This window comes from Chenopodium quinoa, unplaced genomic scaffold (assembly GCF_001683475.1).
Source record: "Chenopodium quinoa cultivar QQ74 unplaced genomic scaffold, ASM168347v1, whole genome shotgun sequence".
In the NCBI taxonomy this organism is placed as follows: domain Eukaryota; kingdom Viridiplantae; phylum Streptophyta; class Magnoliopsida; order Caryophyllales; family Amaranthaceae; genus Chenopodium; species Chenopodium quinoa.
The window spans coordinates 1,588,703-1,660,791 of record NW_018743032.1 but is presented as its reverse complement, the minus strand read 5'-3'; the positions used below and the strand labels follow the sequence as shown (position 1 = coordinate 1,660,791).

General features: G+C 38.6%; 2 protein-coding genes across 2 annotated transcripts; both read right to left on the bottom strand.

Annotated features, from left to right (window-relative positions):
- Positions 1 to 46,494: 46,494 nt before the first annotated feature.
- On the bottom strand, positions 46,495 to 47,846 carry LOC110730382 (probable calcium-binding protein CML45). Its single transcript, XM_021910174.1, has one exon. It carries the CDS (start codon positions 47,118 to 47,120, stop codon positions 46,518 to 46,520), a length of 603 nt encoding a protein of 200 aa, XP_021765866.1. The 5' UTR covers positions 47,121 to 47,846; the 3' UTR covers positions 46,495 to 46,517.
- A 16,134-nt stretch (positions 47,847 to 63,980) lies between these two features.
- On the bottom strand, positions 63,981 to 65,332 carry LOC110730381 (probable calcium-binding protein CML45). Its single transcript, XM_021910172.1, has one exon. The coding sequence runs from the start codon at positions 64,604 to 64,606 to the stop codon at positions 64,004 to 64,006; it is 603 nt and encodes a 200-aa protein (XP_021765864.1). The 5' UTR covers positions 64,607 to 65,332; the 3' UTR covers positions 63,981 to 64,003.
- Between the last annotated feature and the right edge of the window lie 6,757 nt (positions 65,333 to 72,089).

The following is a 72,089-nucleotide window of genomic DNA, read 5'->3' as shown; positions in this document are numbered from 1 at the left end:
GTGCGTGCTAGCTCGAGCTAGCCTAGCAACCACATGGCTAGGCCAATGTGATGCTACGGCTTCACTTGAACTTATTGCTTATTGATTTTGCAACGCTCGATCTCGACGCTCTAGACTCGATAACCAACGTATGTGTTCGTAATACTCTAGTGACTCATCAAATCCTTCGGATTGATTCGTCGGTTCGGATCGACAGTTCGTTTGGGTTCAACCCGAAGGGTTCAGCCAAGATAAAGCTGTAATATTAATTGTTCACTAATATTACTGATCGGAAGCTACCTCCATTCAGGCATTTCGATCACTTGATCTCACTGAAGAATTAGCTTCCTGTTAATTCTGAACCCTCTATCAGAATAATACACTTGTTGGAAAGACACCATTCCTCTCAATCTCCCACTTGTCCTTCCGGACAAGTATGCATATAGTGTATAGCCCATTTCCTATGTCGCTTAATGTCTCTTCATGAACTATACGGTAAGAATCTTCGTCATCCTTATTACATTTAAAAGTGTTTCTCGATCTCCGAGTTTGACTGTCAATAAGCAGATGATTTCTAAAATCCATCTGAGCACGGCCATGCATTTTCACAATCTCGCTCTTCGAGCGACCTTGTAAACAACAAAGACATATTCCCTATTGTTAATAGGGGGACATTCCCAGTCTTGTACTGTAAGCCTCCCTTACTAAGAGGAACTAATCTCCCGAGTGTTCCTGTTATAATCCCCAGTTACGGTAGATGTTTGTCAACATCAAAGAGACTAGTACTCAAACAAGAGAACCTCACAATACTCATGGTTGAGGAAACAGGTTTTGATAGTTATAATGAGAAATGTACTTATTGTTTCGGGGTTTTTTGATGTCCTGCGGGAGAGTTACAATTCCGGGACTCGTATCCTTGCGCATGTACCTGCAAAACAACGGAGACTCCGGGTGGTGGGAGCTCCGCCTCCGACGATCAAGTTAGTACTTGTATGTGGAGTAAAAAGTTGCGGAAAGTAAAGAGGGTGATCTGGTTCCTCGAAGGGGAGGAGTGATCGGGGAGTGCAAATAATGCTAAGTCTGGTCTAGCGATTAAAATGCACGTGTGTTTAGGCTTTTCTTGGTGAGAGTAATTAATTCTATATATCGTTTAATGAAGGCTAATTACTGTATTTATAGCCTCGAAATACGTGCCCCATCCTAGGTTAAATGGTAAACCTAGGGGACTAATTGGGCTTGTCTCGGGATTCGGGCCTAGGTGGTCGTTTTCCTGAGTTGGCAGATAATGGGCCACATGGCGTGGCATGATTGGTCCATGCTGGACCTCTTAGAGCATGACACATGGCAGCCCCTGAATGGTCCACGTGGGTGACACGTGGCAAGTGCCGACTGGTCCCCGTGGCGAGGAAAAATCCCCTAAATATTTGCCCCTCACAAGGATCACGTGACTTGTCACGTGATTCCTGTGACAGGTGTCAACTCGTAACTAGGCGACGGTCTGTGACAGATGTCGGCCTGTGGTAGGCCGCCTGTTTTTTCCCGCCTATTTTTGAATTAGGGCGTGACCCTTCAAATTCTCGAATAACCCTATATAAGGGCATGTTGACCAAGTCTTTTGTTCACATTTTGCGAACTTTGCAAGAGAACTTGTGCTCTGAGATTTCTAGACGACTAATATTTGACCGACTGATTGTGCTAGCCGATTGTTCGCGATGACCAGCTGGTTTTTAGACTCCCATCTCCTTTTCTCAGTACACACACTTCAGGTAACCGTCTGCTCTTCCTCTTTTTCATTTCTTTGCATTTTTTTTAAAGATATGGTATCCCAAAAGCACCCAGCACGACCTAGGTTAGTGATTAGTCGGTACCGAGGACGACTGAATTTAGGACTAGGAGTGCCGCTTGCCCCTTTTTGGACCAATCTCTGCCCTGTACTCCAAGTCTGACTGTCTTTGTGTCTATGCAGGGCACTATGGCCAGAACAAAGAGGACGGCCAGATATACAAATTCAGACGACTCCTCATATTATGTGCAGTTGAGCGAGCTCTCGGACAGGTCGCCTGGTGACCCAAGCACTCCAAGTGACTCAATTTTAGAAGAATCTAAGGTCCAGGCGACTAGTCCTATGGTTGTAGATATGTCCGGCCAACATCCGACCCTCTCTGGGAAAGAGGAGTCGTCCTCTTCTAAGAGTTCTAGTGACTCTGAGTCTAGTTCATCTAGCCGGCATTCTACAGATTAGGAGGAGAGGCATTCCCGTCTTCATGAGGCGAGAGTATCTCACTCCGTTGAGAAGGGAGACAACTGGGCAGAATCGTCTGCTTCTCAACAGGAATCGCACACTTCCTTCTTCTCCCATGTTCCGAAAGGCCGAATTAAGGCCATGGCCGAGAGGTTAGGGACCTTTCAGGCGGACCACGGTAGTCTGGCTGGAGGGAGCCAGCTATGGAGACGCCTGTTTTGGCTGCTATGAGGCGGCCATTAAGGCTGGGATAAGATTTCCCTTGCATCCGGCTGTTCAACAAATCCTGGATGGATACCAGGTGGGGCTCTGGCAGTTGGCCCCAAACTCATGGTTCAACGTTTTAGGCTTCGTAGCCGGCTGTGAAATGCATGGGGTTGAGCCAAATTTTGCTGCGTTCGCTCAGATAAACTACCTAAGCCGGACCCCAAAGGCAAGCGGTACCGGATGGTACCAGATCTCCAACCACAAGGGCTATTAGATGACGAGGGGGAAGGAGAACAAATGGAAGGACTGGAGGAACACCTTCTTCATCGTTTCCAGCCCTAACAAACTTTTGAACAAGTGATACAATAGGTGGAACAGGGATCCACCTCTCCTTGCAGGCGGCTCTGCCATGCCGCATGTTCCTCGTTAGGCAAAAGAAGATATCCTCGATTGAGGACTCTTTAAAGTAGAGATCAGGGTTAACTCTAATTTTGGGGAACAGGAGCTTTTCCCTCTTAAATGCATACCCAAGTTTAATTGGTTGTATGATGAATATTTCCTGGCCGCTTGTGGCCTTAGCGAAAAGACCCCTAGAGGTAGTCGGCCCCTGTTACGCTCTTAATTTTTTCCTTGGCTTGAATTTCTTATTAACCCTGAGATGTTTTTGCAGACAAAGCTATGAACAAAATTTCTGCTTCAAAGAAGGCGGCCGCCCTTCTTCGCGCAGCTATAATTTCCCTGAAGCAACCCTCTACCGACTCTCCCTCTAAGGAGGAGTCCAAGGTGAGCCCTCGAAACTTGGTCATATTCTTCATCTTATTTTTCTTCTTTTTTTAATGGTCTTGGCTCCTCATTGAAGGGTGGAGCACCCATACCCTCTCCCTCTGAACAATCGAACCCAAAGGTTCGAAAGCAGACAGCTGGGAGTACGCCTGGTTCTTCCAGGAAACAGCCGTCTGAAAAATAGACGCGAACTCCCTAAAGTTGGGCAAAACAAACAACCGTCCCTAGGGACACTCGGCCTCCAAGAGGTATAACTGTTTTTCTTGGATTCTCTTACTAATTCAAACAATCATAGATTAGGCGGCCTTTCGCTCCCCTCTTTTCTGATAAATTTTCCATTCTTCTTGTTGCAGGCGGCCACCAAGAGCCGAACTTGGTGCAAATGGCCAAGTCTATGGTCAAGGCCATTCCTGACAAGCGCACTTTAGGGCGCGCTTTAGAGCATATTTTAGGATGATTTTGGATGTATTTGGGGCCGTTTTGGCCGATTATTACCTTGTTATGCTTACGTTCCCCATATTACGTGCTTCACGGGTTTTCGATTTGTTTTTTTATGTGTTTTCAGGTAATATCAACCGAGTTTAATCGGATCCTAAGCCCTTGATGCGTAATCGAGCTAGCCTTGACCGAAGTCCGAGGAGTTAAGGAAGTTCAAGTGTCGTGCATTGATTACATAGCACAGGCAGCACGGCCGTGTTACCATAGGCACACCCGTGCTGGCCTATAAGCAAGCAACCCCAGGCAAGGCAGCACGGCCGTGCAAGCCAATAGCACGGCCGTGTCAGTATCCACGCACCAGCACGGCCGTGCAGGCCATTAGCACGGCTGTGCCAAATGTTGCCCGTGCCCGTGTCAGCTTCAGTATGAGCCCCGTGCTAGAGCATATTCAGCACGGCCGTGTCACTTTTAGCACGGCCGTGCCAGGAAGCTGCACGGCCGTGCCATATATAGCACGGCCGTGCCAATTTGAAGAAGAAATCCGGTTTACTTACTGACAAGCTAGCACGGCCGTGCCAAATACAGCACGGCCGTCCTAATCCAGGGTTAACTGCGCGCTTGACTTCTCCGCATTAGAAGACGTATATAAGGCCCAACTTTAAGAGGATTCCTCAGACAGTTTTAGAGATAGTTTTGAGAGCCTTTGTAGAGAGTTATTGGAGAACGTTCTTAGTATTAGAGATTCATTAGTTTTCTTAGAGATATTTCTAGAGATTTTAGTTTTCTTGGATTGATTTGAAGCAAGATTTGCGAAGATTCTTTGTATTATTCATTGACGACGGATATCAAAGTTCTGAACTTTTCCATTGATTCGCATCAATACAATTGGTATTATTCATTCTTGTTTATTAATCAAGCTTTATTATTCCTTAATCAGAATTCATGTTTATATCTATTATGCTTTTGGAATTCATTATTGCTTTGATTATGAATATGTGTGAGTAGTCTCCTAGCTAGGGTTTCGGGATGAAACCCGGCCTAGGTAATCTATGTAATTGAGGATTGATTTTGATAAACGAATTTTGATTAAATTGATTATATGCGATTGCATGTTAACTCATTATAATAGGAGTAGCTAACCTAGAATCTTGAATTTGATTGCATGATATTCTTGATTTGAACAAGAGATTGTGAATTGAGTATTTCATTATTGAATGTGGTTTGATTATGTATCGAGTAATGTTAAGTGCATGAGAAATCCAAGCTTAGTATTGCCCGTTGTCTTCCTATCACATGATATTGATCAGACTTATAGTCTTTGCATATCCCGTTTGTCTCTGTGATTCCTTGTTGCTTAGTTACCAATGGTTTGGCGGATTCCCGCTCTCCCTAGTGTCTTAGTTTATTCATTTATTCCATCTTATTAGTATTATTTTAGAACACCATTTTCCATTGATTTCGAACTAGCTTAGGTTTAAGATTGATTTGCAATTACTCTCGTTCCTCGTGGACCGAACCTTTATTTGCCATTGTACTTGGTTATAGGGTGTTCATATAAGTATTGTTTGATTGAGAGTTAGATTGTAGCGACCATTTTAACCCTTGTCAAAATGGCGCCGTTGCCGGGGAACGGTGTTTGTTAATTGCTTTTTGATTTCTTGTGTCTAGTTCATCATAAAAAAGCACAAAAAGATTTTTCCCTTTTGGCTACACTTGTAGCCCTGCTATTTAATTGATTTGGTTAGTGTGTATGCGCAGGTCTAAACAGAGAGAATTAATACCCTTTGATCCAGAAATCGAAAGAACTTTGAAGAGCAATCGTAAATCTCGATTGACATCATCAAACTCTCAAGGGAAGGAACACAACACACAACAGGTTCCAATGGCAGACATACCACGCCAACCCAATCGGCCAGCACCACGACCCCTTAAGGAGTTGGGAACTCCTAGGGCGTATAGAGCTTCAAGTGGGATTGCTCCACCCACTACTGAGGCCAATGATTTCGAGATCCGGCCGGCTATGATCACCCTCATCGAGAGAAGGCAGTTTAGTGGTGCCAAGCATGAGAGCCCTTTGGCTCATTTGAACGAATTTGAGAAGTACTGCAATACCATCAAGGTTAATGGGGTGAATCAAGAGGTCGTGAGATTGAAGCTTTTCTCCTTTTCACTTATTGGGAGAGCTCTCGAATGGTTAGAGAAGGAGGTGAAGCCGAACTCTCTACACACTTGGGATGATGTCACGACAGCATTCTTGGGAAGATTTAATTCCCAAAAGAAGACGGCCGATGCTAGAGCTTTGATCCAGGGATTTCGGCAAAGGAGTGGGGAGTCAATCTACGAAGCATGGGAAAGGTACAAGGAGTATCAAAGAGAGTGCCCACACCACGGAATCCCAACATATCAAGTTCTACAGATTTTCTATGGAGGATTGAGTCCTCAAGGGAAGACCAGTTTGGATGCGGGAGCAGGTGGCCCCATTATGAACAAAACCAAAGAAGAAGTCATTGATATCATAGAAGATGTGGTACGACACCACATGGATTGGCAAGATGGAGAGCGAGAGGCCATGAGCAAGAGCGGAGGAACGGTCTATTCGGTAGACCATCTTAATGCAATCGGGAATTTGACATCGCAAATTGTAAATCTAGGTAAGGAAATGTCAATTATCAAAGAGAAGCTCAACGCTCCACCGCATCAAAATCTTCCATCCTATTCTAAGGGAGCAGGTATGCACTCTAACTCTAATAATATGCATGCTGGATGTATATTCTGTGAAAACTGTGGGTCTTATGACCATGATACCTCTGCCTGTAACGTAGATTCCCAATTTCAATCCAACTATAATGATGGTAATGAGTGTGATAATGAACAAGTCAATGCCTTGTCTTATGATAATAGACCTAGGAATGACAATAACAGATATTTACCACCTAATCAAAGAGGGAACAATTATAATCAACAGGGTAATAATTCTGACTACCAACAGCAAAACCAGTGGGGAAACAGGAACCAAAGGGACCAAAATCCCCAAGGGTCTTATAATCAACATGGTAATTTTGGTAATCAGAATAATTACCAACAAAATGCAGGTAATCAAGGGCAATACAATCAGAACATGAATGCCAATAACAGGGGAAATTGGAATAACAATGGTAACAGGAACAACTTCCAAAATCAAAATCCCCAACAGTCTAATGCGCGTGGCTCCCGAGCCTCTAATGACAACTACAATGCTCAAGGACCATCGCAAAGGACTAGTTTGGAGGAGATGATGGAAGCACAGACCAAAATGTTCAACACTTTCATGGCCACCAGTGACAAAAAGTTTAATGAAGTGATGACACATAATAAAATGCTTGAAACCCAGATTTCTCAGTTGGCTAGTGCTATAAAGGATGGGGTTGGAGTGTCAAAACTCCCACCTCAAGGTATTGACCCTAAAAACTCTGTAAATGCTATCACCACTAGGAGTGGAAAGACATTGAGGGGGAGCGATGAAGTAGTACCCCCTAGGAGTCAATCTGTGACTACACCTACCACTGATACTGTTATAGAGAGTGAGGAGGAGAGGACCGGAGAGAATGATAAAACTGTAGAGGTCTTAAATGAAAAGGAAGTAACACAAGTCAAAGAACCCAATCTATTGCAAAAACTTCCTTACCCCCATAAGTTTGTGAGACATAAGTTGGATGTTCAATTCGGTAAGTTTTTAGATACTTTGAAGCAAATTCACCTTTCCATACAATTCACCGACGCTATAAAACAAATGCCTAACTATGCTAGGTTTTTGAAAGATATTTTGAGTGGCAGGAGGAATTGTGATGGGGTGGAAACTGTTAACCTCACCGCGAATTGTAGTGCAATCATCATGAACAAGATGCCTCCCAAATTGGGAGACCTAGGTAATTTCTCAATCCCTTGTGCTATTAATAAAATGAAATTTGATAATGCATTATGTGATCTTGGGGCTAGTGTTAGCCTTATGCCATATTCTGTATATCAAAGATTAGGGGTAGGAGAACTTCTTCCTACCAACATTACCCTACAGTTAGCTGATCGTTCGATCAAATTTCCTAAGGGTAAGGTAGAAGATGTTCCCCTACGAGTTGGGAAATTTGTGATACCTGTGGATTTTGTAGTTTTGGAAATGGATGAAGATAATCATATACCTATTATTCTTGGGCGACCTTTCCTAGCTACCTCTGGTGCTCTCATTCATGTGAAGAGTGCCAAGATTTCTTTAAAGGTAGGAGAGGAGGTCCTTGAATTTGATCTGAACAAAAGCATGCAATATCCTTTGTCTACTTCCGAAAACTGCATGATGATTGACACTATTGATTCGATTGTCTCTAGTATGCATACACTATTGCTTTCTACTAACCATGATCTTGAGCCAAGTGATACCGATGAGAGCAGGTACATAGAGGAGCAAATGCTAGAGGAAGATGATGGTGATAACGGTTTCAAGGAAATTACACCCATGTATGCACTTGCTAAGGCCACCACAAAAGAGGTAAACGAGGCCCCTAAGGTAGAATTGAAACCTCTACCATCACATCTAAGGTACGAATTTCTTGGCCCTGATTCAACTTATCCTGTCATTGTGAATTCTTCTTTAGATGCGGATCAAACTCGGAAGTTGTGTGATGTATTGAGAGAGCATCAAAGTGCCATAGGCTATACCATTGATAACCTCAAGGGTATTAGCCCCGCTATATGTATGCATCACATAACTCTCGAGGATGGTGCGAGGCCTTCTATTGAGAGGCAGAGGAAACTCAATCCTCAAATGGGGGAGGTGGTGAAGAAAGAGATCACCAAACTTCTTGATGCAGGTATCATCTTCCCCATTTCAAGCTCTAGATGGGTTTCCCCTGTGCATGTTGTCCCTAAGAAGGGGGGAATGACTGTAGTTGAGAATGAGAATGGTGAGCTCATCTCAACTAGAACGGTGACCGGCTGGCGGATGTGCATAGACTATAGACGTCTAAACGCATCTACCAAAAAGGACCATTTTCCCCTCCCTTTTATTGATCAAAGGCTCGAAAGACTAACTAGGCACAAGTATTATTGCTTTCTTGACGGTTATTCGGGGTTTTTTCCAAATACCTATAAACCCGGATGACCAAGAGAAGACGACTTTTACTTGTCCATATGGTACTTTTGCCTACAGGAGAATGCCTTTTGGACTTTGCAATGCACTGGGCACCTTTCAACGGTGTATGATGAGCATTTTTGGGGACATGTTGGAGGCCGAGATGGAGGTTTTCATGGACGATTTTTCTGTTGGGGGAGCCTCCTTTGATGATTGCCTAGTGAACTTGGGGAAGTGCCTACAACGGTGTGAGAGAGTGAATTTAGTCCTAAACTGGGAGAAGTGTCACTTCATGGTTGAAGAAGGTATTGTCCTCGGTCACAAGATCTCAAATGCAGGCATAGAGGTGGACAAAGAAAAGGTTGAAGTTATAGCAAAGCTACCACCACCGGTCAATGCAAAAGGGGTAAGACAATTCCTAGGGCATGCGGGGTTCTACCGACGATTCATAAAAGATTTCTCTCTTATAGCCAAGCCTTTGACTGCCTTATTGCAAAAGGAAGTCGACTTCAAGTTCGACAAAGAGTGCCTATAAGCTTTTAACACACTTAAGAAAGCTTTGATTTCGGCACCGATTGTGCAAGGACCACGGTGGGATCTACCTTTTGAGTTGATGTGCGATGCTAGTGATACGGCTATTGGAGGTGTTCTTGGGCAACGAGTTGAGAAGAGGGTTCACGTGATCTATTACATGTCCAAGACCTTAAATGAAGCACAAAGGAACTACACCACTACAGAGAAAGAGTTCCTAGCCATTGTTCATGCATTTGAGAAATTTTGGGACTACCTCATTGGTTGCAAAACGATTGTTTATACCGACCATGCTGCCATCAAGTACCTAATTTCGAAGAAGGAATCCAAACCACGCCTCCTCCGATGGGTCCTCTCTTTACAACAATTTCATGTGGAGATCCGGGACAAGAAGGGAGCCGAGAATGTGGTTGCGGATCACCTTTCGCGCATGGAGAGGGAGCAACAAGAAGATGATGGGCTGCCCATTTGTGATGAGTTGAAGGATGATGTTTTATACCTCCTCAAGGAGAAGATTCTACCATGGTTTGCGGATTTGGTAAACTACTTGGCTTGTGAGGAGTTTCCCCCCGATTACTCCAAGAACCAACGGAAGAAGATTAGGAGAGATGCAAGGCATTACATATGGGATGATCCAATTTTGTTCAAGAGAGGTGTAGATGGTCTCCTAAGAAGGTGCGCTCCGGAGGAAGAAGTTCATAGTGTGCTGAAAATGTGCCACTCCGACCCTTGCGGAGGTCACATGGGGGCTAATAAGACAGCCCAAAAGGTTTTGCAATGTGGGCTATGGTGGCCCCATATCTTTAGGGACGCGTGGGCATTTGTGAAGACTTGCGATGCTTGCCAACGGAGTGGAAACATTTCCAAGAAGAATGAAATGCCTCAAAAACCCATACTTGAACTTGAGATCTTTGATGTGTTGGGCATTGACTTTATGGGACCCTTCCCTTCCTCCCGTGGGAACCAATACATACTTGTGGCTGTGGATTACGTGTCTAAGTGGGTGGAAGCAATTACCTCCCCTACAAATGATCACAAGGTGGTGGTGAAACTCTTCAAGAAGATTATATTTCCAAGGTTCGGGGTTCCTAGGGCGGTTATAAGTGACAACGGGTCACACTTTGTGCATGGGGCCTTTCAAAGGATGCTTCGAAAGAATGGAGTACATCAAAGGTTCGGGACAACCTATCACCCTCAATCTAGTGGGCAAGCAGAAGTCTCCAATCGACAGATAAAGTCCATCCTTGAGAAGACAGTGGCGAAGAATAGGAAAGATTGGTCCGATAAGCTTGATGATGCACTTTGGGCATACCGGACTGCTTTCAAGACCCCAATAGGCACCACCCCATACCGCTTGGTCTACGGGAAAGCATGTCACCTCCCGGTCGAACTAGAGCACCGCGCTCAATGGGCTATCAAGAAGATAAATTTTGATCTAGCAAGCGCGGGAGAGCAACGGATGTTGGACCTTCATGAATTGGAGGAGCTTCGGATGGACGCATATGACAGTGCGAACCTATACAAGTCCCGATCTAAGGAGTTCCATGACCGGAAGATAGAGCGGAAGGTGTTCAATGTTGGTGACAAAGTCCTCTTATATAACTCTAGGATGAAGCTCTTCCCCGGTAAGTTGATGTCAAGATGGAGGGGTGCATTCACTGTCAAAGATGTTTTCCCTTCCGGTGCGGTTGAGCTTTATGATTCTAGTGGGTTGCAATCCTTCGTGGTTAATGGGCAAAGGTTGAAGACATACTATGAGGGAGCCCATGTTGGTGTGATAGATGTGTTCGAATGCGGTCACAAGAGTTGAATGTGACCACGTCAAGCTATCGACGTTAAACTTAGCGCTTCCGGGAGGCAACCTGATTTTCTTGCTTTTACTAGAGTAGTTTCTTTTGTTTTTTTTGGTTTAGCTCCTAATTTGTGTGAGTTTTGTGTGCTCTTGTGTGTTTTTGTGCAGGTAGAAGATTGGTTAGAAGTCGGAATGAAGAGAGTGATGCGTGCCTTGAAGGAAAAGAAAACCTGCAGACTGCAGCAGACAGCACGGCCGTGCCAAAATCCAGCACGGCCGTGCCATCCAACAGCACGGCCGTGCCAAAATCCAGCACGGCCGTGCCAAAATCTGCACGACCGTGCCAAACCTCAAAAGCCCACTGACATTCTAGCACGACCGTGCCATTTTCAGCACGGCCGTGTCAAGTAATAGCACGGCCGTGCTAATTCTAGCACGGTCGTGCCATCTGAAATTCAATTTCGCAAAAAGCCTGCCAAGCCAACACGGCCGTACCAAATTCGGCACGGCCGTGCCAGTTATAGCACGGCCGTGCAGCGCGGGTTCCGGATAGTTTTTCATGTTTTTTAAACACGATTTCACTCAAATTCTCTCATTATTCCCCAACTCTCTAACACTCTTTCCTACCTTTTTTCTCTCTAAACTAACCCAAACCCCCAACCTCCTCCCTCAATTCCCCAAATCAAACCCTAATTCCCCATATTCTTCTTTCAAGATCTCGGCACCCTCCTTGCATTGGAACATTTTTCAAGTGATTGGATGCAAAATTCGGCCCTCTTTGAGCTCGCCACAACTCCACTTCGTGGAGTCCTCGGTGAATTCGTTCTTAAACTCATTGATTTTCGCAATTTTTGTCCAATTTCATCAGTTTTATTGAATATTTGTTGTTGAATTGTGCTTTATTGTTGCAAGTTTGGGTGAACTAGTAGTGTTAGGGTAGTACATTGCATGCTAGGATAGTTTCTTGATTGTTAATTGGTATATTGTGCTTAATTTCTTGAATCAAACATGCCTAGAACAAAGACATCGACTAGGAGACCGGGTCGGGACGATGCATCCTCATCCATGGTTCCACCCACGGTGGACACCATGGGTATTGTTTTTAATAATCCGTCCTTTTTGGACAAATTTGTAGGATTATCCCACCGACCGATCCGGCCTACCAAGTTCTACGACCCTTTAGCCGCTAGGGCTCTAGGGATCGAAAGCGACATGGTTCAACTATTTTCATTTACCAACTTTGATTCTTTCCTTACCATGCATGCTCTCACTTACAAGAGGCTTACCCTCGAATTTTTGTCTTCTTCGTACGTGCATCGGGATGAGAATAACTCACCCCGGTACTTGTCCTTTCAACTAATGAACTCGGGCACCATTCAAATGTTGGTGGCCCAAGTTAATGCCGCCTTTGGGTGGACATCCGACCTGAAATATGGTCCTAAGGATGGCCACTCAAAACACTACAACTCCGGGTTGTTTTGGCGGCAAATCACGGGGAAAATGGATAGAGATCCCCGTAGGGATAAGGCGACTTCCATCGTCAATCCCGCCTTTCGGTTGTCCCACATGACCTTCTCCTCTACTATCTTTGCTAGAGGAGATAGTTCGGGTGTAGTCTCCATTAGGGAGTTACAGTTTATTTGGCACCTCACCCGTGGGGACGGGCGTCTAGACATGGGAGCGTGGTTACTAGACCACCTCGACGGTGTAGCCCGGGGTAGGGGTGATATTACTATCGGTGGCATGATCACCATTCTTGCGCAATATAATGGGATTGATTTTTCTGAATTGCAGGCTATCCCAGGCACTACGAGGCTTGATATGCGCACCTTGAGAGCCATGCAGTGGCTTGAAGGGACATCCCAGCCGGATTGCTATTTGTGGCTCGTAGCCGGCAAGCCATACGCCTACTTGCCCGATCTGGAGAGGACGGTGGTTTACAACAAAGACAACTGGATCTTCGACCCCGACTTCGCCTGGCACGAGGACGGAGGCACGGAGTATGTAGACCGCAATCCCCAGCCTCACCAGGGGGATGAGCAGGCCCACGGGGGCCAAGGAGGTGACGATGCTGATGATGACGAGGAGGGTGGCCCGGATGCGGCCCAACAGATCCCGGCGCAAGACTTCGCCTGGCTCCGCCAAGGAATGGAAGATTTGAAGCTCGAGGTAGCGGATTTGCGCCGGTCGAACGAGGATATGACCTCCGCCTTCAGAGACCTGAAGAGGAGTGTTGATGATATGGCCTCCTGTTTCCCTTATGGCCCGGGCGGGCCTAGCTCGTGATCCTTTTCCCTTTCCCTTTAGTTACCTCCCTCTCCTTACTATTGTAAGTCCTTGATGTATAAACATTGAGGACAATGTTTGATTCTAGCTTGGGGGGGTCTTACTTGTATTCATTCTAAAAAAAAAAAAGATTTACTGCATTCCTAGACTAACCTTAACTCGTTTGCTAGTATGTCTTTCCTTTTTGCAGATTGGGAACATTCGAGACGCGGCATGAGTTTGAAGAACGATGCTATGGCCGTTAATTGGAGCTCCCGGGAAGCAAATTTGGTGAGATCTTTTCTTTTTTTGTGTGCTTAGGATAGTTTAGTTTAGGAAGAAGTTGAATGGTTCGAGGATGTTTGATCGGTTCTAAGGAACCTGGGATCGTTGATGTTGATATCATTCGATCACTTGTTTGTCGATTGGGATTTTATGTGATTTTTATGCCTCGTTATGTGCCTTTCAACTTATTCAGTTGGCTTAGTTGTACATATGTTTGTGTTAGATAGGAAAAGCTTTTTCTATGAGGATGTGTGGTTTAGCTTATATGATATGCCTCGTAGTCTTTTCCGATGTTTTTGGATCATAATAAACTTGTCTAATTGCAAAATTTTGGAATATTGTTCATGTTGGATTCGAAATGTGAATGAATGTGTATGGAATGTCTATTTCCACTTAAGCCAGTGATGAATACACAGTTCGAGTCTATTGTTGATCAATGTAGACGAGTCTAGGTGAAGGGTAGAAATAGAACACTTTTGTCATGTGAAACTCTATGCCTTTGGGCTGTGGTAAGATGGAGTCGCTTCCCATTTGTGGATTTGATCCCCTTAATTGGTAGTTGCTTTGTTTTTGAATCCCGTGAGGTTTTATTGTTCTAGCCTTCATCATTCTTCTTGAGTGGCATATTTGGATCCTTGATTACGCATGTTTAGATCTTTGTGTTGACTTGTAGCTCCCAAGACCAACTTGACACTTTTAAGGGAGGAAGAGGGCACCTTTTTCATTTTTCTTATTCTTGTTCCTTTTGTTTTGTTACAAATTAATTTTCTTTTTACATCATCTTACTTGATAACCATGTTGAGCCTTTAATTCCATTCTTGGTTACCCATGTTACAAACCCGATGGCCGATGTTTTACCAACCCTTAGTTGTGAAGCGTTTACCTCGCAAGGTTTGTTTGAGCTTATTGTGTATAAATCAAGAATAATGATCGATAGTTGGTTTGAGCAAGTTTGAAAGTGAGCTTAATTGTAAAGATGTAATATGAAAATTTGTCATTGATTAAAAAAAAAAAAGAGAAAAAGAAAAGAAAATCAAAAAAATAAAAAAAAGGAGAAAAGCCGTCCGAATTGTGAAAAAGGCGAGGACATATGAATAAAAGCTTTGAAGTTTGAAAAAGGTGATTTGAGTGTGTATAACATAGAGAGTTTGGTATGTGTAAAAGTGTGATCAATGTTTATTGTGGAATGTGAATTGCATCTTTTGAACTATTGTTTTTGAGAATTGTGATTCTTGCGCTTCATTTAGGAATTAACCCCATTTTTTAAAATTGTTTTCACCTACCTTACCCATTGCCAATACATTACAACTCTTTAAGACCCTTAGACTTTAGAGGTGTTCGGTTCTCAAACGGTGGAGGGAGATACCTTTCAACCCTATGGAAAGATTATGCGTAATCGAGATGTCGGGATACCTTTGTTATTTCCTCAAAATATCACTTTTTCCGGTTCCTTCGAGGAATCACGAGGGGCCAATTAGGGTGGTGATTTGAAGCAAAAGGGGAGGACGTGGCCGGTTTGGTTGGGTTTAGAGGGAAGCATGATTTCTTTGTTCTCTATGCTTGGTTTAGGTCTTGTTCGCATTTGATCAACGATATCTTGGATTGTGTGTCTCGTTGCTTGTTTGAGTGAGTTTTCATTCCGTGCATGGTTGTTCTAAGTAGGATCCATTGATTTCATTCCGTGCTTAATTTTATTTGTTCGCAATGGCATAGTTTATTTGATCTTGTGTGTCTTTCCCTTGGTTTTTGCTCGAGGACTAGCAAAAGTGTAGCTTGGGGGGTTTTGACAAGCGCACTTTAGGGCGCGCTTTAGAGCATATTTTAGGATGATTTTGGATGTATTTGGGGCCGTTTTGGCCGATTATTACCTTGTTATGCTTACGTTCCCCATATTACGTGCTTCACGGGTTTTCGGTTTGTTTTTTTTATGTGTTTTCAGGTAATATCAACCGAGTTTAATCGGATCCTGAGCCCTTGATGCGTAACCGAGCTAGCCTTGACCGAAGTCCGAGGAGTTAAGGAAGTTCAAGTGTCGTGCATTGATTACATAGCACAGGCAGCACGGCCGTGTTACCATAGGCACACCCGTGCTGGCCTATAAGCAAGCAACCCCAGGCAAGGCAGCACGGCCGTGCAAGCCAATAGCACGGCCGTGTCAGTATCCACGCACCAGCACGGCCGTGCAGGCCATTAGCACGGCCGTGCCAAATGTTGCCCGTGCCCGTGTCAGCTTTAGTATGAGCCCCGTGCTAGAGCATATTCAGCACAGCCGTGTCATTTTTAGCACAACCGTGCCAGGAAGCTGCACGGTCGTGCCATATATAGCACGGTCGTGCCAATTTGAAGAAGAAATCCGATTTACTTACTGACAAGCTAGCACGGCCGTGCCAAATACAACACGGACGTGCTGATCCAGGGTTAACTGCGCGCTTGACTTCTCCGCATTAGAAGACGTATATAAGGCCCAACTTTAAGAGGATTCCTCAGACAGTTTTAGAGATAGTTTTGAGAGCCTTTGTAGAGAGTTATTGGAGAACGTTCTTAGTATTAGAGATTCATTAGTTTTCTTAGAGATATTTCTAGAGATTTTAGTTTTCTTGGATTGATTTGAAGCAAGATTTGCGAAGATTCTTTGTATTATTCATTGACAACGGATATCAAAGTTCTGAACTTTTCCATTGATTCGCATCAATACAATTGGTATTATTCATTCTTGTTTATTAATCAAGCTTTATTATTCCTTAATCAGAATTCATGTTTATATCTATTATGCTTTTGGAATTCATTATTGCTTTGATTATGAATATGTGTGAGTAGTCTCCTAGCTAGGGTTTCAGGATGAAACCCGGCCTAGGTAATCTATGTAATTGAGGATTGATTTTGATAAACGGATTTTGATTAAATTGATTATATGCGATTGCATGTTAACTCATTATAATAGGAGTAACTAACCTAGAATCTTGAATTTGATTGCATGATATTCTTGATTTGAACAAGAGATTGTGAATTGAGTATTTCATTATTGAATGTGGTTTGATTATGTATCGAGTAATGTTAAGTGCATGAGAAATCCAAGCTTAGTATTGCCCGTTGTCTTCCTATCACATGATATTGATCAGACTTATAGTCTTTGCATATCCCGTTTGTCTCTGTGATTCCTTGTTGCTTAGTTACCAATGGTTTGGCGGATTCCCGCTCTCCCTAGTGTCTTAGTTTATTCATTTATTCCATCTTATTAGTATTATTTTAGAATACCATTTTCCATTGATTTCGAACTAGCTTAGGTTTAAGATTGATTTGCAATTACTCTCGTTCCTCGTGGACCGAACCTTTATTTGCCATTGTACTTGGTTATAGGGTGTTCATATAAGTATTGTTTGATTGAGAGTTAGATTGTAGCGACCATTTTAACCCTTGTCAATTCCCTTAGACGAAAGGGAAACGGTCAGGGGAGTCGGTACCCTAGACTTGGACTCTATCATGGGTCTACTCTCCAAGGTAGACTTGATGAATTTTCTTCGACATTGGGCAACATTGGCATCTAAGTGCCGCCTGTTTCTTGAAAAAACTTTGATGCCTGTTTTGTTGATTCATAGGCCTTGCTTCGTGTTCATGGTCTCCGCCGCTCCATCAATGAAAAGAATAATGAGGTAAAGGCTGTGAAGGCTATGGCTGCCTCTAATTGTGACCGGGAAATGTTTCAGATTGCCCAAAATGAGATTTTGACAACTGACATCTTGTATTATCAAGCGATTGCTACCTTGCAGGTCAAAGCCGAATTGGAGGCGGCCAAGAAGAAAAAATTGGAGCTGGAGAAGGCGGTTAAGGACCTCCAAACTCAATTACAGCCGCTGAAGCATGCAAAACATGCGGCCGAAGAGCTTAAAAAGACAAACCAGAAGCTCAAGGAGCGCCTGTCATCCCAGGAGGCGGCCCTGACTTAGCAACTCAACGCTAAAGCTGAGTCTGAGAAATTGGCCCTGGTTCAGGATATGATGGAGGACTCTTTGGCTATAATGAAGATGACCTGGACTTCTCTCTTCCCAGACTCAGACTATGAGCAATGGGAGTCCAAATTCGTCGCCTGCACTGAAGAATATAACATCAAGATTATGCAACAGGCGAACGATGAGGATGAAGCGAGGGAAGAGGCGGTCGGCTCATCTTCTGAAGGTGAGGATGAAGGTGATGAGGAGGAGGCGGACGCCAACAGGGGAGAGACTGAGAAAAAGGAGGCGGACGCCAACCAAGTACAGGCGCCGGCTAATGAGCCTCAAGAGAGTGTGCTTGAGGAACAGGCGCCCATTGCCGAAGCTGAACAGGCAGCCACCGTTACGGAGACTCATCTCTCCAATGCTTAAGCTGCTAATTTTTTCAACTCTTCTTCGGCCTGCGGGCCGTTTGTTCTTGTATCATCTTTACCCAGCCAAGGGGCCGGGGTTTATGACTATTTTGCCGGTTTTTATGGCCGGCTGTTAATATTAATTTGGGGACTGTTCGGTCGTCTTTGATCAATGATTCTCCATCTTGTTTATGCTTATTTTTGTCAAGTATAGAGGATCCTTGATATCCGCTTGAATGCCATACCGACTGTACTAGCTTGTTATTTGTTTGTCTTGAAATGATAAAATTTTGATAAAATTTTTGCGAGGTATAGTAGGCTAGGATGTAGGTTTATCAGGTGCCGACTACTTATGGTGCCGACTGCGTATGCCCCTGGGTGACTAGTTGTCTTTGTTCCAGAATTGGCGACCAGTCGACCACAGACCCAGTCGGACCCCAACGCATTTTTTAGCATATACATTAGGTCTTCTAACCTTTGCTTTGTAAATTAATATTTATGGGCCGCCTTATTAGTCGTAGTAGCATGGTGCCGACTTGGTCAACTATATTAGGCTTGCCTTAACTTATATCGGATTCTTTGTTTGGGCGTTACCTAGGTGGTAGGACGCCTGATTTCTGTTTTGATTTCTTTTACCAAGTTTGAAGGGAACAGGCTGCTTGTTATTGAGCCGCCTGTTTGAATTAATTATGTCTATGGATATAGCCACATGTAATTCTAGTTTGATCAAGTAGGAATAGTGTTCTAGGGCCCCTGTTTGCCAAAAAATAGTCGACTCTCGAACTTTTTGGTTCCATACCTGGGGGAACGACTGGTTACCCATGTGGGTTTACCAGGCGCCGCCACTTTTGTTTGAGTAGTAGAGTAACCAGGCGGCGGAGGCCGGATGGTCCCCTTGATTCGCCAAGTGCTGCTTGGCTATTTACTCAAAAGGTGTTCACCTAGTAGGAGTAGGTTTGAGAGTTCCTGTTTGCCAAAAAACAGTCGGACTCGTCATACTTTTTAGATTCCATACTAAGTATGAGAGAGTGACTATGAGTTAACCTTGGGGTTACTCAATCGTCGTCACTCCTGCTTGAGTAGTAGAGGTACCAGGCGGCGGAGGCCGGCTGATCCCCTTGATTCGCCAATTTTTGTTGGCTATTAACTCAAAAGGTACCCCCTGTACTTATCCCAAGTAATACAGGCGGTCATCCGACTCGAATGTCAACTGCTAGCACTTGCTTGTTAGTGTTAGAGTTATCCTTGTCTCAAAACAACTGCGTGGTTGTCCTTAGGGACAGTCGTTTAGGTGTCGTGTACTTAGTTTATAGAGAATTATTCCACCCAAAAGGGAGTTGCTCTCTGCGACGAATCTCATCCGGAAGGATGTCGCCGGACGCCTGCTATGATGTTAAGACATGTCGTATTAGTTTAAAATTCAGAGCATGATCAGGCGGCTAGGTGCCTGGGATGATCGTGGAGAGTAGTCGTCTGTTCGACCAGTTGGCGTGCCCCTCAGTTGGTAAAAAATGGAGCGTAGCCGTCTGCTATTTGAGCAGGCGGCTTGCCCCTCTGTTTATAACATATATAAATGTAGCAAATTTGCAAGTTTTATTAGTAGCTCTCGGCAATTACATCATTCAAAATAATACTTCTTTAAATTATCTACATTCCAAGTTCTAGGTAGGGGTTGGTCGTCTGGTGTTTCCAGGTGGTAGGTGCCATCCCTAACCTCTTCATAGATTCTGTAGGGTCCCTCCTAGTTGGGAGTTAATTTGCCTATCTCATTGGCCCTACCGACTACTTCCACCTTCCGTAGTACAAAGTCTCCCACTTTGAGTGGACGTCTGTGTACCCTTTTGTTATATGCCCTTGTCATCCTCAAGCGGTAGACTTCATGGCGTAGGGCTACATTGCCCCTACGTTCTGGGTGTGAATCTAATGTCAGGCGCATGGACTCCCAATTTTCTTCTTCGTCATACAACATTATACGAAGAGTCGGCTTGTAGTGTTCAATTGGTAGAACAGCTTATGCCCCATAACTTAGGAGGAATGGATTTTCTCCAATTGCCCCTTTTTCAGTCATCCTGATGGCCCAGAGAACATGCGGTAGTTCATCTGCCTATAGGTCGCCTGCTCTTTCAATCTTATTTTTGATACCATCTGAGATGATTTTAGTGAAAGCTTCCACTTGGTCGTTTGCTTGTAGTCGGCCGACTGATGCAAAGCAGTGAGAGATACCTTGGTCTCCTAACCAGTTTTTGAGAACATGCGTCTCAAACTGGGGACCGTTATCAAAAACCATAGACATGGGTACCCCAAATTGAGTGATGACATTTTTCCATATGAAGGAGATCACGTCTTTATTTTTTATACCCTTAACTGCCTCTGCCTCCACCCACTTGGTGAAGTAGTCGACTGCAACCAGTATGTACCTCCTGCTGCCTGTTACAGGCGTATAGGGACCTAGGATATCCATGCCCCTCTTAGCGAATGGTATAGGACTATGGATGGCCGTGAGGTCTGTGGCCGGACGATGGATTAATTTGTCGAACCTTTGGCACTTATCACATATTTTAACCATTTCCCTGGCGTCAGCTTCCAAGGTAGGCCAGAAGTAACCCTGCCGCCTACGTGAGAAGCGCAGTATCCTGAGTGTAGATCTTCTATGACCTCTCGTCCTTTTTCTGGGGTAACACATTTCAGGAGGGGCTGAAGATACCCTTTCTTGAAGAGTTCCCCCTTACATATCTCAAAGTTGGATGCCCGTTTTTTCAGTAGGGCCACTTGGAAGTGATCACTCGGCAAGGTGCCGGTTGTTAAATAGGCTCGGATGTCATCCATCCAAGTTGAGCTTCTATCAAGGATTCCAATAGGTTCCTCCTCAATGCTTCGTTTCTCCATAACTTCCCAGAAAACGGTCCTCGGAGTGTCAGAAGAGGCCGAGGATGCCAGTTTAGAGAGGGCGTCCCCCTGGTTATTCTCGGACCTGGGTACTTGAGTTAGATGAAATTCCTCAAGTGACCCTGTCGCTTGTCTTACCGCCTGTAAATATTTAATCATGGTCGGATGGGTGGCTTCATAATCACCATTATATTGGCTTACTATCAACTGTGAGTCCGAACAGGCGGCTATCTTCCTTGCCCCGGCCGCCTTGCACATGCGGATCCCGGCTAGTAGAGCTTCATACTCTGCCTCGTTGTTCGAGGCTTGGAAGTTGAATCGTAGTACATACTCATACCGGTCACCTTCGGGCGACTGACATATGACGCCTACACCACAACCATTCATAGTGGAGCTCCCGTCTACATAGACCTTCTAGACTTGGTCTAAAATTTTAGAATCAGAAGGCCGAGTCATTTTTACTATGAAGTCAGCAAATGCTTGCCTCTTCACTGCTTTTCTTGGCTCGAATGTGATTTCAAGGCTCTGTATCTCTATCGCCCATTTGATCATTCGGCCTGACGACTCCATGGTTGTTAGGGGCCGCTTGATCGGCTGGTCTATGTATACCACGACTGGATGCGCCAAAAAATAGGGCTTCAACTTCCTAACTGCGATGAAGAGGGCAAGGACAAATTTTTTAACCAGGGGGTATCTTGACTCGGAATTCTTCAAGACGTGACTGACAAAATAGACCGAGAGTTGGCAGCCGTCCCTTTCAGCAAGGAGGACGGCACTTAGAGCATGGTCAGACACTACTAGATAAATATAGAGCACTTCTTTAGGCAAAGGGATGACCAGCCTTGGTAAGGAGTGCAAGTGTTCTTTTAGCTTTTGGAAGGCCGCCTCAGCATCCGGCCCCCATTCAAACATAGCTTTCTTTTTTATTGCCTGAAAGAAGTAGAGGCACTTGTCGCCTGCCCGGCTTAGAAATCTCCCTAGGGCCGCCAGACAACCTGTTAATTTCTGGATCTCTCGAACAGTGCGGGGCGACTGCATGTCTATTACCGCCTGTACCTTCTCGGGGTTAGCCTCTATACCCCTTTGATTGATAAGAAATCCGAGAAACTTCCTAGACTCAACTCCAAAAACATTCTTCTTGGGATTGAGCATGACATGGTGCCGCCTGAGTGTGGTGAACGTTTCAACCGTGTAGTCCAAATGGTCTGTCGGGAGTTTGGATTTCACGATCATATCATCTATGTACGCCTCCACATTCCTTGTAATCTGGTTAAAGAAGACGGTGTTTATCCTTCTCTGGAAGGTTGTCGGGGCGTTCTTCAAACCAAACGGCATGACCGTGTAACAATATAGGCCCTGATCTGTGACAAAGGTCGTCTTCTCTTGGTCCTTCTTCCACAGGGGAATTTGATGGAAACCAGAGTAGGCGTCCATGAAACTCATAAAGGCATGGCCGGCTGTAGAGTTGACTAGACTGTCGATCTTGGGCAATAGATAACTGTCTTTGGGGCATTCCTTATTTAAGTCCGTGTAGTCCACACACATGCGCCAGGTACCATTCAACTTCTTTACTAAGACAACATTGGCGACCCAGTCAGGGAAATAACATTGTCGAATGAACCCAGCATCAAGTAACTTTTTAACCTCGGCGGCAGCCGCCTGGCTTCTTTCTTCGCCATGGTTCCTTTTCTTTTGTCTGATCGACTTCTTTTTAGGATCCACAACCAACTTATGTACTGCCAGGTTAGATAAGCTTCCAGTATCAATAAGGATTCGACCAACTCTTTGGTTGGCCACCTTGCATTCAATTACAATAGGGTCGTCATGCGGCCCCTTAACACCTTCCAAGTCTTCCTCAGTGATTACAACCTCAGAAAATGAACTTTTGGAGATTTTTCCTTGCTCAACGAAGTTAACATCCAGACGCCTGATGTTATCTTTGTTGGCCCGGATAGTAGGGCCACCTCCTGCGAAGCCGCCTGCTATGGTATAAATGGGCGCTTCGTCAATGTCAGAGCTGTCGGCTAACTGTTTCTTGCTTTTTGCCGCCTGTTTCTGTTTGGGGGGGTTCCTCTTGGACTTCTTGACATAGGAGTCGAGATCTCCTTTGTCTGCCAGGCGGTCCAGAAGGCGCTTGAGGCTGATACATTCATTGGTTTCATGGCCAATATCCTCATGGTAGTGACAGTATTTATCTTTGTTCCGATTTTTGATGGAACTCTTCATGGCGGCCAACTTCTCAATTGAGAGTCGGTCCTTAATTTCCTTGAGGATAGCATAGCTACCCTTGTTAAAATCATACTTGGGGGAGTATGGTTTAAACTCCTTCTTCTTCTTCTGGGATGGGTGTTCAGAGGAGTCAGCCGCCCAGACTTCTTTTCTCTTTTTCTCTTCTTTATTGGCCGACTGATTTGGCCAGCTTTCTCTTTTGTCGAAATTTTTGTGGTCTAACTGTTTACCAACATTACAGAGGTCAGTCGCCTGAATGTAGGCTTCCGCCTCCATCATTGCTTCTTGGACGGTAGTCACCCTCTTTCTGACGAGGTCGAATTTGAAGTTCGACCCGTCCTTTAGACCTTTGAAAAACTCTGTATAGGCTACTTCATAAGGTAGTCCTTGTATCTGAATTCTCATCAGATTGAACCTTTTGATGTAAGAGCGCAGTCCCTCCTTCTCTCCCTGCTGTATGGCCCCCAGATCAAGGGTGGTATTCTTAGCAGGAATGTTCATTGCGAAGTTAGATGTGAACAAGTAGGAGAGGGTCTTGAAATTGTTAATACACCCGGCCGGCAAGTTTCCAAACCATTGCTGGGCGACTCCCTTCAATGTGGCCAGGAAACACTTGCACCATGTGGCGTCATCCAACCCTTGAAGGTACATAAGGTTGGTATATGCCATCATGTAATCTTCTGGGTTGGTAGTGCCATTATATGCCCCTACCAACACATTTTTTTACTTTGGCCGGCTAGGTGACCTCTATTATTTCCTTAGAGAAAGCGGATGGTTGTTCTCCAAGTTTGAGCAACCTAAGTTTCCAGTCCAAAGGCTGGACATTCCTTGTCGCCTATCCTCCAAAAAGAGTAGGCTGCATGAAATATTGGGACTGCAGACGTATGGTTGAGGAGGCACATACGGGGCTGCCTGATGCTTCTGGGAAGCAGAACGAGAGGAGGCTCCGGGCTTCTGGCTCTCATAATTTGATTTTGAATACCTCAGGGAGGTATTATGTAAGCTGTATTGAAAATCAGACGTAGAGGCCGACTCTGACAGTCGGTCATTCTTCTTCTGCTCAAGCAACATTCGAGCATTAGAGTAAGTTCTCTTTGACCCGTCCGGCTGAACATGACGGATGGGCTTTCTCTTCCCTGGTGAGAGAAAGTGGTACTTAGTTAGGTCGATCACTGGTTCCTCCCTCTCCCTAGGCTTAGGGTAAGGAGTCGCCTCCCGATCCTTTACAAGCTTCTTCCTCCCAGATTGGGAGGGTCTTCTGGCCGACTATTCCTTTGGTGGAATAGGCGTCCTTTTGTTGATAAGCACCTGGATCTCCCCCTTGAAACTATTCATGAAGGTCATAAGTTCGTTTCTAGTGATGGGAGTAGATCCCTCATCCACCTGTTGATTATCAAGCGGCTGGCCGGCTGGTTTACTAGATTCAGCCAAGTAGTCCTCCCGTTCCCTCCTTTCAGTGGGACGGGTGCGTCGAGCTCTTAAGGTCCCGTCAGAGGCCGTATGAGTCTCAACTTCAATCTCATTATTAGTATCCTGATCCGTCTGAACCAGGGGGTCGTCCATGGGACACTTCTCACTTAGAATCGATACAGACTGTGATTCCATCTCAAAAGTACTCTCCCCACAGACGGCGCCAAAATGTTTCCGGGTTTTTTGATGTCCTACGGGAGAGTTACAATTCCGGGACTGGTATCCTTGCGCCTGTACCTGCAAAACAACAAAGACTCCAGGTGGTGGGAGCTCCGCCTCCGATGATCAAGTTAGTACTTGTATGTGGAGTAAAAAGGTGCGGAAAGTAAAGAGGGTGATCTGGTTCCTCGAAGGGGAGGAGTGATCGGGGAGTACAAATAATGCTAAGTTTGGTCTAGCGATTAAAATGCACGTGGGTTTAGGCTTCTCTTGGTGATAGTAATGAATTCTGAATATTGTTTAATGAAGGCTAATTAATTTATAGCCTCGAAATACGTGCCCCATCCTAGGTTAAATGGTAAACCTCGGGGACTAATTGGGCTTGTCTCGAGATTCGGGCCCAGGTAGCCGTTTTCCTAAGTTGGCAGATAATGGGCCACGTGGCGTGGCACGATTGGTCCATGCTTGACCTTCTAGAGCATGACACGTGGCAGGCCCTGAATGGTCCACGTGGGTGACACGTGGCAAGTACCGACTGGTCCACGTGGCGGGGAAAAATCCCCTAAACTCATATGACGATTTTGAATCTCTTAAAGTACTCTCATAGGTCGATCCGGTGTAGTTCCAAACTAGTACATGTGCAAATGATTTATGAGTACTATGTCTTTGCAGCACAAGAAACGGTGCTGTAAATCATACTACACACTAATCTTTGGTGGTCATTGATCGTCCATCAGTTAAATGACCTCGATTAGGGATAATTTTCGATTTAAATATTCAATGTTCACTTTAAAGGTGTTTCTTTATCCATGACATGGTCTTGATACCCTATTTTGAATATTCTCAGAGATCGAATGGACTCATTATTTAATTCTAAACCACAATTAAATAGAAATGGAGTAAATGGTGATTTTGCATAAAATTGATTACTCCAAAAATGAATGGTTTCAACACAGTGTTTTACATTAAGACGTCTAGTTTAATTAAAAACACATGTACAAATTCAAAGCAAATATCCAACATGCTTGATTCCTATTGCCTCGACGTGCTTGTTGTGCTTCACTTGAGGCAAAGGTTTTGTCAAAGGATTGGCCACATTGTCATCCGTTCCGATCTTACAAATTTTGATTTCACCTTCGAATTTCCATTCCTTTATCATGTGAAATCGCCTCTAAACATGTTTGACCTTCTGGTGCTCTCTTGGCTCTCTAGCCTAAGCGATAGCTCTATTGTTGTCACAATAGAGATCTATCGGACCCTGGATGAAGGGTACAACACTAAGTTCATTGACGAACTTGCGAATCCAAACTCCCTCCTTAGCGGCTTCCAAAGCTGCCAAGTATTCGGCTTTAGTTGTAGAATTTGCAGTGGTGCTTTACTTGGAACTTTTCCAACTAAACGCTCCTCCATTAAGGCAAATTATGTACCCTGACTGTGACTTGAAGTCATCTCTGTCAGTCTGGAAGCTAGCGTCGGTGTAACCTTCAACAATCAAATCTTCGTGGCCACCATAGACCAGGAATTTATCCTTGTTCCTTTTCAGGTACTTTAGGATATTCTTGGCCGCAATCCAATGCGCCACGCCTGGGTCTGATTGGTATCGGCTCGTAGCACTTAAGGCGTACGATACATCAGGCCTAGTACATATCATGGCATACATGATCGATCCAATTAGCGAAGCATATGGAATCTGATTCATTCTCTCCCGCTCAACAAGTGTACGTGAACACTGTTTCTTGTTGAGAGTTATGCCATGGGACATGGGTAGGTGCCCTCTCTTGGCATTCTCCATGCTGAATCGTGCCAGTACTTTATCAGTATAAGTACTCTGGTCCAATCCAATCATCCTCTTGGATCTATCCCGATAGATCTTGATGCCCAATATATACTGTGCCTCTCCTAAGTCCTTCATTGAAAAGCACTTTCCTAGCCAGCCCTTTACGAACTCTAATAATTTTGTGTTGTTTCCAATGAGCAATATGTCATCAACATATAGGACTAGGAATGCAATGTCACTCCCACTGACCTTCTTGTAAACACAGGACTCATCTGGATTCTTGATAAAACCGAACTTACTGATGACTTCATCAAATCGCAGATTCCAACTTCTGCTTGCCTACTTCAGTCATAAATGGACTTCTTAAGCTTGCATACTTTTTAAGCATTGCTTGGATGAAAAAAACCTTCCGGCTGTGTCATATACACAGTTTCTTCCAAAATCCCATTAAGGAAGGCGGTTTTGACGTCCATTTTCCATATTTCGTAATCGTAATATGCAACAATCGCTAGGATGATCCGGACGAACTTAAGCATTGCGACTGGTGAAAAGGTTTCATCATAATCAATCCCGTGGATTTTCCTGTAACCTTTTACCACCATTCTAGCTTTGTATATTGATACATTTCCATCTTTGTCTTTTTTCAATTTGAAAATACATTTACAACCGATGGGTGTGTAACCTTCGGGCAAATTTTCCAAGTCCCAGACTTAATTTTCAGACATGGAGTCCATCTCAGATTTCATGGCCTCTTGCCATTTAGTAGAGTCGGGGCTCGTCATAGCTTGTTTGTATGTCGCTTTCTCATCTCCATCCATAACTAGGATGTCTTGATCTTCGGTTAAGACAATACTAAGGTATCTGTCTGGTTGAGATCTTGGTTGTTGCGACCTACGAAGGGTAATAGGTTGAGCATTTACATTGTCTGTTTGATTCTGACCAATCTTATCAACTGCTTTTAAAGCATTTTGATTGTCAGTTTTATCAGGTTGACATTGTTGCTTTGTCCTCTCGAACTTCATCCAGTTTAATTTTCCTCCCACTTGTCATTTTGGAAAGGTGTTCCTTCTCCAAAAAGATACCATCTCGAGCTACAAAGACTTTGTTCTCGGATTTTTTGTAGAAGTAATACCCCTTGGTTTCTTTTGGGTAGCCCATAAAGAAACACTTATCTGATTTCAAGTGAAGCTTGTTAGAAATTAATCGCTTGACATATGCTTCACAACCCAAAATCTTAAGAAAAGACAACCTTGGAGGTTTCTTAGTCCATAATTCATGTGGAGTCTTTTCGACAGCTTTTGACGGAGAACGGTTCAGTGTTAGTGCTGCAGTTAGTAGCGCATATCCCAGAAAGAGATAGGAAGTTCACTAAGACCCATCGTTGATCGAACCATGTCCAACAACCGAAAAGGCAATATAAAGGCACGACCGAAAAACCATCTTCGTCGTCTGCTCGTTCTGCACGAACACTTGATAAGATTCTCACTTGGTCCTTGAAAAGGCAACATAAAGTGAGTCATATTTGGTATCTAATACCTATGATTTGCTTAATGCACAAGTGTTTAAGGAAGATACCTGAGGAAGTCAAAACATTCCTCTCCTCCTCATCCTTGCGAAAGATGTTGCATTCTCGTTTGTAGTGGCCTTCCCCACCACAATAGAAGTAACGAATCTTTGCCGTTTTCTTGAACTCCCTCCTTCTTGGTCTTAGGGGCCTTTCGGTTGCTCCATAGGAAGTAGCTCGGTGAAGAAGTTGCACCACCTCTCTAAAGGAGCGTGTCTCCTTACCCGCAGCTATATGCACTCTTAATGCATCGTAGCCCGAATGGAGTGAAGCAAGAAAAATGTCATTAGCCATCATAGTTTCCACTAGGATCCCTAGAAGCTCCATGTGTTTGAAGAGCCTAGTCATTCTGAACACATGAGGTCAAAGGGGCATACCGGGTCTCAGCTTGGTATTGTAGACCCTTGACCAAAGTTGGCATCTTTCCTTAGCAAGACAACCCTTTTTAGGGGGCTTTATCCTCATGTTCGAGAGAAACCTAGTCGGGTTAGACACGAGTCCATCATAGTTGCCATTGAGACTCTTGGTGACTCTCACATTAACAACGTCCTCAAGGGCTTTGAGGAACATGTCCGGAAGGTAGGAGGAAAGCATTTCCTTCCCATCTTCTGGGATGGAATTAGCCATAAGTCGTGAGACTTTCTTGCAATTGGAAGACCATTCTTCATGAGCCTCATCACTCATGATCCCCTTAGAGAAGAAGCTTGGAATGGGAGTATCCAGAACGTACTCCATGGAACTACTCCGGAGAGTTTTCCTGAGTTCTTCCTCCCATTCTCTGAAGTTGACCAAGTTAAGGCTAATAGCCAACTTGTCGGGGATTTCAGGGCACAAATTGTTGTTGTTTGAGTTACTTGCAGACATTGTTCTACAATTGAAAGAATTTGAAATGAAAAACCATTCATATAATCAATAAGTTTGAATTTTAAAGCGCATATGCAAACATTCAATCTTACTGAGCATTTTATCCACGCATTAATAATTTGTCCCTTTTAGGCAAGAATAAAATGATTCCAAGATCCTAAAGATCAAGAAATGATTAAGCATGATTTGTCTTGTCTTAACATTTAATATCTTAAGGTAAGCAATCTAATTGCTAATAGCTCTAAGCTACTCTCGGTTTGATAAAACGTCTCATCTAATGCATCCTTGACATCTTATCTCTTTTGCCACGACATCTAAGGATTCCTTACAGATATCGTTGAGCTTAACCAAGATCAACTCGTATACCTAGTATACCTTAAGTTCCTAGGGAAGTAGTGATGCCTCGCTTTGGCGTAGCCCATCACGTACGCCAATTAGTTCAGTAAGTGTTTTTCTTGGAACGACAAATTTTAAGCTCAATATTATAGGGTCCTAGGGTTTCCATGTTGGTTGATTTAAGTGAACTTAACTAATCATCGCAACATTTTAAAATCCTAGACATGCATCTAGCATTCAAGTATATATATAAGCACAATAATATACATATATATATATATATATATATATATATATATATATATATATATATAAAGCATAAAAGAGATGCATTTGGCAACTAGAATGACCCCTTGAATCTTCAAGTCTTCAAGGGTCTTCAAAGCATTATCTTGACTCGACCTCATGGAAAACACCGTCTTGAGACGTCCTAGGGAGACGTCTCAAGACAAATCTCCGCCAAGCATGCAATTTCTAGTTACTTCGACTAAGAATAATCTAAATATTAAGGTACAAAAATACTCAACGGTTCACAGACCGTATTTATATTTACAAAAATACGTAACGGAACGCAGTCCGTATTTTCTATCCTAGTTGGGTCCTCACTAGTTGCCATCATCTCAAAACCCTGTTACATAACAAGCTTTCATTCACCCATTCACTATATGTGAAAGGCCCATGCATTTTACGACGAAAAACAAGAAACAATGCACAACACGCGAAAACTAGTAACTAACTTAGGTGGTTAATCCGATTAACGCGCCTAATTTAAAACTACTCAAAGTTGTTTAACATATTATGTATTTTGAGGTGCAATTCGTTCACGTAATTACCTAAGCTCCCACTAAATTCCGCATCCAACTTAATCAATATAATTAATCAAGTCGGTTTAACCCATAATTTGTCAAAATATTTTGCAAGTGCCGGAGCTACCGAGGCCTAGCCTCAATTAAATTTAACTAATTAAATAATTAAAATGGCAAAATTTTTGCAAAAGTCATAGCCCAAAATTAAGCAAAAACGACCCACCCAAAACCTTGTGGGCTGTGCACCAAGGCCGCTATGCAGCCCTTGGTGTTGCGCCTGCTATGCTGGGTGCTAGCACGCTACGCTAGCCAGCACGCAATGCATGCTGCGCATGCTAGTATGCTTGCTGGCGCCTGGCAGCGTATGGCAGGCTGGCTGGGGCTTGCTGCCAAGCAGCATGCTCAAGCATCTCCAGCAGCCTAGGCCACGCACTTAGCAACAAGCAGCACACAACAAGCCTCGCCACACAGCACAGCAGCATTGCACACCTAAGGCAGCCACATGTGGGCTACGTGGGCAGCCCGGCTAGCCTTGGTGGTGCTTGGGTATTGTTGCCTCGATTTGTGTGCCATTTCTCGGGATTTTAATCCCGATTTATGTGTGACAAAATTAATTTTAAATTTATTTTAGGATCAACTTAAGGAAAAAATGAAATAAAACAAGTTTAACTTAATTAAATTCAATTTTAATGGTGCATAAGCCTAAATCATCCAAAATTACCTTTGAACAATTTAGGTCTTTCTTGATGCTTAAAATTGAAAAGGGTTATACCCATAATTGATTTAACCAACATGCAAATTAATAATGAGTTTTGACAAAGTAGGGAGTTGGAAAATTAAAACCAATCATCCAATGAAAAATTTTCCAACTTTTAACTTGTGTAAAATGACAAAGATTACATCTTCCAATATGAAGATTAATCAAGATTCAATCACAAGTAATTGAACTTTAAGGATTTTAATCAACTAAAAAAATGACTAAATCCTACATTAGTTCAACATGGAATTTAGAATCAAAGTTCCATCCATTTAAACCCTTAAAGATTGGATCTTTAATATACTAGGAACTTTAAAAATTTACATTCACAATAAACATTCACACTTTAATGCAATTGATTTGCGTGATAGTGAAATAACGAGTTTATTTGAAAATTGAACATACCAACTTAAGCACATATTATGACTTCATAACCATGCTTAAAAGGATTTGAAATTGTTGTAGATTAAGGATGCAACAATGCATTTAATCTACCCTTGACATGCTTAAATTAATCAAGGCATAAAGATTTAAAAAATTTCGTTGAAAACGAAAAAAAAAACCCCTTCAAAAACCGATTTAGAACGATGATTCCACCCAAAAACACTATTTTTGAGTGAAATCCGAGTTCTTAGGCCAAAATTAGAAAAATACGAGATTAAAACTATTTTAAAAATGTGCTTCTAATCTAATTAGAAAAGCAAAATCAGAATTCAAATCTGTTTTAAATCACCTTAATTAACTACTAATTGCAATAATTAAAAAAAGAGCGCGGCTCCGATACCGCTGTAGGGTTTCGTAGAGACCGTCTCTACGCGGAATAGAAACCCCCCAAGACCCGTCCCAATAATTAAAGCAATAAAGCATGCATAAACATAATTAAACAACAATTAAGAAAAAGGAGAAAGAAGTTATACCCTTGAAGCGTGCTTCGCTCGTAAACTGAGCTCTTACTTCGAAGCTTAAAGCCTCACAAGCGTGACGGCCTCCAACGGCTCGTACCCACGACCCGACCCGAACGGTCTCCATCTCGAGGGTTAGTCGAGACTTGACCAAAGATAAAACTAGAGTTTTACGAACTTAAAGGTTTTCTCAATAATTAGAGATTCCTTTTTGAGTCCCACTCAAGTTGATTTCCAAATGCCCAACTATGGGGTATTTATAGAGAAATGCAACTTGCACACCCATTCATGATCAATGTGGGATAGTTTGCATTTCCAACTAATTTATTTAAATCAAAAATAAATTAAAAGATAATGCAATCAACAATCAACAAGTGGCACATGGAGAAGAGAGGTTAGGTGAGGACCATCACCAAAGGGGGGGAGCATTGCCTTGCTCTCTAAGGGTTGGCTCCAAGCCTTGGTCCCCACAACTCCAAACCGGCATCAAGGCCTTTGGCAGGCTGGCAGCCTGCCATGGCTGCCAACTGGCGCCTGGCACCAAGGCTGGGCAGCCTGCCTTGCTAGCCAGCCAGCACAGCAAGCCCCAGCGCATGCGTGCTGCTAGCGAGCCACGCATGCTGCTAGGAGAGGCCCCAGCTCGCTACTGCTAGGCGTGCTACTGAGTGCTTCCATGCGAAGGCACACGCACATACGCACAGCCCTGCGTGCTTGTTGGCTGGTGCATAGCGTTGCGCTATGCTGCCACACGCAAGCGCCTAGCAAGCTAGGCATGTTGCGCGCCAGTGCTAGCAAGGCCTAGCCTTGCGATAGCAACTGGGCACTAGCACCTAGAACGCATGGCATGCTAGGCTTGCCCCTAGAAATGCGAGGTGCATGCTAGCTCGAGCTAGCCTAGCAACCACATGGCTAGGCCAATGTGATGCTACGGCTTCGCTCGAACTTGTTGCTTGTTGATTTTGCGACGGTCGGTCTGACGCTCTAAGCTCGATATCTGACGTCTGTGTTTGTAATACTCTAGTGACTCATCACATCCTTCGGATTGATTCGTCGGTTCGGATCGGCAGTTCGTTTGGGTTCGACCCGAAGGGTTCAGTCAAGATAAAGCTGTAATATTAATTATTCACTAATATTACTGATCGGAAGCAGCCTCCACCCAGGCATTCCGATCACTTGATCTCACTGAAGAATTAGCTTCTTGTTAATTCTGAACCCTCTATCAGAATAATACACTTGTTGGAAGGAAACCATTCCTTTCATAGACAACCTCCCATCAGCAACTACCAGAAATACCTTGACTACCTCAAGAAGAATGGAGCATCAACCTCAGGGAATATGTTATAAACATTTTAACTTTCACTTAGGTATGTGATACCAAGTTGCAGTGTTAACATTATTCAAGTTATGCAGAAGCTGCAAAGAAGTGAGGCTAACATTGGAAATAGAGCTTGAAGGTGCACGAGAAGTGTTCAAGTGGCCCGAGATAGCTTCATAGTTTTAATTTCAAAATTTTATGATGATTTTAGACTTATTTCCGGATTTTTTATGAGACAATATTTCAGTTTTTGTTGAAACCTTGATATGTTTTACTTGGCATGGACAAGTGTTGATCCATGACAAGGTAATAAATTGTTTTCATTTTGCTACCTATGAGTTAATTTTGTTTTATAACATTGATATAAATAGATCACAAAAGCAAAATAGATGATTAAAACTAATTTACTTATAACATAGTAAGGTTAGGTCACATAAACCAATTGCACATCCAAAGATTACCATAAGATGGACTCTTATCCTCATTTGATTATGAATCACTTGAGAATTGCGAGTCATGTTTGTTAGGTAAGATGACCAAGTCACCTTTTTGTTTGAAAGGGTGAAGGAGCTAATGACCTTTTGGAACTCATACATATGGATGTGTGTGGACCAATAAGTTCAAAATCTAGCAAAGGATTTAAATACTCCATTACTTTTACTAATGATTTAAGTAAATATGGCTATATCTAATTAATAAAGCGAAAGGAATCATTGAAAAGTTCAAGGAATTCCAAAATGAAGTATAAAATCAGCTTGAGAAAACAATTAAAGCACTTCAATCTGATCGTTGTGGTGAATATTATATTTGACTCAAAAATTTTATGATCATCTAAGGGATTGTCGAATTACTTCACAATCAAAGGAACACCACAATCAAATGTGTTAGAAAGTAGGAATCGAACTTTAATTGACTTAGTTCGATCCATAATGAGCTTTAATGATCTTCACATATCGTTTTAAGGATATGCATTAGACAACAATTGTGAATATACTAAACAGAAACCCTACCAAAGTAGTTGAGAAGACGTCATATGAGTTGTGGACTTGAAACGTTCCAAAGTTATCTTTTCTAAAATATTAAGGGTTATGAAATCTATGTAAAATGTTTACAAAGGTGACAAAATAGACCCTAAATCAGGTACATGTTTCTTCATGAGTTATCCCATAAGAACAAAAGGGTATTACTTCTACAATCGCGCGGATAACAAAGTGTTAGTTGCTTGTGATGGTGTCTTCTTAGAAAGGGAATCTCTTTCTACAAAGTCAAGTGGGAGTAAAGTGGCTCTCGAAGAGATTCGAGACGAGCAACAAACAGATGTGGATAACACCACATCAGAGGCGAAAGCGCATGAGATGTGTTGGAGCAAGCTAATTCAACTAACAAGGCTCCTATCTTCCCACTTGAGTGAAAAACTTCAAAGAGTTTAAGGAAATATTTCTATTGTTGCTCATACCCGTAGTAGGTAGTTCAAAATTAAAAACAAACAGTTTGTTGAAATTCTGATAAACTAAGGATTCCAAAATTTCCTAATGGAATGCATGGAACCCACAGCCTACAAGCAAGCTTTGGTGAGCACCAACTTAGGAAATGGCTTAAGGCCATAAATTCTAGAATGGACTCCATGTTAGAAAAATGATGTGTTAGTCATGATAGATATGCAAATGGGATCAAACCCATTAGTTGCTTAAGTCTATTCAAATTCTTCTAGCAATTGCTAATTTTTCAATTATGAAATTTGGCAATTGGATATCAAAATCGACTTCTTGAATATGTTCTTGATGGAGGATGTGTAAATTACACAACCTAAGGGTTTTGTAAATCCAAAAAATCCTAGAAAGTTTTTTGCAAACTTCAGAAATCCATTCATGAATTGAAGCAAGCATCAAGGATTTGGAACATTCGTTTCGACAAGGCGATCAAACAGTTTGATTTCCTTAAGAGTGAAAAAGGATCTTGTGTATACAAGAAGTTTAGTGGGAGTAATTTGGTTTTCTTAGTCTTGTATGTAGATGACATACTGCTCATAGGGAACGACATATCAATGCTTGAGTCAGTCAAGTAATGGTCAAAGAGTTGTTTCTATATGAAAGACTTAGGAGATGCCAAGTACATATTGGGAATTTAAATTCATCGAGAAAGGTCTCGAAGGATGATTGGACAAAATAAAGAGACTTATGTTGAAAAGATTCTTGACAAGTTTGAAATGGAAGACTCTAAGAGAGGATTTCTTCCCATGTTTCATGGTATTACGCTCAGTAAAACTTAGAGCCCTCAAAAGCCAGAAGAGTTGAGACATATGAATAATGTACCTCATGCTTTTGCAATAGGGGCCATTAGGTATGCCATGATATGTACAAAGCTTGATGTTGCATATGCCTTGTGTATGTGTAGCAGATTTCAAGCGAATTCAAAATAAGCACACTAAAAGTGATAAGTCAATTTTATATATACTTTTATTCCCCATCCCACGGTCATATTTGTGCTTATTTGAGCTCTGCAAAGCTATTTTTATTACTAATATGCGTTTTCTAGTGTTTTTGTATAATTGATATTATTTTGTAGGAATTTGCAGATTAACGTCGATTCCCGAGCTTATTTAGCCACTACGAAACATTGGAGTCGGATTATATTTTATGACAAAATATTTAAAGCCTAGGGTAATTAAATTTGGTTCGGTGATTAACTGATTAAGGGCTCGATTAGTTTGGATACTAATTTTATTGTTGTCAATAATTGGATATCAAGAAGAATGATATTGGGCCAATTCACATAAAGGTCCAAGTTACAAGATCAAGTTACAAGTCCAAAGCAAAAGAAGCAATAAGGCCCAGCTCGCAGCTCCAGTTGATCGGGCTCGATCGGGCGAATATATTCGGCATTAGGCTACTTCAACTATTTGGGCTTTGTTATTATGGGCATATTATTTTACATTTGAATTCTTGGACGGTAGGCGGCTTCCAATTGATTTCCTTGTTTTAGTGGGATTTGTGCCCATTAACTTTCTTATATAAAGGGGAATAAGAATAAGGGAGCAGGGAGGTACGTAGGTTTTAGTTTACTTTGTAGGTTTTAGTTTTCTTTTCTTTTAGTTTAGTTTTAGTTTTCTTTTCTACTTTTCTTTTTATATCAAGATTTATTATTTTGTTTTCTTATTACTTTAATACTATCATTCTCTTTATTTTATTATTGTTATTATTATGTTCATGTAGATTATTATTCTAGGGTTAGGTTGAACCCTAGACATGATTAATACTTGATTTATTCTTCTAAATTCTCAATTAATTATTTATATTGTTCATGCTTAATTGATTGTGCTTTTTCCAATACTAGATTAGGGATACTTGGTATTGTTATTATTCTATTGTCTTGATCGCAACGGGAGTTGGGTTTTGACGGATTTGAATAGATCAATTAAGGGTATGAAATTCTCCACGGAAGTAGGTAAAACGAATTATTAGGAAGTTAGGGTGCCGGACTTAATGTGTTTAATTTGCATGATTCCACGGAAGTAGGTTTGATTGTTAATTAGGGAAGCCATTGACAACTCGGGAGAGATCTTTGGTATTTTATAGGGCGTACCTTTCCTTGTGAATGTGTAATTAATTGGTTCGGGTAGGAATTTGTCTTGTATTGATTATGCTAGTGGTGATACTTAATTCTAGATGTTTTTATTATTGGTGATACTTAATTCTAGATGTTTTTGTTATTTTTGATTTATGTTTGATATTTGAGTTGTCATAGTTATTTAATCCATCGTTTTATCTCTTATTTAGTTTTTTCATTGGTTAAAGTTGATTGGTAAACAACCTTCTCTCTGTGGGATCGACCCTGACTTACCCTACTACATAATTAGGAGGTCTAGTTAGGTATTATTTTTGTTAGGTGTGTGACCACCTATCAAATTTTGGCGCCGTTGCCAGGGAGACAGTATTGCTTTATATAGTTAGCTTTTATTTTTGGTGAGACTGAATTGTATATATTATATAATTAATTTTTTTTTCTTTTCTTTCGATGGCTAATTGTTATTTTCCTCAACTTGAACATGAGGTGTTTTGGAGGTATTATAATAGACTAGGCAATTATGTTGGTCTTAATAATGGAATTGAACAGTGGGATATGTGCCTAGTGTTTTATGAGGGTTTTAATGAAGAAACTAGGACAATTATGGAATCAATGTGTAATGGATGGTTTCTAGCCCAATCACCTGAATATTATTGGTATTTAATTGAATGGTTAGCTAAGGAAACCTATGAGTGGGAGATGTCTTTACCTAGTAGACCCATCTTAGATAATCTATCCATACCTACACAGAGTACAACCTTTTCTCGATGTTCTTATTGTCACTCTACATATCATGATGATTCTTTATGTGATGAAAGACCACTTCCTTATATTTATGATGATGATGAAGGGTGGATTAAATATAAGTATTATTGGGATGGGGATAAAATTAATGAAGGGATACATGTCATGAATCTTTTAGAGGATGAAGAACCTTTGGTTGAAAGTCCTATAGAGGAAAATACACTTGAGATTAAGGTGATTGATGAGTCGATTGATGAGTCTTTGTTTGTTAATTCTATTGTCGATGAGCCTAATCCCTTTTGTAGGGAAACTCAATATTGTCCTTTCTTTTCCATTTTTACCTCCTCCGTCACTTCCCTCTCCCCCCTTTGAATGATGCTTACGATCATGTTCTTGATAATGTGTCGTCGAAGGAGATTAACAATTTTTCTTTTTATTTTTCTTGTGAACATAATTTTTTCTTCTCTTTTTATTTTTCTAGGTTTAATAGACTTTTAGGGCTAATTTATTATATTTTTCCTTATATTTGCTACATAAAACTTTCTGAGTTGTTTGCAGGAACATATGATAAGCTTCTCAGGGCACTAAATTGTTCTGCATTGGTTTATTTATTTTATATTTGTCATCACCATTAGCTAGCTTTCTTTATTTTAATCACCTTTTTAACGTTATGTGCTAGATTAGTGCCTTAGTGGAGTAGTTTTTTTTTTTTTTCTTTTTAGTTTAAAGAGAGTGTATCTTATGCTAGTGGGAGTTTCTATTTGTGTAGGTTTTGATCTAAGAAGGCTGATTTAATAGGAGTAGAAAGCTGGATTGCATTCGGGTTCGACCGGGCAGAGCTCGGCCTGATCGGGCGCGCGTACAGATCAGCGAAACTGCTCAACTTCGAAACGCCATAACTTTTGCGTTACTTATTGGATTTTTGCGTGTGACCTATCTTCGGAAAGCTCTTCAAGTCTACTTTCCAATGAAACTAGAATCACTGCATTATCTTTTATACACCAAAAGTTATGATCAGAATAGTGCACATGACTCAATTTTTATCTTTTTTCCACTAACACTTTGTTTCATTCTTGCTCTAATTTGTTCCAAAGAGATGCATTGCAATCCTCGAGGCTTTGGTGACATTATTTTGGTGATGATGAGAGGAGTAGTCACCTTGACTACTAGCTTCCCTTTAAGACAATGAGGACATTATCTGATTTAGCTTGGGGGGAAGTTCTTGTGTACACAAGGTATATCTTTCACTCTCTCTTTTTATTTTGGTGTGATTAGACTAATTTTTTTTAATTGTTTTTATTGCTTTCTTAGGTTAGTTTTTATTGCTTTTTTTTTTTAAAAAAAAAAAAAAAAAAAACCCAAAAATACGTTCTAATGAATTATGAATCATGCTTCCCTGTGCCCCTTGATGAAAAATTTTCGAAATTGTTTTAATTCTTGGTTATTGATGATAAATATTGTGGATTAGTTGATCATGATTTGATGTTTGATTGCCTTGAAATCTTAATATGCGTCAATATTGCCCAACTACTTGTGAATATAGTGCTTGACTAGTTAATTTGGTTAGGAATGTGTGATAGTTCCTGGTATGTCAATGAATTTGAGTATTGATTTATAACTCTTAGTAATGTTTATATGACTCATTATTATGCACATTGAGGAGGATGAAGGCATTTGTTCTTTTAGGTAGCCTTCAGAATTATTAGATATATTTGTTCCCTTCTTGCTACCCATGTTGTTGCTTGTGTCTGTTTATTGTTTATTAGCCACATTACAAGCCTATTTAAGCCCCATTGGTTACTAGTCCCAAGCTTGGCTTGGGGGAGCTAATAGTGAGTGAGGTGAGAGAGTTTTAGTGTGCACTTAATTTGCACAATGTGGGTGGATTTGAGGAGTTATTTATTTGCTCTTATTTTTGTGGATTGGAAAAAAAAATTTGAAAAAATTATTGTTCAAAGTTGAAAATTTCCAACGTGAGATAAAAAGAAAAAAAAGAGCAAATGAAAAAAATTGTTTCAATGTTCAAGTGTTCTAATGAAGGTTGCTCAAAAGAAGGGGAAAAAAAATAAAAAAAAAATAATCAAAAGAAAAAAAAGAGTTCAAAGTTTGTTGATCACTCAAGTTCTATGATACTATATTTGTACTAGTGAGGTTGTAAGTATTGGAAAATTTGTGAAATATTGGATTGGTTGTTTGGTGAATTTTTGTAGAGTTGAGTTGTGTTGGAGATGATTTGATCATTATTTAATTTTGACCTTGGTTTTATTAAGATTTTGGCTCCCTTAAGCATGGCTTTACTTTCATATTTTCCCAAATATTTCCTACCTTTTACCCTAGTCTTACGTTACAAGCCTTAAAGACCTTCCGACCTTTGTGCATAGAGTTCTATGGATGTGAAAGTAGTTGTTTATCAATGCAAAGAATGATTTGATATGTTTCGAGTCGACTATTAGGTTGAGTGTATGTCTTTTAAACACACGAGTGCGTGAGTTGGGAGGGCATTGTTCACATATAAAGGGGTGGTTGGAGAGCGATCGGATACATCTTATATCCGCCACATAAAGAGTGAAGAGTGCGTGAGCACTAGTCTTGAATTCCATATACACTTGTGGTTTGCTCTACTTGACAATTTTTAGGGAGGATGAGTAGTTGGATGGATTTGATTGGTTGATATTGATGCATATTTGTTGGATTTGCCTTGAATCGGTTATGCCTGGTTTTAATTGATTTTTGGGGTGAAGTATGTTTTATTTTTTCATTGTTGAGCTCTTTGCTTAGGGACAAGCAAAGGTTTAGCTTGGGGGAGTTTGATAAGTCTATTTTATATATACTTTTATTCCACGTCCCACGGTCATATTTGTGCTTATTTGAGGTCTGCGGAGCTATTTTTATTACTAATATGCGTTTTCTAGTGTTTTTTAGAGTTGATATTATTTTGTAGGAATTTGCAGATTTATGTCAATTCCCGAGCTTATTTAGCCACTACGAAACATTGGAGTCGGATCGTATTTTATGACCAAATATTTAAAGCCTAAGGTAATTAAATTTGGTTCGGTGATTAAGGGCTTGATTCGTTTGGATACTAATTTTATTGTTGTCAATAATTGGATATCAAGAAGAATGATATTGGGCTAATTCACATAAAGGTCCAAGTTACAAGATCAAGTTACAAGTCCAAAGCAAAAGAAGCAATAAGGCCGCCAGCTCGCAGCTCCAGTTGATCGGTTCCGATCGGGCGAATATATTCGGCATTAGGCTACTTCAACTATTTGGGCTTTGTAGTTATGGGCTTATTATTTTACATTTAAATTCTTGGACGGTAGGCGGCTTCCAATTGATTTCCTTGTTTTAGTGGGATTTGTGCCCATTAACTTTCTTATATAAAGGGGAATAAGAATAAGGGAGCAGGGAGGTACGTAGGTTTTAGTTTACTTTGTAGGTTTTAGTTTTCTTTTCTTTTAGTTTAGTTTTAGTTTTCTTTTCTACTTTTCTTTTTATATCAAGATTTATTATTTTGTTTTACTTTAATACTATCATTCTCTTTATTTCATTATTGTTTTTATTATGTTCATGTAGATTATTATTCTAGGGTTAGGTTGAACCCTAGACATGATTAATACTTGATTTATTCTTCTAAATTCTCAATTAATTATTTATATTGTTCATGCTTAATTGATTGTGCTTTTTCCAATACTAGATTAGGGATAATTGGTATTGTTATTATTCTATTGTCTTGATCGCAACGGGAGTTGGGTTTTGACGGATTTGAATAGATCAATTAAGGGTATGAAATTCTCCACGGAAGTAGGTAAAACGGATTATTAGGAAGTTAGGGTGTCGGACTTAATGTCTTTAATTTGCATGATTCCACAGAAGTAGGTTTGATTGTTAATTAGGGAAGCCATTGACAACTCGGGAGAGATCTTTGGTATTTTATAGGGCGTACCTTTCCTTGTGAATGTGTAATTAATCGGTTGGGGTAGGAATTTGTCTTGTATTGATTATTCTAGTGGTGATACTTAATTCTAGATGTTTTTATTGTTGGTGATACTTAATTCTAGATTTTTTGTTATTTTTTATTTATGTTTGATATTTGAGTAGTCATAGTTATTTAATCCATCATTTTATCTCTTATTTAGTTTTTTCATTGGTAAAAGTTGATTGTTAAACAACCTTCTCTTTGTGGGATCAACCCTGACTTACCCTACTACATAATTAGGAGGTCTAGTTAGGTATTATTTTTGTTAGGTGTGCGACCACCTATCAAAAATCTGCTAAGAAAAATTCCTTGAGTACTTGAGAAGGACTAAAGGAATGTTCCTAATTTATGGTAGCAAAAGTGAATTAATTGTCAAGGGTTATACGGATGCAAGTTTCTAAATAGACAAAGATGACTTTAGGTTCCGATTTGGATACGTTTTCTATCTGAATGGAGGAACAGTGAGCTTCAAGAGTTTAAAGCAGAGCACTATCGCATGCTCAATGTCAGAATATGAATATTTAGCTGCAGTAGAAGCAGTTAAGGAAGAAGTTTGGATCAAGTTATTTTGTGACAAAATTAACCCTTTGCCCAATCAAAGGAGTCAGGGTCACATTACAAATCCAAACATGTTAAGATAAAGTATCACCTCATTTAAAAGATCATTGGCTAGCGAGATGTCAAGATCTGTAAAGTTTCATTTGAGTGAGAATATCACTTATCTATTTACTTAACCCCTTCCATAGCCAAAGCATGAGAGTCATACTAAGGTTCTTGGATTGAAGCAAGTTATGTAATTTAAGTTGTATATGTTTTGAGAAAACATATCACATAAGTAATACATTATACACTGCAGAATTTGTTTAATCAGAAATTTATTATTTCTCTTATTTAATTATGGTTTTTAAGATTAAATAAAATGTCCAAAATAACTATGAATTGATGGGATCATCAAATCGATGATTTGGTAATGGAACCCCACAGGTGATCAAAATTCATAAATTATTTAAGTTCCTATTTTGAAATCATTAATTGGACATAAATGATTTCAATAAATGGACTCGCATGTAAGATTGATTGGATAGCGCAGTTTCATGGGCTATAGGGGCATAGAGATGCTCGGTCAATCACATGGATATGCATGAATGATGCATGATCGAACTATTGACCTACTTTGAAGTTCAAGTATAGAACTTTCGGATATATTAGTGCATTCCTTTGACATGAGTGGAACATTGATTTCATTCAATGATTGATCTTATTGTGGTACATCCAAACGTCATTCCGTAAAAGGGGACTATAAAAGATGTTTCTTAGTTACTTCAAAAGTTGAGTGGGAGCTTTGGTTGCCTCAATTTTGGATTGAGTCTACATATACAATTAGGAAATGTGTCATGGCCGCTCGAAGAGGGAGAATTAAGAAAATACGTGGCCACGTTCATTTGTGTATTACTCAGTAATCATTTGGTTTTGTAATTCTAACTCAGATTTCAAGAAATGATTTGTAGATTAATATGATCTCGACATGGGATGCAATCATATTATCAAATCGACATATATTAACTTAAGGAATTTGAATATTGCACATTTGTCTTAGACAAGTGGGAGATTGAATGATTTATGTCTTCGTCAAGTGCAATTACTAGATATATAATGGATCAAATTATGGAGATAATTAAGTTCGTCTATTTGGGTCGTCGTTATATTATAGCTAGAGTAACTAACGATCTTTGAGCTAGTAAAATAGGCCAAAACCCAATTGGACGGATCCTATAAGGTCACACAAAGGGCCTAGATCAAGCATAAGAGGAAAAGGCCCATGATGAGCCTTCTCCCCCAGGTAGCAGGCCATATGGAGGGATTTGGAGGGTTTTTGGGCTTTTTTCCTAGTCTAATTATAATAGGATTATAAATAGACTAGGTTCCTAGGGGTGAAGCGACAATTCATGATCAGTGAGATCAAACCCTAATTAGAAAACACGAAACCCAACCCCTCAAACTCCCTTCTCTCTCATAGCTCTCTACTCCTCCCTAGGCGCTGGTGGTGTGCTCGTGGTGGTGGTGTTCGTGTGGTGTCCGGTTGTCCATTAAAGGTGGTGATCGCGGTTTTCCCTTCACTCAACCAATCTAGTATTGGTAGGGGTGTACACCGGTCCAAAACCGGACCGGACCTGGACCGGACCTGTTTGGACCGGGGACCTGAATTGGGTAATTATGAGGACCGGGGACCGGACCTGAATTAACAGGTCCGGTTCCGGGCCAGACCTGAAAAATCAGGTCCGGTCCGGGTTTGGACCTAAATGGACCTGTTTTGTGTCTTTTTCGTTTTTTTTTAATACAAAACCTGTTGGACCTGCATATGGACCTGCATATGGACCTGTTTTGTAATTTTTAGACCTGTTGCATAATTTAATAATTACATACAAACCAAAATTATCAATTACAAAACTACATAAAGTTTATAAAGCCCCGATTCTCAAACACCAAAAATACAAATGAGTCCACCGAAAATACAAATAAGTCCACGAAAACTCAGTTTCAATTTTTCAGAGTTTGGTTTTCTTCTGTTTTTTTTTTTTTTTTTTTTTTTTTTTTTTTTTTTTTTTAATTACGATTTTCCCGGGTTTCAGGTCCGGACCTGAAAACCCCGGGTTTGGACCGGGTCCGGACCGGGACCGGGAACCTGGATTTTTAAGAACCGGGACCGGACCTGAATCAACAGGTCCGGGTCAGGTCCGGTCCGGTTCAGGTCGGTTCAGGTCCGGGCCAATTTTTGTACACCCCTAAGTATTGGTGGACGCTTGTTCGAATCCCGTGGAATAAGTAGAGGGTTCAAGCTTGGGGCTCTATTCTCTGCCTGATTTGTCAATCGAAAGCTACGTGGAATTCACGCTTCAAAGGTATAATTATGTGATTCTTGTGTGTTATGCATGTGATCCTGTTTCAGGTGCGTGTGAATGTGATTCATGAAATTCCGCTTATAGTACCTAAAGTCCAACAGCTAGAAGGGTATTCATATGTTGACTGGGGAAGTTGTGCTTTTAGTGCTAAATCACTATCAGGGTACTGCATTTTCCTTGGAAGATCTTTGGTGTCTTGGAAGACGAAGAAACAGAAAACAATTTCCAAGTCATCAACAGAAGCTGAATTACAAGAGCATGTCACACACTACTAGTGAATTGGTATGGATTGATGATATTCTGCAAAATTTGAAGGTTATTGTGCCTAAACCTATTATTCTTCACTGTAACAATAAATCTGCAGAACACCTTGCCCAGATCCTATTTTTCATAAAAGGACTAAACATCTCAATATTGATTGTCACTATGTGAGAGACCATATAGAATCAGGTTTTATTTTCTTGACACAATCATGTTCAAACCACCGAGTAACTAGGAGATGTTTTGACCAAGTCACTAAGCCAACAACAACACAACTTTCTATCCTTCAAGTTGGGTCTTGTGACTCAACCCAAGATCCAACTTGAGGGGGGATGTAGAATTAAGCATTGTATACTATCACATGATGAGCATGTGATCTATTTTTGTATGTATTGCTTCCTACCCGTGGCACTGTTTGATTGGTCATGGTAGGTAATGACTTGTAATTCTCTAGAAGGTTTCCGATCCTAGGTTAGTATCTTTCTAGGGATTGTAATGTGCCTTAGTATAAAAGGCAGTGCACTGTAATAGCAGCGCCGTGAGTGCACACAAAAAATCAATTCTAAAATCATCAAAACAGAATGAAAAATATGACAGCAAGTTTGCTGTAAAAATCATGTGATTTCTTTTCTTTTCAGAAAGTATGTTGTTTTTAAGCATTAAAACAAGTGCATATCAGCGCATAGCACCTATTGAAAAACGAAGTGTATAAGAGGGCAGAAACTTAATTTACCAGGCATTCGAAAACTTGAATATTCCACTTAACTGTGCTGGTGGTACATTTAATACTCCGAAAATGTACCACTGAAATGACATTGGTACATTTAATCAAAGTGGTACGTACATTTTGTACTTTGAATTGTACCACCAGAAAACCAGTGTCATCCTATACACTTTGGTGTTATGCGCTAATACTTATTCGCATTAAAACTATGTATAGTACTCTTTTATTCCAAAATTCAATCAAACATTATTACGGAGTTACATGATATTAAACCTTTAGAATTGCGTACATAGGTATATATAAGATCCAAACAAAAGGTACCAATATTTTGTTAAACCAAATTTAGAACCTATCAACAAAATAATTCTATTGAATGTTAATTCAAAATTCTATAAAAGTATAATTAGTCGTAGTAATCATATTATTTCAAGGTTAATTATTTTTAGTTTCACTTGTTTAGGGTTGAGTAATAATAGTTCGGATTGAATTTGATGATTACATGTTAGTTTTAGGTTTGATCAACAATGAGTTGGATAAAATTAAATTATAGGCACCATAAGTTAGGACGACAACAGCAGGTTGTGTAAGGCTATGATTGATTTCGCATTCTAATTGGGCTAGGTATCAGTTTGGGTTCAAATTGTTGTTTAGTCCAGAGAAATATATAGATTGCTAGTTAATATCAAACCGGTGCTAGTTTGTGTTTAGTTCATAGAATATTATTTTAAATTGGTTGATGGTTAATATCATCGGGTTGATTACGATCCCTGTTATGGTTCAAACGATCAGTAGTATCATCCATTATAATTGTTCGAGTATAAGTTAAGTTCAAGTCATTGCTAGTTAAGTGGACTTGACAAGTCGGTTAATTTCAGACAGCTCTAATATGATATTAAATGTTATAATTCTTGTCATAAATTATATGTATAATCTTATGTACAGAACATAAACATGGGGTCAAAGTAGTCTATGTAAATAGCTAGTGCAAAAGTTAAAATAAGGCATTTACTTTGAAATGGATGGAGTAATCAATAAGCAAATTTATTCATTATTATAGCATCACACAAGTTCAAAGGATAGTATTTTTACTATTTTATTAATTGTGAATGGTAATTAATTTTATTATTTGATCAAACTTCATATTAAGCATATTCAAATTTTCTAGTCGAATATTATTTCATTTTATTGTATTCCTATTGTAAGGAATTTTAATTTACCGATTTTCGAAAACCATAACCATTAGAATTTTACTCAAATAAGCAACAAATAAAGGGAAACCTCTCCACAAATCTTCATAAAAAAAATATAAATATATATTTCAATTAAAAGTCTTTAACATAAAGCCTACAAACTCATTAAAATCTATTTTCCCATCATTATTTTGATCAAAACCCTTAATCATTTTCCTACAATCTTGCAACTCTACCCCTTTTCTTATCCCTAAAACACAAAGCACTCTCTGTAATTCCCCTGCATCAATAAACCCATCTTTATTTTGATCAAATACATCGAAAGCTTCTTTTACCTCTTCCAAACTTGGTTCATCTTCAAATAAATTAGATAATTCTTTACAATCCCACTTCTTTTGAAGCTCTTCTCCTTCAAAACTATGTTGAATTCCAAGTCTTTCCATGATCATGTTTATATCGCATCCAAACAAGCAATCATCATCATGATCAATAGATACATTGTTCGAGCTAATCAAAGATTGCTTCCTTACAATAATATTGTTGCTCTTCGGCTCAAACATGATGGCCTCAGAAGAGTTGAAGAAATGAAATTTTGCATGAAAAAGTGACCAAGAACTCATGAAGAAATTTGACAAGTTATGTTTCAAGTCAAAAATAACATGTAGGAAAATTAAATCAAGGAAATTTGAGGAAAGTGTGTTGTAAGATGATGATGATGATGCCTTCTCCATTGTAATAATATTAACTTATTTATCGAATATTACCGCTTTGCTAGCACGGAGGAAATTCGCGAATGGTTTGATGGATTGAAAATAGGCATGGTGTCAATTTATATAGGATTAACGTACTTTTAAAGGGTTAGAAAAGCCGAATAGGTCAGGTGGTTTATTGAAGGTGTAAGGGAAAGTTCATGGATTTTGCTTTGAAGTTGAAATAGAAGGTTGGAGCAAAATAGGTTGAAAATTGTGTATGATAAATTACTTAATAATTTAGGATTCCTATAAGAATTATATCTTAGACGAACTTGGAAGTTTCCTTCATATGTTGTGGAAGTATGTGGCATCAAGCAAGTCAATAATATGAGGCAGACTTTTGTTATGGAACACTTTTCTCCTAACCCATTAGACTATCCTTTAATTCCTTTTGTCTCTTTCCCTTAGTATAAATAATATAAAAAAAAAACACGCAAAACGAAAACAGAAGAAAAGAACATACACAATTAAACACAAGTATGGAATTCCTCCACCAAAGGCCTAAAAATTTTTTAAAATTTATATATGCATGGATGTAAGGTGCACTTACTGATATTTTCTACTTAATTAATATTTTTAGTTCATTTAAAAAATTATATATATCAAATGAACAAAAAAACTCCCCTTGATTTTTCAAAAAAAAAAATAAAAAAAATCTCCTTGGGTGCACTTACCTCTATATACACCCGGGCTATATAAAAGGTGTTTCCAAGGGCCACCCTTCCTAGATTAAGTCGTTAATTATAAACAAAATCTAAGTATATTGGTTGAATAAATTAATTTAAACTTGATCGTATTTGTACCATACGATGTTAAAATATAGGGAAATGTTAAGGGCTGCATATAAGTATTTAATATACTTCTTTTTTTAGTATTAAGTTGGGAATTTATCGGCAATTCACAAGTAAATAGGTGTAATAAATGTTTATTTATTGTCTATTCTTTCCACTTTTAGCTTCTTATATGCTGCCCTTAGGGTTGCATATATCTTTTTCCAAAAATATATAAACATTATTTTATCAAGTGAGATGTTGTTAAATTTGTGTTTATATATTTATATTTTTTAACTAATTAATTTGTATAAGTTTTATATAATTTCATATTAATCAAACAATAATTAAAAACTAAGATCTACTCTGATTTGAGATAAACTAGTGGATCAAGTAAACTTATTTTTATACGTTGTACTGAGGCTATATTCAACTCCCCTAATTAAGTTTTTTAATATACTGTGATTAGATTTTCATATTTACTAAACTTTGACCTTATTCAATGCAACTTTTCTAAATGTCATATGAAATATTCACAAGTAAAAGCAAATAAACAAAAATGGTTTAATCTGTTTTGGTATGAGTTGATTCGGTCATTTTTTTTTTAATAAGCAAATGTTAGCTTACATGAGCAGAACTAACCTCGGGCACAAGGTAAAATAAAATGGAAACTTTCTCATGATCCCCTTTTGCTTATTATAGAACGAATTGCGGATCCTTCATCTTGTTTTGTGTTTATAACGGAATAATTATTTGTCCACGATTTATTAGTTAAAATTGATACTCAATGTATTTCTTTTTTATTCAGAAGAGGTTAGCTGGTAACCGAAAAAGGGGAAAAAACAAACAAATAAGCAAAAGCAGAAATCAAAAATAAAAAGAGACTAAATTATGGAGGGACTAGGCGTGGTAAAGCCACACCCCTAGCGTCCTTCTATAAGATACGACCTAACTCCGATGGAACCACAGTGATAATAATCAATTGAGAGTCCAAAGTGACTCCGCAGTTGGCCAACCAATCCGCCGCTCTATTTCTCTCTCGATACACATGTGCTACCTTGATTTGCCATGCCGTCTCATTAAGTAACTTCTGACAGTATTGAATAGCTTGGCTATTTTCCCCTCGTATTGCTTCGTGTTGCCTTAGAGCTTGCACACAGGTCAGACTATCCAGTTGAACTTCCAGCTTTGAGATTTGAAGGTTCTTAGCTAGTTCCAGACCTCTCATGAGAGCATGCACTTCTGCTTTGAATGCTGAACATACTCCAAAGTTTGCTGCGAATGTTGATATGAAATGGCCATCATGGTCTCGAATAATTCCACCACCCCCTGCAATACCTGGGCTCCCCTTTGCTGCCCCATCGCAGTTCAAGGCATACCATCCAAAATCAGGGGCATGCCAGGTAACAGCCACTGGAATTCTCTGCTTATGTTTGTGGCTATCTTCTTCTGAGATCTCAGTAAAAGCTCTACAGGCCTCAGCATATCTAACTTGTAAAAAAGCATTTATATCCACCGGGATCTCATCACTTCTATTAAAGACAAAGAAATTCCTCCATCTCCAAATCCACCAAATTGCCACCCCAAAATAAGTAGCCCAGCATTCCTTATCCCCTCGTATATTTAGCTTTAAATTTCGCACAAGCCAATCCTTAAGGGAACCTTGAGAAAAAATCTGCCAGTCATTGTGAGGGACAATCTTACGCCATATACTACGAGCATTGGGGCAATCTCGAAGAATATGGAGGGTACTCTCCTCACTAGCACCACAAATAAAGCACTTTGCATCGTCTGTTAACTTTCTCCAAAAACGATTCAGATTTCCAAGTATTCGATCGTGACAAGCAAGCCATAAGAAGGCCCGAATTCTCTGTTGCATTGGAGCTTTCCAAATTGTATCCCAGCAGTCATCATCTAGAACATCAGTTTCGTGTCTCATTATGCTAATCACAGAGTTGATAGTGAATTTTCCATGTTTACTGTCCCTCCAATAGACGAGGTCTCCAAAATTCGGGTCTGCTCTAAGCTCACGACTTTGAATGACTTTCATCACCTCAGAAGGTAAGTAAGGAGCAATAATATTCCACCTCCAGCCAACATTTTCCTCCCACATATCTGCTACAGTAACTGATGCTAATTCTATTGGTAATGGTTGTATCACAACTTTTCTCAAAGGTTCCTCCAAACACCATAAATGATCCCATAATAGATTTTTCTCACCATTTCCCACTGCTACTCTTGTGCCTTTCCCCAGAAAAGTCGCATTTTCAGTAATGCCACTCCACACATTCGAACTGCCACTCTTGGGTTTGAACATATCAATGTCGCATCTCCCTTTGCAATACTTTGATCTTAATACTCTCGCCCATAAAGCATTTGGTTCGGTTTGCATCCTCCACCCTAACTTTGTGATAAAAGCTGCGTTTGCTTGTTTTGCCGAATAAATGCCAATTCCACCTTGACTCTTTGGTCGTTGAAGTAACTCCCACGAAAGGAGATGAACTCCCCTTTTTTCTTCATGCCCACCCCAAATAAACTTCCTGGTTTTCTTGTCAATTGCTTCACAAGTCGTTCGGGGTATTTTAGCAGTTTGCATAGAGTATAAAGCCATTGTAGAAACTGTAGACTTGGCTAATGTAATCCTTCCTGCCATGATTTCCATCCCGCAAGCCTTCTATCAATTTTCTCAAACAAATGGCTAAAAGTTTCTTTTGTAACTCTGCTAGTCAAGGTCGGCATACCAAGGTACATACCCAAATCTTGAGTAGTGTCCATCCTTAGAGCTTCACTAATCTGGGATTGTTCTTCATAGCCAACATTAGCCGAGAAGTATACTCTAGACTTAGGAAAGCTTACTTTTTGTCCCGAGGCTTTGCAAAAACGCTCGAGGAGTCGAGGCAATCATGTATAACTTCAGCTTGGTTTATGCTCGCCTCAGCAAAGAGGATAATATCATCAGCAAAAAAAACAGATTAGAGAGGCAAGGTCCATCTCTACTAGCCCGAATAGGCTTCCACCTACTTTGGATAATAGTTTCCTCAATAACTTGGAAAAACGCTCCATACACATGACAAATAAATAAGGGGAAAGAGGATCCCCTTGACGAATTCCAAGGCTAGGCTTGAATTTTTGTGTGGGTTCCCCATTCCAGAGCACTTGTAAAGAAGCCGAAGTTATGCATTCCATTATGAGTTCTATCATTAAAATCGGAAGGTTCATTTGCACCATTATGTCTCTTATGAAAGACCAACGTAGCCTATCATAAGCTTTTTCAAAATCTATTTTAATGGCCATGTAACCTTTTGCACCTTGTTTTCGTCTCATGGTATGAATAACTTCTTGGACTATGACAATGTTATCCGATATTTGAGGACCAGGCACAAAGCTATCCTGTGTATTAGAAATCAAATGTGGGAGAACCGGCTTGAGTCTGTTAACTAGAACTTTTGTAATAGCCTTGTACGCAACATTGCATAAGCCAATGGGCCTAAACTGAGAAGCAAATTCCGGGTTTTCCAACTTTGGGATTAAAGAAATGAAAGTGTCATTGATCTGGTTAGGCAGCCCCTTCCCTTCCAAGCTAGCTAGGTAATATAGTCCGGTAGATTGTATCCGCAACAATCTCCTAATTCTTTTGATAGAACAACGCCTGGAACCCATCTGGACCCGGTGCCTTCAACGCCCCCATTTCCTTGAATGCGTTTTCCACCTCCAATTTTGTATAAGGTTTAACCAACCCACTCCAATCACTCGTGGAGAGCTCCAGGAACACGTCTTGGGGTATCTCAAAATATTCTGGTTCTCCTTCCTCTGTAAATAAATTCAAAAAATAGTTTACAATATGTCTTTTGATCTCCTCTTTGTCTTGCAACCATTGAACTTCTTCACCCTTGATTGCTACTATCTTATTCTTCCATCGACGCACAATTGTGCTTAGGTGGAAAAAACTGGTGTTTCGGTCTCCATGCTTAAGCCATTCAATTCTTGATTTTTGATACCATAAGATTTCTTCTCTCTCAATAACCTCATCTGCTAGAAGCCAAGGTTTGTTGTGTGAAGCAGCAAAATTTTTTACCTCTTCCTACAAATCTTTTCTTTTCAAAGGATCTGGGCTAGCATAAATAGCCGAGAAGTACCAGGGTGTAGCTCCAACCCTTGATATTTCCATTGTTATATGTTGGTTATTTTGTAAGATTGGACTTACAGTCACAACTTCAGTCTTCCAATACACCCAAATGCCCCCACTAAAACCCATAGCATCTACTCTTTCATGACCATTGAATCCTAGAATTTTCGCAACTTTGATTGCATGATCCCCTCCCATATGAGTTTCAACCAGGGCCAGGACGTTGGGATTGTGTAAACGGACAATCTCTTTTAAAGCAGAGACAAAGTTTTTGTTACCTGCCCCTTGCACATTCCATATCATGCATGAGATAGGTAGTGAGTCAACAGCCAAATTAGGTAATCTATCTTCAATGTATTTCTTTTTAATTGTTCTATTTTAGTTTTATGTATGATATCAAATGCACACTTTTAAACATGGTATTCTTAGTATAATAAAAATTAGAAAATTTTGATAATTATCAGCTATAATTATAGTCGTTTTAGTAATAACCACCAACAATTTTTATTTTATTTTATATATATATATATATATATATATATATATATATATATATGTACACACTTTACCACCAACAATTATTTAAAACACAAAAATTACCACCTCTTTTCTCAAACCTCTAAAGTGACGTCATGGTGGGCCTCCCTAACAATTTTCCCTCAATTCTCACCTTTTTCATTCCCTCTTCTTCCTCTCTCTTCCATTTTGCCTAATTTAAAAATCAATTTGCAAATTAATTAGGCGTTATTTGGGTTTTAATTCTTCATTTTGTTCTTCAAGCCAAACGACAATACAAAAAACGAGGGCACAATCATGTTATCAGGAAAGGTATATTTTTTTAGGGTTTGTGAAATCAATTTGGGGGTTTTTCGATTGAAATTAGGGTTTATAAATAAAATTTAGGGATTTGATTCTAGAGTTGGTTAGTAACAAAATTGGTTCTTATTTCACGATTTACTGCTAATTAAGGTTGCAATTTAGTTTTTTTTTCTTCATTTTTTTTTGCAAGAATTTGAGGAGAGAGAGAATAGTGATGAATGCATCAATTGACATTCAATTTGGGTGGATGATAGAACAGTTATGAGGGTTAGCAAAGAGAAAGGAAGAAGAGGGAAGAAAAATTGAGGGAACATAGAGGGAAAAATGTTAGTGGGGCCCACTATGACATCACTGTAGAGGATTTGGGTAAAGAGGTAGTAATTTTTAATGTTTTGAAAAATTATTGGTAGTAAAATATAATAAAAGCAAATATTGGTGGTTATTACTAAAACGACTATAATTGTAGGTGGTAATTATCAAATTATCTTAAAAAATTATTACACCGTAGAAGTTGATTTTTTGAAACTATACACTAAGACCAACTAAAACAAGGCTAGGAAGTACATTACAATTTGCATTATCTATATTACTCATACTCATTTTATGAACTTATGAAAAGGGAAAAAAAAACAATGTCTTCAATACAAATCAAAAATCAAACATAGTAAAGTTTGGAGAATAAAAAGGTTAAAAGAATCTCCTAATCCTAAAATCATATGACAATAAGAAGAGTAACTTTCATAAAACTCTCTTAACTTATGTTAATGTGGGATAAAAGATCAACTCAATTAAAAAGGTTAATTGGTTTTTATATTTTGTATTCCCTCTATTCCTAAATAATTGACACGTTTGACTTTTTTCACTATTCATATACTAAGTTTAACCATCGTAATAACATATAAAAAAACAAACTTTACCATATCAAATAGATACAAATATAAATTTTGATAATATCAACTTTTGTTTTTTACTAACATTTAATTATATAAATCTTAAGTCAAAAAAAAAATAAATTAATTATATAAATCTAAGGTCAAATTAGTGCATTGACATGTGTGTCAAATTTGACTGTGTCAACTATTTAGAAACGGAAGGAATATATCTCAATCAAGCTTACTTTGTTAAATCACAGTATACTCCTTCCACTTTTTTAAGTGCGCCGCTTTAACTATCATAGAGTTTTAGGAGAGGGAGTTGAATGAATTATAATACTCTGTATTATGTAAGTGGAGTTTGTTGGAAATAAAAATAGAATAAAAAAAGATATAGTGGGGTAATACAGTATAGTTTATTACTGTAATAAGCAAGGGATGTAAGAGAATAGAAATTAGAATAAAAAAAAATAAATGTAGAAATAAATGAAGGATTTATGTCTTCGTCAAGTGCAATTAGTAGATATATCATGGATCATTATTATGGAAATAATTAATTCATTCTTTTGGGTCGTCATTGTCTGTTGCTAGATATGATAAATGATCTTTGGGCTAGTCAAATAGTCCAAAACCCAATAGAATAGATCCTATAAGGTCACACGTACATAAGGTTCATGGATTGAACAAAGCATAAAGCCCACTCGTGGACCTCATGAGGTAATGACAAGCTACATAAGGAGCAAGGCTAGAGTAGTTTGAGTTGGATTAAAAGTTTGGGCTTCACATGGACTCTAATTATATATAAGATTATAAATAGAGGTCTTACCTAGGTTAAGCATACTAGTCACAATTAACCTGAGGAGTAAATTGTGAAGCAAACAACCAATCTCTCCCATCCCCTCTCTCACACGCCTCTCTCTCTCCCCCTAGTCCGTACAGTACGGACCACTAGCGCACGGTGGTTGTACGATGGTGGTGGTGGTGGTTCGTGGCTTGTTCATTTCCTCTCCTCTCTATAGAAGGTAGATCGAAGAGTTCATTCTCAACTAACTAACATTAGTGGAGGTTCAATCCTAGCCCGTGGACCAAGTAGAGGAGCAACACTTGGGGCTCTTATACTCCCTAATTGATAATCAATCGCATCGTGGAAATCACGCCTTAAAGGTATGAATTATGTGATCTTTATGTGTTATGCTTGTAGATTCTATTTAGGTGCTTATAAATATGATTCATGCAATTTCGCTTAGAGTACTTAAAACCCTACAATAAATGGGGATTATGTGAGGGGAGAGAAACAATAAAAAAGCAAAAGATGTTCAAAAAAAGAAATGATGCGCCAAAAAACTGTCGAAAATGAAAAATTGTGCACTTAAAAAAAAAAAAGTAGAGAGTGCTCCATAAGAAGCTTTAATTTCTGTCTTATTGAATCACCTATTCCAAAAATTTCTCACATACTTTCTTTGTTTCATATCAGTTGACACGTCTCATTTAGGTACATTTGTTAACGCATAACATCCAATAATAATATCTTCAGTTATGTATAACCAAAAATTATAAATTGATATTTGAAAGATAGATTGAGACGAATTAATTAAACCTCACTCACTATTTTTCTTCCTAAGAATAAATTACAAATGAAGTCAAGGTGTCTTATATAAAAATAAACAAAAGACAAAACACATCAAATAATATGAAACGGGCAAATACTCCGTATGATTTAATTCATTTAAACTACACTTCTCAAATATGGGGTGCATGTTTTTTCTATTGTTGTTACTTTTTCTACTAAGTCATGACTTGTTTACTTTCCAAAGATTGACCACTTGACTTTGGTGGAAAATTCGTAGAAACTAGAAAGTGGCTGTCAAAAAAAAATACATAGTGGCTGTCAAAATAAATTAAAAAAAAAATACATAGTCTACGAAAGTAAATGATTTTCTACCAAATATATATATATATATATATATATATATATATATATATATATATAAGAATTAAAAATACAATATACAAGTCAAAGGTAGAAGGTCAGCTATTTCAAATTTCTAAATGATCGTTTTTTAACAAAAACTCTACAAAAAATTACTCCCTCGAGTCCCTCCATCTTTAATCTCCATATATATAAATATATAATAAATTTTCTTAATGACTTTGATTTTAAATAAAATAGCATATTATGGTTAAAATTTGCATTAATTTGTGTGTCAGTTAAGCTGTCACAAATGTATGAGAACAAAGCGAGTAGCAAACAAAATTTGCTTCAACTATTACAGAATAAGACAAGTTTTTCATGGTGTTCGAGGATCTTGAAGCAGTCGTATGAGATGGTGACAACCAGGGGAAAAGAAATGTTCGCAGAAGTCACCAAATTTGAAGCAACGGGTTATAAAATATTTGCTTCAAATTAAATGGTCGATTGTTTCCTATTGTTTAGGAACGTAGAGAATGGAGAGTAGTGCTCAGAATAATTAATTTAGTGAGTAATAGCAATATTTGTTAATTAAGATTGTACTCTTAGGGATTAATTTATAACTTTATGTATATGATTAATTTAATACATTATAAGCGTTTTTTAGAGTAAAATTTATGTTAAAAAATGATAGTTTATATATATTTGTAGTATATAAGAGTAACTTTAAATATTATTAAAATAACTTTGATTACTATAAGTTAATGAAAGTACGCTTTATTCAAGAATATGTGTACAAATATATATATATATTGGATTTGCTAGAACGAGAAATGAGAATATGAGAAAGCCAGTTAAAAAATACCACGTGTTCCATATAAAATACAAAGTATATTAAGGAAGGAATATTTTTTTTTTTTTTAAATTAGGAAGTGAGACTTGTATCAACTTTTAAGTAGTTTTCTCATTTTCTCATTCTTATTCTAGCAAATCCCTATATATATAAATGGGATTATGTGAGAACACATCCCTTATATGAGAACCCCAACTTACGTGAGAATAAATCTAGACCCTTGAATTAGATGCATCTGATGACTCTTATTCAACCCGCCTAATTAAGGGTAACTGGGTAATTTCACAGCTTGAATGACTACCCTCAATCTTCTCAATTTTCATTTTCACACTCTCTCTCTTCATTACATTTTCTCTCTCCTCCTTCATATTCTCTCTCTGCGAATTCGTATTTGAGTTTAATCTTCTTTGCATTGTAGCATCGATCTTGCTTTAATCTTCTTCGCTCTTCATATACCTTAATTTTGGATAATTAAGGTATTTGAGTTTTCTTTCTTTGTTGTTATTTATTCAAATGTTTTTTTAAGTTTATGAATTTGCTCTTTTTTGCTTGCGATTTATGATTTCGATTATTATTGTTGAGATTTTTTGCCGATTTTTGTTGACATTTCTCACGATTAGGTGTCTAATTTGTAGAATTTAATTATTAATTTTTTTTATTTTGTGTAATTTTTTATTTTGTTCTATTTTATTTAATTAGGGTTTTGGAATACTGGTGTTATATATCTTGCTCTTTATCCGCTTCTTTCATATCGTTTCGTTTGATTATTGATGACATTGATTGATCTAGTTTGATTGTGAATTGGAATGGTTTTGTGGATTGGATCTGTTTAGAATTGTTGTTTTTATCTATCTGTTGTTCTTGGATCTTTAGGTGGAGCATTGTGATTGTTTCTAGAGTTGTTATGTCTTTTAATTAAGGATTTGATGATATGATTCAAGTATTTGCATTTTGGAATTTCCAATTTTATATTGAAGTAGTTGCATTATGTTAAGAATAGATGACGACTTTTTTCCTGATATCTAGAAATGTTCTGATTTTTGAATTGAAGGGGGTATATTTGCTTATGCTAATTTATGTTATCTTTGCGGTGTTCGTTGGTTTTTCAACTGTCTGCCTTGTTCTTAGGATCTAGGTTGCAATGGCAGTAATAACTTGCCGTTGTATGTTGCGTTGTTAGAATGTTCATTTTTAGTGGTGTTGAGCTGTTTTGGATATGTGAATTTGTATTAATTGTTTACATTGTTACTTGAATACTCCTTTGCATCTGTTTTCGTTGTGGTAAGTATTTGATGAGGTCAATGCTATGTGTTAACTGAAGAGTAACACTATCAAGGAAGTGGTCCTCACAAAATATAGCTGGAAAGCCTGTTTTTGACTTGGTTGTTTATAAAGTAGTGGATTCATGACTTCATCTCATCCAATATTAATAAGCACCTCTAATATTTTATTACTAGACCAGGTATTTGTCATGAGATTTAGTCTTTTTGCTGTTCGATTTTCTTCTTGTAGTATCAAACCATTAATCACAATTTTAGTTAATTCTACCTGTAATTCCTGCCCCTAGTTCCATCTACATGCTGTATGAGAAGTCGAGACTATCCCAAGTTCCCAACAGAAGATTGTAATGATAATTCACTATCCTAATCTGGATGTAAAGGGTGATTTTATCTTCAATTAATACCCCCCCTTTCCAAGTTCCCAGCAGAAGATTGTAATACTTATAATCTGCGATTTTTGTAGTTCGCTTTTTGTTTTTTGATCAGTTATGTTTTCATTAATTATTTTTTGTGATTTAGGTTTATTTCAATTGCTTTTTTTTTTCTTGAATTTCTATATATGTTAATTTGTTGTATAGTATTCATAAGCTTAGATATATGTCAACTTGCTGTGATGTTTTGTTTGGTTTGGTTTGCTGCGGCAGTGTAACAAGCTGTATTAGGATGATAGATTTGAGGTGTTTGGCTCAATTTGCTTATCTGTAGGCACCATGTTTTACCTCATATACTAAAAAAACTCCATGCATATGCATTATGAAGTGCTTTCTCCAAATTTGATTGTTACCAAATTTTATAAGATTAATTTTCCTTAATAATTCTATGCTCTTATAATGTCCCTCGACAGTGTCATTACTAGTGGAGGGTGTTCTACTTTTGAAACTCGAACATGAACAAAAGGACAACATAAGCACTCTTTCATTCATGTTATGAATAGACTATAAATGAATTATATTACATTCATTTTTCGTGCATTATGGATTATTGGAGTGAAACGAAGAGCCATATGTAAATGAGATAAATGTGTGTGAATGATATTGTACTAATGTACTTAGACTATCCCTCTCAACCTCTTATCATGTCTTATCTCTCATGTCTGAAGTTATTTATAGTTTTGAATCGCAATATATCATGATGAGCTAAATATTTGGTGTTTCCTCCGCTTGCAGTCTCAGACGCGTCCTAGTCCTGAGGGCCACCAAAATTGACTACTCGGCCTACTGGACCTGGTCTTGCTAAAGTATGGTGTGTGCCTAAACAATAGGCCACTGATGCACAACTGTAGTCCAACATCAATTACGTCTGCAGCCAAGGAGTTGATTGCAAGCCCATTCAACCAGGCGGTGCTTGTTACAACCCGAACAATGCTAGGGCTCACGTGACCTATGCCATGAACACATTTTACCAGACCAAGGGTCGCCAGCCCTACCAGTGCGACTTCTCCCAGACTGTTGTTATCTCTAACCAGAATCCAAGTAAGTATCAAGGCTCCTCTATACATATTTCTATGTGCTAATTAATAATGACATGTTTTAACTCCTTATTCTGAAAAGCCTAACCTGAAGATTCTCAATAATACGTAGATTGATCTAAGTTTTAGGCCTCATACTCTCATATCAACCGTCTTTTTTTTTTTTTTTTGCTAAACTGAAATATTTATGATTAAAACCGATTTAAGCTAGTTTAGTTGTTAATCAAGACTAATATTTGATCGATTTTCTAGTATACTTGTCATACATATGTAGCCAACCTACCGATTAAAATTAGTTTTTATTTGATAACTAAAAAATTTACAATTGACTTGAACAAGGCCTTAAACATGCTCTCACATGTTAATTAATATTACGTTTTGCTCATCAAAGTGCGCTAAGTCGTGCCTTTTAAATAGTTTGCTCATTTGACAAATGAGCAACTAAGTTATTATTTCTCTTATTTAATTATGGTTTTTAAGATTAAATAAAATGTCCAAAATAACTATGAATTGATGGGATCATCAAATCGATGATTTGGTAATGGAACCCCACAGGTGATCAAAATTCATAAATTATTTAAGTTCCTATTTTGAAATCATTAATTGGACATAAATGATTTCAATAAATGGACTCGCATGTAAGATTGATTGGATAGCGCAGTTTCATGGGCTATAGGGGCATAGAGATGCTCGGTCAATCACATGGATATGCATGAATGATGCATGATCGAACTATTGACCTACTTTGAAGTTCAAGTATAGAACTTTCGGATATATTAGTGCATTCCTTTGACATGAGTGGAACATTGATTTCATTCAATGATTGATCTTATTGTGGTACATCCAAACGTCATTCCGTAAAAGGGGACTATAAAAGATGTTTCTTAGTTACTTCAAAAGTTGAGTGGGAGCTTTGGTTGCCTCAATTTTGGATTGAGTCTACATATACAATTAGGAAATGTGTCATGGCCGCTCGAAGAGGGAGAATTAAGAAAATACGTGGCCACGTTCATTTGTGTATTACTCAGTAATCATTTGGTTTTGTAATTCTAACTCAGATTTCAAGAAATGATTTGTAGATTAATATGATCTCGACATGGGATGCAATCATATTATCAAATCGACATATATTAACTTAAGGAATTTGAATATTGCACATTTGTCTTAGACAAGTGGGAGATTGAATGATTTATGTCTTCGTCAAGTGCAATTACTAGATATATAATGGATCAAATTATGGAGATAATTAAGTTCGTCTATTTGGGTCGTCGTTATATTATAGCTAGAGTAACTAACGATCTTTGAGCTAGTAAAATAGGCCAAAACCCAATTGGACGGATCCTATAAGGTCACACAAAGGGCCTAGATCAAGCATAAGAGGAAAAGGCCCATGATGAGCCTTCTCCCCCAGGTAGCAGGCCATATGGAGGGATTTGGAGGGTTTTTGGGCTTTTTTCCTAGTCTAATTATAATAGGATTATAAATAGACTAGGTTCCTAGGGGTGAAGCGACAATTCATGATCAGTGAGATCAAACCCTAATTAGAAAACACGAAACCCAACCCCTCAAACTCCCTTCTCTCTCATAGCTCTCTACTCCTCCCTAGGCGCTGGTGGTGTGCTCGTGGTGGTGGTGTTCGTGTGGTGTCCGGTTGTCCATTAAAGGTGGTGATCGCGGTTTTCCCTTCACTCAACCAATCTAGTATTGGTAGGGGTGTACACCGGTCCAAAACCGGACCGGACCTGTTTGGACCGGGGACCTGAATTGGGTAATTATGAGGACCGGGGACCGGACCTGAATTAACAGGTCCGGTTCCGGGCCAGACCTGAAAAATCAGGTCCGGTCCGGGTTTGGACCTAAATGGACCTGTTTTGTGTCTTTTTCGTTTTTTTTTTAATACAAAACCTGTTGGACCTGCATATGGACCTGCATATGGACCTGTTTTGTAATTTTTAGACCTGTTGCATAATTTAATAATTACATACAAACCAAAATTATCAATTACAAAACTACATAAAGTTTATAAAGCCCCGATTCTCAAACACCAAAAATACAAATGAGTCCACCGAAAATACAAATAAGTCCACGAAAACTCAGTTTCAATTTTTCAGAGTTTGGTTTTCTTCTGTTTTTTTTTTTTTTTTTTTTTTTTTTTTTTTTTTTTTTTTAATTACGATTTTCCCGGGTTTCAGGTCCGGACCTGAAAACCCCGGGTTTGGACCGGGTCCGGACCGGGACCGGGAACCTGGATTTTTAAGAACCGGGACCGGACCTGAATCAACAGGTCCGGGTCAGGTCCGGTCCGGTTCAGGTCGGTTCAGGTCCGGGCCAATTTTTGTACACCCCTAAGTATTGGTGGACGCTTGTTCGAATCCCGTGGAATAAGTAGAGGGTTCAAGCTTGGGGCTCTATTCTCTGCCTGATTTGTCAATCGAAAGCTACGTGGAATTCACGCTTCAAAGGTATAATTATGTGATTCTTGTGTGTTATGCATGTGATCCTGTTTCAGGTGCGTGTGAATGTGATTCATGAAATTCCGCTTATAGTACCTAAAGTCCAACAGCTAGAAGGGTATTCATATGTTGACTGGGGAAGTTGTGCTTTTAGTGCTAAATCACTATCAGGGTACTGCATTTTCCTTGGAAGATCTTTGGTGTCTTGGAAGACGAAGAAACAGAAAACAATTTCCAAGTCATCAACAGAAGCTGAATTACAAGAGCATGTCACACACTACTAGTGAATTGGTATGGATTGATGATATTCTGCAAAATTTGAAGGTTATTGTGCCTAAACCTATTATTCTTCACTGTAACAATAAATCTGCAGAACACCTTGCCCAGATCCTATTTTTCATAAAAGGACTAAACATCTCAATATTGATTGTCACTATGTGAGAGACCATATAGAATCAGGTTTTATTTTCTTGACACAATCATGTTCAAACCACCGAGTAACTAGGAGATGTTTTGACCAAGTCACTAAGCCAACAACAACACAACTTTCTATCCTTCAAGTTGGGTCTTGTGACTCAACCCAAGATCCAACTTGAGGGGGGATGTAGAATTAAGCATTGTATACTATCACATGATGAGCATGTGATCTATTTTTGTATGTATTGCTTCCTACCCGTGGCACTGTTTGATTGGTCATGGTAGGTAATGACTTGTAATTCTCTAGAAGGTTTCCGATCCTAGGTTAGTATCTTTCTAGGGATTGTAATGTGCCTTAGTATAAAAGGCAGTGCACTGTAATAGCAGCGCCGTGAGTGCACACAAAAAATCAATTCTAAAATCATCAAAACAGAATGAAAAATATGACAGCAAGTTTGCTGTAAAAATCATGTGATTTCTTTTCTTTTCAGAAAGTATGTTGTTTTTAAGCATTAAAACAAGTGCATATCAGCGCATAGCACCTATTGAAAAACGAAGTGTATAAGAGGGCAGAAACTTAATTTACCAGGCATTCGAAAACTTGAATATTCCACTTAACTGTGCTGGTGGTACATTTAATACTCCGAAAATGTACCACTGAAATGACATTGGTACATTTAATCAAAGTGGTACGTACATTTTGTACTTTGAATTGTACCACCAGAAAACCAGTGTCATCCTATACACTTTGGTGTTATGCGCTAATACTTATTCGCATTAAAACTATGTATAGTACTCTTTTATTCCAAAATTCAATCAAACATTATTACGGAGTTACATGATATTAAACCTTTAGAATTGCGTACATAGGTATATATAAGATCCAAAAAAAAGGTACCAATATTTTGTTAAACCAAATTTAGAACCTATCAACAAAATAATTCTATTGAATGTTAATTCAAAATTCTATAAAAGTATAATTAGTCGTAGTAATCATATTATTTCAAGGTTAATTATTTTTAGTTTCACTTGTTTAGGGTTGAGTAATAATAGTTCGGATTGAATTTGATGATTACATGTTAGTTTTAGGTTTGATCAACAATGAGTTGGATAAAATTAAATTATAGGCACCATAAGTTAGGACGACAACAGCAGGTTGTGTAAGGCTATGATTGATTTCGCATTCTAATTGGGCTAGGTATCAGTTTGGGTTCAAATTGTTGTTTAGTCCAGAGAAATATATAGATTGCTAGTTAATATCAAACCGGTGCTAGTTTGTGTTTAGTTCATAGAATATTATTTTAAATTGGTTGATGGTTAATATCATCGGGTTGATTACGATCCCTGTTATGGTTCAAACGATCAGTAGTATCATCCATTATAATTGTTCGAGTATAAGTTAAGTTCAAGTCATTGCTAGTTAAGTGGACTTGACAAGTCGGTTAATTTCAGACAGCTCTAATATGATATTAAATGTTATAATTCTTGTCATAAATTATATGTATAATCTTATGTACAGAACATAAACATGGGGTCAAAGTAGTCTATGTAAATAGCTAGTGCAAAAGTTAAAATAAGGCATTTACTTTGAAATGGATGGAGTAATCAATAAGCAAATTTATTCATTATTATAGCATCACACAAGTTCAAAGGATAGTATTTTTACTATTTTATTAATTGTGAATGGTAATTAATTTTATTATTTGATCAAACTTCATATTAAGCATATTCAAATTTTCTAGTCGAATATTATTTCATTTTATTGTATTCCTATTGTAAGGAATTTTAATTTACCGATTTTCGAAAACCATAACCATTAGAATTTTACTCAAATAAGCAACAAATAAAGGGAAACCTCTCCACAAATCTTCATAAAAAAAATATAAATATATATTTCAATTAAAAGTCTTTAACATAAAGCCTACAAACTCATTAAAATCTATTTTCCCATCATTATTTTGATCAAAACCCTTAATCATTTTCCTACAATCTTGCAACTCTACCCCTTTTCTTATCCCTAAAACACAAAGCACTCTCTGTAATTCCCCTGCATCAATAAACCCATCTTTATTTTGATCAAATACATCGAAAGCTTCTTTTACCTCTTCCAAACTTGGTTCATCTTCAAATAAATTAGATAATTCTTTACAATCCCACTTCTTTTGAAGCTCTTCTCCTTCAAAACTATGTTGAATTCCAAGTCTTTCCATGATCATGTTTATATCGCATCCAAACAAGCAATCATCATCATGATCAATAGATACATTGTTCGAGCTAATCAAAGATTGCTTCCTTACAATAATATTGTTGCTCTTCGGCTCAAACATGATGGCCTCAGAAGAGTTGAAGAAATGAAATTTTGCATGAAAAAGTGACCAAGAACTCATGAAGAAATTTGACAAGTTATGTTTCAAGTCAAAAATAACATGTAGGAAAATTAAATCAAGGAAATTTGAGGAAAGTGTGTTGTAAGATGATGATGATGATGCCTTCTCCATTGTAATAATATTAACTTATTTATCGAATATTACCGCTTTGCTAGCACGGAGGAAATTCGCGAATGGTTTGATGGATTGAAAATAGGCATGGTGTCAATTTATATAGGATTAACGTACTTTTAAAGGGTTAGAAAAGCCGAATAGGTCAGGTGGTTTATTGAAGGTGTAAGGGAAAGTTCATGGATTTTGCTTTGAAGTTGAAATAGAAGGTTGGAGCAAAATAGGTTGAAAATTGTGTATGATAAATTACTTAATAATTTAGGATTCCTATAAGAATTATATCTTAGACGAACTTGGAAGTTTCCTTCATATGTTGTGGAAGTATGTGGCATCAAGCAAGTCAATAATATGAGGCAGACTTTTGTTATGGAACACTTTTCTCCTAACCCATTAGACTATCCTTTAATTCCTTTTGTCTCTTTCCCTTAGTATAAATAATATAAAAAAAAAACACGCAAAACGAAAACAGAAGAAAAGAACATACACAATTAAACACAAGTATGGAATTCCTCCACCAAAGGCCTAAAAATTTTTTAAAATTTATATATGCATGGATGTAAGGTGCACTTACTGATATTTTCTACTTAATTAATATTTTTAGTTCATTTAAAAAATTATATATATCAAATGAACAAAAAAACTCCCCTTGATTTTTCAAAAAAAAAAATAAAAAAAATCTCCTTGGGTGCACTTACCTCTATATACACCCGGGCTATATAAAAGGTGTTTCCAAGGGCCACCCTTCCTAGATTAAGTCGTTAATTATAAACAAAATCTAAGTATATTGGTTGAATAAATTAATTTAAACTTGATCGTATTTGTACCATACGATGTTAAAATATAGGGAAATGTTAAGGGCTGCATATAAGTATTTAATATACTTCTTTTTTTAGTATTAAGTTGGGAATTTATCGGCAATTCACAAGTAAATAGGTGTAATAAATGTTTATTTATTGTCTATTCTTTCCACTTTTAGCTTCTTATATGCTGCCCTTAGGGTTGCATATATCTTTTTCCAAAAATATATAAACATTATTTTATCAAGTGAGATGTTGTTAAATTTGTGTTTATATATTTATATTTTTTAACTAATTAATTTGTATAAGTTTTATATAATTTCATATTAATCAAACAATAATTAAAAACTAAGATCTACTCTGATTTGAGATAAACTAGTGGATCAAGTAAACTTATTTTTATACGTTGTACTGAGGCTATATTCAACTCCCCTAATTAAGTTTTTTAATATACTGTGATTAGATTTTCATATTTACTAAACTTTGACCTTATTCAATGCAACTTTTCTAAATGTCATATGAAATATTCACAAGTAAAAGCAAATAAACAAAAATGGTTTAATCTGTTTTGGTATGAGTTGATTCGGTCATTTTTTTTTTAATAAGCAAATGTTAGCTTACATGAGCAGAACTAACCTCGGGCACAAGGTAAAATAAAATGGAAACTTTCTCATGATCCCCTTTTGCTTATTATAGAACGAATTGCGGATCCTTCATCTTGTTTTGTGTTTATAACGGAATAATTATTTGTCCACGATTTATTAGTTAAAATTGATACTCAATGTATTTCTTTTTTATTCAGAAGAGGTTAGCTGGTAACCGAAAAAGGGGAAAAAACAAACAAATAAGCAAAAGCAGAAATCAAAAATAAAAAGAGACTAAATTATGGAGGGACTAGGCGTGGTAAAGCCACACCCCTAGCGTCCTTCTATAAGATACGACCTAACTCCGATGGAACCACAGTGATAATAATCAATTGAGAGTCCAAAGTGACTCCGCAGTTGGCCAACCAATCCGCCGCTCTATTTCTCTCTCGATACACATGTGCTACCTTGATTTGCCATGCCGTCTCATTAAGTAACTTCTGACAGTATTGAATAGCTTGGCTATTTTCCCCTCGTATTGCTTCGTGTTGCCTTAGAGCTTGCACACAGGTCAGACTATCCAGTTGAACTTCCAGCTTTGAGATTTGAAGGTTCTTAGCTAGTTCCAGACCTCTCATGAGAGCATGCACTTCTGCTTTGAATGCTGAACATACTCCAAAGTTTGCTGCGAATGTTGATATGAAATGGCCATCATGGTCTCGAATAATTCCACCACCCCCTGCAATACCTGGGCTCCCCTTTGCTGCCCCATCGCAGTTCAAGGCATACCATCCAAAATCAGGGGCATGCCAGGTAACAGCCACTGGAATTCTCTGCTTATGTTTGTGGCTATCTTCTTCTGAGATCTCAGTAAAAGCTCTACAGGCCTCAGCATATCTAACTTGTAAAAAAGCATTTATATCCACCGGGATCTCATCACTTCTATTAAAGACAAAGAAATTCCTCCATCTCCAAATCCACCAAATTGCCACCCCAAAATAAGTAGCCCAGCATTCCTTATCCCCTCGTATATTTAGCTTTAAATTTCGCACAAGCCAATCCTTAAGGGAACCTTGAGAAAAAATCTGCCAGTCATTGTGAGGGACAATCTTACGCCATATACTACGAGCATTGGGGCAATCTCGAAGAATATGGAGGGTACTCTCCTCACTAGCACCACAAATAAAGCACTTTGCATCGTCTGTTAACTTTCTCCAAAAACGATTCAGATTTCCAAGTATTCGATCGTGACAAGCAAGCCATAAGAAGGCCCGAATTCTCTGTTGCATTGGAGCTTTCCAAATTGTATCCCAGCAGTCATCATCTAGAACATCAGTTTCGTGTCTCATTATGCTAATCACAGAGTTGATAGTGAATTTTCCATGTTTACTGTCCCTCCAATAGACGAGGTCTCCAAAATTCGGGTCTGCTCTAAGCTCACGACTTTGAATGACTTTCATCACCTCAGAAGGTAAGTAAGGAGCAATAATATTCCACCTCCAGCCAACATTTTCCTCCCACATATCTGCTACAGTAACTGATGCTAATTCTATGGGTAATGGTTGTATCACAACTTTTCTCAAAGGTTCCTCCAAACACCATAAATGATCCCATAATAGATTTTTCTCACCATTTCCCACTGCTACTCTTGTGCCTTTCCCCAGAAAAGTCGCATTTTCAGTAATGCCACTCCACACATTCGAACTGCCACTCTTGGGTTTGAACATATCAATGTCGCATCTCCCTTTGCAATACTTTGATCTTAATACTCTCGCCCATAAAGCATTTGGTTCGGTTTGCATCCTCCACCCTAACTTTGTGATAAAAGCTGCGTTTGCTTGTTTTTGCCGAATAAATGCCAATTCCACCTTGACTCTTTGGTCGTTGAAGTAACTCCCACGAAAGGAGATGAACTCCCCTTTTTTCTTCATGCCCACCCCAAATAAACTTCCTGGTTTTCTTGTCAATTGCTTCACAAGTCGTTCGGGGTATTTTAGCAGTTTGCATAGAGTATAAAGCCATTGTAGAAACTGTAGACTTGGCTAATGTAATCCTTCCTGCCATGATTTCCATCCCGCAAGCCTTCTATCAATTTTCTCAAACAAATGGCTAAAAGTTTCTTTTGTAACTCTGCTAGTCAAGGTCGGCATACCAAGGTACATACCCAAATCTTGAGTAGTGTCCATCCTTAGAGCTTCACTAATCTGGGATTGTTCTTCATAGCCAACATTAGCCGAGAAGTATACTCTAGACTTAGGAAAGCTTACTTTTTGTCCCGAGGCTTTGCAAAAACGCTCGAGGAGTCGAGGCAATCATGTATAACTTCAGCTTGGTTTATGCTCGCCTCAGCAAAGAGGATAATATCATCAGCAAAAAAACAGATTAGAGAGGCAAGGTCCATCTCTACTAGCCCGAATAGGCTTCCACCTACTTTGGATAATAGTTTCCTCAATAACTTGGAAAAACGCTCCATACACATGACAAATAAATAAGGGGAAAGAGGATCCCTTGACGAATTCCAAGGCTAGGCTTGAATTTTTGTGTGGGTTCCCCATTCCAGAGCACTTGTAAAGAAGCCGAAGTTATGCATTCCATTATGAGTTCTATCATTAAAATCGGAAGGTTCATTTGCACCATTATGTCTCTTATGAAAGACCAACGTAGCCTATCATAAGCTTTTTCAAAATCTATTTTAATGGCCATGTAACCTTTTGCACCTTGTTTTCGTCTCATGGTATGAATAACTTCTTGGACTATGACAATGTTATCCGATATTTGAGGACCAGGCACAAAGCTATCCTGTGTATTAGAAATCAAATGTGGGAGAACCGGCTTGAGTCTGTTAACTAGAACTTTTGTAATAGCCTTGTACGCAACATTGCATAAGCCAATGGGCCTAAACTGAGAAGCAAATTCCGGGTTTTCCAACTTTGGGATTAAAGAAATGAAAGTGTCATTGATCTGGTTAGGCAGCCCCTTCCCTTCCAAGCTAGCTAGGTAATATAGTCCGGTAGATTGTATCCGCAACAATCTCCTAATTCTTTTGATAGAACAACGCCTGGAACCCATCTGGACCCGGTGCCTTCAACGCCCCCATTTCCTTGAATGCGTTTTCCACCTCCAATTTTGTATAAGGTTTAACCAACCCACTCCAATCACTCGTGGAGAGCTCCAGGAACACGTCTTGGGGTATCTCAAAATATTCTGGTTCTCCTTCCTCTGTAAATAAATTCAAAAAATAGTTTACAATATGTCTTTTGATCTCCTCTTTGTCTTGCAACCATTGAACTTCTTCACCCTTGATTGCTACTATCTTATTCTTCCATCGACGCACAATTGTGCTTAGGTGGAAAAAACTGGTGTTTCGGTCTCCATGCTTAAGCCATTCAATTCTTGATTTTTGATACCATAAGATTTCTTCTCTCTCAATAACCTCATCTGCTAGAAGCCAAGGTTTGTTGTGTGAAGCAGCAAAATTTTTTACCTCTTCCTACAAATCTTTTCTTTTCAAAGGATCTGGGCTAGCATAAATAGCCGAGAAGTACCAGGGTGTAGCTCCAACCCTTGATATTTCCATTGTTATATGTTGGTTATTTTGTAAGATTGGACTTACAGTCACAACTTCAGTCTTCCAATACACCCAAATGCCCCCACTAAAACCCATAGCATCTACTCTTTCATGACCATTGAATCCTAGAATTTTCGCAACTTTGATTGCATGATCCCCTCCCATATGAGTTTCAACCAGGGCCAGGACGTTGGGATTGTGTAAACGGACAATCTCTTTTAAAGCAGAGACAAAGTTTTTGTTACCTGCCCCTTGCACATTCCATATCATGCATGAGATAGGTAGTGAGTCAACAGCCAAATTAGGTAATCTATCTTCAATGTATTTCTTTTTAATTGTTCTATTTTAGTTTTATGTATGATATCAAATGCACACTTTTAAACATGGTATTCTTAGTATAATAAAAATTAGAAAATTTTGATAATTATCAGCTATAATTATAGTCGTTTTAGTAATAACCACCAACAATTTTTATTTTATTTTATATATATATATATATATATATATATATATATATATATATATGTACACACTTTACCACCAACAATTATTTAAAACACAAAAATTACCACCTCTTTTCTCAAACCTCTAAAGTGACGTCATGGTGGGCCTCCCTAACAATTTTCCCTCAATTCTCACCTTTTTCATTCCCTCTTCTTCCTCTCTCTTCCATTTTGCCTAATTTAAAAATCAATTTGCAAATTAATTAGGCGTTATTTGGGTTTTAATTCTTCATTTTGTTCTTCAAGCCAAACGACAATACAAAAAACGAGGGCACAATCATGTTATCAGGAAAGGTATATTTTTTTAGGGTTTGTGAAATCAATTTGGGGGTTTTTCGATTGAAATTAGGGTTTATAAATAAAATTTAGGGATTTGATTCTAGAGTTGGTTAGTAACAAAATTGGTTCTTATTTCACGATTTACTGCTAATTAAGGTTGCAATTTAGTTTTTTTTTTCTTCATTTTTTTTTGCAAGAATTTGAGGAGAGAGAGAATAGTGATGAATGCATCAATTGACATTCAATTTGGGTGGATGATAGAACAGTTATGAGGGTTAGCAAAGAGAAAGGAAGAAGAGGGAAGAAAAATTGAGGGAACATAGAGGGAAAAATGTTAGTGGGGCCCACTATGACATCACTGTAGAGGATTTGGGTAAAGAGGTAGTAATTTTTAATGTTTTGAAAAATTATTGGTAGTAAAATATAATAAAAGCAAATATTGGTGGTTATTACTAAAACGACTATAATTGTAGGTGGTAATTATCAAATTATCTTAAAAAATTATTACACCGTAGAAGTTGATTTTTTGAAACTATACACTAAGACCAACTAAAACAAGGCTAGGAAGTACATTACAATTTGCATTATCTATATTACTCATACTCATTTTATGAACTTATGAAAAGGGAAAAAAAAAACAATGTCTTCAATACAAATCAAAAATCAAACATAGTAAAGTTTGGAGAATAAAAAGGTTAAAAGAATCTCCTAATCCTAAAATCATATGACAATAAGAAGAGTAACTTTCATAAAACTCTCTTAACTTATGTTAATGTGGGATAAAAGATCAACTCAATTAAAAAGGTTAATTGGTTTTTATATTTTGTATTCCCTCTATTCCTAAATAATTGACACGTTTGACTTTTTTCACTATTCATATACTAAGTTTAACCATCGTAATAACATATAAAAAAACAAACTTTACCATATCAAATAGATACAAATATAAATTTTGATAATATCAACTTTTGTTTTTTACTAACATTTAATTATATAAATCTTAAGTCAAAAAAAAAATAAATTAATTATATAAATCTAAGGTCAAATTAGTGCATTGACATGTGTGTCAAATTTGACTGTGTCAACTATTTAGAAACGGAAGGAATATATCTCAATCAAGCTTACTTTGTTAAATCACAGTATACTCCTTCCACTTTTTTAAGTGCGCCGCTTTAACTATCATAGAGTTTTAGGAGAGGGAGTTGAATGAATTATAATACTCTGTATTATGTAAGTGGAGTTTGTTGGAAATAAAAATAGAATAAAAAAAGATATAGTGGGGTAATACAGTATAGTTTATTACTGTAATAAGCAAGGGATGTAAGAGAATAGAAATTAGAATAAAAAAAAATAAATGTAGAAATAAATGAAGGATTTATGTCTTCGTCAAGTGCAATTAGTAGATATATCATGGATCATTATTATGGAAATAATTAATTCATTCTTTTGGGTCGTCATTGTCTGTTGCTAGATATGATAAATGATCTTTGGGCTAGTCAAATAGTCCAAAACCCAATAGAATAGATCCTATAAGGTCACACGTACATAAGGTTCATGGATTGAACAAAGCATAAAGCCCACTCGTGGACCTCATGAGGTAATGACAAGCTACATAAGGAGCAAGGCTAGAGTAGTTTGAGTTGGATTAAAAGTTTGGGCTTCACATGGACTCTAATTATATATAAGATTATAAATAGAGGTCTTACCTAGGTTAAGCATACTAGTCACAATTAACCTGAGGAGTAAATTGTG

What these genes read in the sequence shown, in the direction of transcription:
- LOC110730382 (XM_021910174.1), bottom strand. Translation starts at nt 47,120, where the DNA reads ATGGAGAAGGCATCATCATCATCATCTTACAACACACTTTCCTCAAAT.
- LOC110730381 (XM_021910172.1), bottom strand. Translation starts at nt 64,606, where the DNA reads ATGGAGAAGGCATCATCATCATCATCTTACAACACACTTTCCTCAAAT.